This window comes from Chelonia mydas, chromosome 4, assembly GCF_015237465.2.
Source record: "Chelonia mydas isolate rCheMyd1 chromosome 4, rCheMyd1.pri.v2, whole genome shotgun sequence".
NCBI lineage: Eukaryota > Metazoa > Chordata > Testudines > Cheloniidae > Chelonia > Chelonia mydas.
The window spans coordinates 103,523,422-103,595,510 of NC_057852.1; the positions used below are offsets into that span (position 1 = coordinate 103,523,422).

Consider the following 72,089-nt stretch of genomic DNA (forward strand, 5'->3'; position numbering starts at 1 on the left):
GTAAATATTATGCAATGACAGGGTAATTACATACTAGTTTTCTGCCTTGTAAATGACTGTGATATCATTACAGCTAAAGACCTGTAAGTTACAAGGAAATTTCTGAGTGTTATTTAATGACTACAAAAGAAACATTTGTGGCATATGTAATTTGTGTCATTGCCTGGCATGAACCATGTAACCCTATAACCATGTAACCCTATAACTACTTGCATCCGATGAAGTGAGCTGTGGCTCATGAAAGCTTATGCTCAAATAAATGTGTTAGTCTCTAAGGTGCCACAAGTCCTCCTTTTCTTATAACTACTGAGTAGTTGTTATTTGATGTGAGCAAACAATAGGCCCTTTAAACTGATCTGCTGTTCAGGTGCATAGCAAAGAAAGTACTACCATTGCATGCTGCAACTACAGCCACATATAACGCAAAATGAATCCCCTCCCCGCATCTTTCCCCTTCACAGAAGTGGTGCTTCTGAATAGTCACATCTGCTGTTATGCCTAAATGAAATCAGTTAACTGATGTGGGTCAGTTGAGCAGCAGCCAGGGTAAGGAAAATCTAATTGTGCAATAACTTGCCTCTACTATGTGATCTTACTGTTATTACTCTTCTCCTCCTTCCCACACACCTTGCCTTCCAATTTTTCTTACACCCATTTATGCCTTGTTTCAAATTACACTGTACATCTTTCAGGACAAGGATAGGATACAGCATGTAATACAGTGGGACACTGATCCTTTTTGGGTCTTTGGGTGCTATTGGAATACAAATAATAAGGCATAGTAAGAATAATAATGATGCTTCCAAACTATTGGATAATCATCCACTATACTCCATAGCCAACCCATACAGAGAGACAAATTCTGCAGTGCATGACACTGAGGCAGTTCCACTTATTTCACTGGAGCAGCACAAGAGTAACAGAGCAGAACTTGACCCCAGTACAGAGTAACTATGAGGGAATACTGCCAGGAACAATATTTTGATCATGTGACAAATTTCATCTTTCATCAAAACAAAAGCTCTAAACCTAAATTGAAAGAAAAACACATGTAACTGCAGGCCTGTTAATAAAGCACAACGGGAACAGCAGTCATGAAAATACATGTATTCTCACGCAGTGTATTGATAAGTATAATGATGTACATAAAGAAAAAATACCAAGGTGAAATAATTATGTTTTGTTTATGTTTTAAACAAGTTTTCATCACTATAAAATGTTGTCACTTGATTTCAGTGTCAGGTCACTGACCATAACTTCAGGCAGTGGCTGATGTTAATCCAGTATTTATACTTTATAGGAAAGAGAAAATAAATGGGTTTTGTGCTTCTTTTAAAGTAATATGGTATAGCTCCATTATGTCTGGTTTCAGAGTAACAGCCATGTTAATCTGTATTCGCAAAAAGAAAAGGAGTCCTTGTGGCACCTTAGAGACTAACCAATTTATTTGAGCATAAGCTTTTGTGAGCTACAGCTCACTTCATCGGATGCATTATGTCTATTATTCATTTAGATTGTGGTTGTGCCTCGCAGTTCCAGTCAGAGATTGAGGCTCCATTGTGATAGCTGCTGTAGAAATGAACAACAGACACTGCCCCTGAAAGTAAGAATCTAGGATCATGGCCACATGCAAGAGGCAGTGGATAAATAGACAAACTGGGGCAGAGTGGAGGACAAAGGATAAAAATTGGTGTATTTGCATAAGTTTCATGTCTCTGTGGTCATGATAGTGATGGGTGGCCACTAGCTTAGATTCTTCTATTGGATAGAAAATGAAAGACCCTATTTACTTGTTATTATTAATGCTGCTTTCAGGAAGGACTATGCCACATTATGAGAATGTCCCCTGACTCCTCCCGTTTTCCTCTGGCGATGTTGAGCTTCCAAGTGATGCCTGTGGAGAAGCTGACAGAGGCTATGCCTAAGGGTGAAGCCTCTGCATACCTGCATTTTCCTTCCACCCAGCCCTGTGCTTCTGCTTCCTGAGTTTCTTGCACACTGCCTGGTAGAGAGGACTATATGCACTACAAATTCTTCAGATAGTATATACTGTGATGGATCCAGGTCAGCTGGGTACAGCAGAGTAATCGAAGGCAGATATACTGGCCATGGGATAAGCAGTTTTCTGTTCCCCGACTGACCAGAGCAGGGGCTGTTCCAGGCTAGGGTGGATACATGACTCCAATTAGCCTGCAAAGAGTCAGTTGAAGCCATTAGGCTAATGAGAACACCTGGCTCTAATTAAGCCCCCTCTGATACTATAAAAGGGCTCACTCCAATCAGGCCAAAGAGAGCCAGAGGAGAGGAAGTGTGGCTGAAGGGCTGCATAATGAAGACACCCTCAAGCCACTGGAAAGGGAGCCCTAAGGTAAGGGTGAAGAAGGTGTTAAGAGAGAGAAGTGGGGGAGCTGTGGGGAAGTGGCCCAGGGAAATGTAGCAACTCTGGCAGTGAAAGGTCGGCTGCCAACAGCTGCTGCCATTAGGGTCCCTGGGCCGGAACCCACAGTAGAGGGCGGGCTCGGGTTCCCCCAACCCGTCACTACAGAAACACCTCCTGGGAGCAGAAGACAGGCCCCTGTCAGGACAGGAGGCTAAACTGCTCTGGAATAAGCCCATAGGAACAACAGAGACTGTGGGAGTTCTCTCATCAACCTCCTTGCTGGCTTATGCTGAACAGGGCTCAGTAAACTGTACCCTGACCCTAGAGAGAGAAGGACTATGTGGAGGGTCACAGTGAGCCTCTGAAGCTAGCATAAACCGCCTGGAAGTGCGGGACCCATGGGGACAAGGTCAGAGCTCTGCCACAATACATACCAACATTTTCAAATGTTGGCCACGCACTATCTAAAATAATTATTAGGAAATAGATGTGTTTTGCTTTATTAACTAAATCTTAAGCAATAAGATTTCATAGATTTAGTGACTCCAGGTTTTTGTATAGTTATTAGAATGTTACCACAGCATGAACCAAGACGAAGTAGTCATCTGCTAAATATCATTTGACTTCACCACAGTATACCATCAAGTATCTCAAAGCTGAGTGATTCATCTTGTTTCTTATGCAACAAAAAATGGTGGAAAGATGTAGAATTAGGGCTTGTCTTTACTACCAGGGTAAGACGACCTAAGTTATGATACTACAGCTACGTGAATAACTTAGGTCAACTTTCCCCAGTGTCTTCACTGCACTGCGTCAATGGGAAATGCTCTCCGATCGACTTACTTTACTCTTCTCAGAGAAGTGGACTACCGGAGTTGACCAGAGAGCATTCTTCCATCGATTTAAAAGGTACTTACTACATCCACTAGATCGAAACCCCTGCATCAATTGCAGCAGTGTCCGTCTCCTGGTAGTGAAGACAAGCACTTAGTCTGACAAAAAGCAAATAGGACTAAACATTGAGATCCTCTTTCAGGGCCAAATCAAAAATTAATGTAAGTTGAATAGCTCCATTGACTTGACTGATTTACACCAGCTGGGAATCTAGACCCTAGAGTTTATTCAGTCTTTACTCTCATTGAAGCTAATATGTGTTTGACTGAGGATCTAAGGATTTGTCTATGGATTAAATAAGAATTTAGGAAGAACTGAGTATTTAGGGCTTGTTCCAAAGCCCATTTAATTCACTGGGTTCTGGATCAAACACTTAGCTAATAAAGAAGAAAATATATTTGGGTGCAAATAAATGTGAATGCAACATGTTTACAAAGCAAATAATTCAGGGAATAATCCTGTTCCCATTGATGTCAATGACAAAACTCCCATTGAATTCAATGATAGAGGATCCAGGCTTTATCCAGCTACTAATGTAGCTACTAATTTTCTGTCTTGCGAAAACATCAGCGATTTTGCATATGACACTGCTGACAGTGCACTTTTAAAAATATGAGCCAAATATTTAAATCACTTACTCATGTCCTTCAATTTATATTAAACAGCAACAAAAAAGTATTTTGGTTTGCTGAAAAGGTGAATATTAAAAAGGAGTTTAGGCCTAAAACATTAGACCTTCTAGCATTTTTGTAATATGGTGGGGAATATCCTTTTGATTCTAAATATTTTTAAGTCTACCACTTTGTTGCCAAGAAGTCAGAAAATAATCCACAAAAAATAGTGTTTGTAAAGTACTTATTGTGGATAGTGAAGTGGAGAGCCAGCAAAGGGTTTATAAATACTGTTTCTGGAGATCTTCTGACATCATTAATGGACATAAATAGGGAAACAAATGAAATATGCTTATGTTAGTTTGTGCTAGTTTATATATATTGTGACAAAGCTCTGTCCTTGCCTCCGTGGGTCCCGCGTTTCCTGGAGGATTTCGTTAGCCTCAAAGGCTCACTGTGACCCTGCACATAACCCATCTCTCTCTAGAGACAAGGGTCACAGTCTAGTGAGCCATTTTCATCATAAGCCAGCGAGGGAGGTGAGGAGAAGTTATCCTTCCTTGCACAGTCTCTGTTATCTCCCAGTCTCAGTGATTAATCAGGGGGCAAAGGTGGGGGGGGGGGAGCCCAGGCCCACCCTCTACTCTGGGCTCCAGCCCAGGGACCCTAATAGTATCAGCTATGGTAGCTGACCTTTTAGAAACATGACATGTACAATTCCCTGGGCTACTTCCCCCACAGCAGCCCTCACTTCCTCAAGTTCCACTTCACCCTTACCTCAGAGCCTCCTTCCTTGTGCCCGATATGGTGTATGCCACTCAGCCTCTCCAACAGCGCAACTTCCTCCCACAGCTCCTGATACGCACACCTACCTGACTAACTGGGAGGCTTTTAACTAGTTTCAGCCAGCCCCCGATTGGCTTCAGGTGTCCCAATCAACATAGCGTTCTCCCTGCCTTCTGGAAAGTTCTTAATTGGCCCCAGGTGTCTTAATTGACCTGGAGCAGCTGCCATTTCACTTATCCTGGTACCAGGGATTTGTTTAGCCTGGAGCTAATATATCTATCTCCCACTACTTTTCTATAGCCATATGGCCTTGCACCATCACTATATATATATATATATATATGATAGGGTGGTTATTCATTATTTGTCAAATGGAACAGAACAAAATTGGTAGAAAGGGAGTTTTATTTTCTAGAGTCTAGGAGGGTATTGCTAACAATAAAACAAATGCTATGCAGAAATTACAGTATCTTTAAAAGTACATGACAGACCTCTTAAGATATTAGAAGGTAATGGATATAGTCTGCCCTTGAGGATTGATGAGAAAAGACATTGTTACTGTAGTTGTGAACAGGCATCCAAATCAAAAAGTGATAGCCAGAAGGTCATTCCTTCGACTCATTGCTCCATTCCATGGAGAGTACGGATTCCGGTAGACAATTATTTCATGCTTAAGCACTGATCTGATACATGAAATGATGCATGATGGTAAGCAAGTTATATGTACCACAGTCATCCATTTTTCCTAAAGGGAGCCTCAATTTGTCCTTTCATCATAGGCCTTTTTCAGTCAAAGGATCATTTTAAAATAAGGATGAGGGGGGAGTAGGGCAACAACTAGTAATAAAAATGACTCTTTGAAAGTATGTTTAGAGAGGGTATCATGGAATGGAGTGAATACTACCTTGTTCTTTGGCTTCTTGTAGACTTATCATCGCATGACATAAATTCCCCTTAATTTTTTCCCTTGTTGCCTACCATATTTTCTCCTATTTTTAAAAACTTAATAGGAGATTTCTTCAGACCATGATTAGGAAAGATTTGTATAGCAAAATCCAAATTCCAGCAAAACTCAGCGGGTGCTGTTACAAATTGAATGACATTTGCCAAACTGTAGATGAAATTGAGTGAGTTTCCAGTTGTCCTGGGTTGAATTATAGTTTTTGTCTGAAATCACAATAAATTTGGTTATTTGACCTGGTTTCAAACCAGATCAAATCCCAAACCAGGAAAAATATGCAGATTCTGAATTTAGGCTCATTTAAATCCAACAACTGAAGAAAAACACAGGAACTGAAACATTTCCTATAAATAAAAGGCATCAGGTTTCACACAGCTCTAGTACAGTTACATTCAGTAACCCAGTTGAATATTTGTTAGTTATTTTAGCCCACCTCTCCTCTGAGGGAGGAAGTTTGCAATAGTATGATTAACTCCCTCATTTCATTCCATTTTTGCATTGTTTTTCATTTACAAGTTTCAGCTGGGATCAGAAGCAGAATTACTAGTATTGCCAACCCCAAACATTCACAAATCATGAATTAAATCCCCACCCCCCCCCCACTCCCCCAAAAAGATATTTTTTAACAATGATATATATCAGGTTCTTTTTATTTGTCTTCTTGTTTGTGAGTTTTTAGCATTTAAGTTTCCAAGATTTTATCCTCAACCATGAGGGCTAGAAACTCACACAAAAGAATGAAAGCTGAGATTCTCATATTTAACATGACCTCAGAAGCTGGAACTTTAATAAAAAGGACAAATATTATGACACTCATGATAAAATTGCAAGAGTTTGAAACAACGAATGATCTGAGAGCCCACTATTCTCTAGAGCAAATGAATAAATCATGTACAGAAAGATATAATCTGCAAAAGCTGAATTTCTCTTTACTACCCGACTCACTTGGTGCCCTTCAGGAGGTAAGCCAGCACTCAGAAAGAGGTCTCTCCTGCCATCCGTTGATAAACTGGATTAAAAGACCTCATGAACAGGCTTTATTTCCATAGACACACCTACTTTGCCACAGTGATCGGTTTTTACTGTATTGGTTTAAAATTCACTTAAGTCTGGGATACCGGAATAATGAAATTTTCTTATCCTTTCTGTAAGAATAAAGACTAGCAGAACTGTACTTAATAGGCCCTAATTTATGGGTCACCTTAGCTGAACCTTACTCACTAATTGTATGGTAGTGAACCAAATCCTTGCAGGTCAGCCTCCCACTGCAGAATAGATTAGTGACATGGAGACTAGGTATAATCTAAATGTTTTATTTACACATATTACATGGAAGAAAAAATAAATCTGTACTAAAAGGACATTGTCAAGGTTGTAAAGTCAAGCACTCAAAAGTTAAGAAATGACAAAATTAAGGTTGACTGTGCAACCTTAATTCAGCCCATTCCTGCATATGCATTATGATGCAGACTTTAAACATGTACAGATTTTTCCACAGGACTCCAGCCTCATTCAGTGCTCACTAAACAATCAGCAATTCAATGTTTTGTTTTCTCTTCATTGTTCAATATGTGGTCTCAGGCCTTATTTACTGCACACTACTCAAATCCTGCTCTGAACACAGAATTATTAATTTCCTCAAAGGCTTTTCTATATCCCACATCATTAGAGCATCAAATATTAATTAATTTACTTTCAGAACACCCTGTGAAGTGAGGTGGTGGTTTTATCCCTATTTTACAGATGGGGAGCTGAGGCACAGAGAGATTAAGGAAAAATGTTTCTCTTAATTTTGGGTGTTGAGATGAGTAGGACCTGATATTAGTCAGAGTACTTAGCACTGTATATCAACTTCTGTGTTCAAAGCACAACTTTCATTAAGTTCAGTTGCAGCTGTGTGTGCTCAGCACTTCTGGAAAGCAGATTCCAGAGTAGGGGACCCAGAAAATGAAGAACACCCAATTAGTTTCCACCAGTGAAATGTGTAAGTGGCTTGACTAGCATCACAAGTGGCAGACACAGGGATAGAATCTAATTTTTCATCATGAGATCTTCCTTCCTTTTCCTCCAGTCCCCTGCCTCATTTACTACCGACCTTCCAATTTCTGCAGCAAATAAGGCAAGGATCCCACAGACAACAGTCTCTTTTACTACTAGCTATAGATTTCTGTAAAGGTGAGATGGAGCAATTTAAAATAACTTTTTTAAATTAAAATTTGTGGACATGTTACATTTCAAACACCATGTGAGACATAGATTTTCAGTCAACTCACAAATAATAGTCAAAAGTTGCCAATTTCCCCTTTTGAGTGCTGATAGAATATTTTAAATTCTATGAGCACTGGCAACACAAAGTTTCATATAAAGACTGTGGTAATTTAAAGTCAAAATCACATTTAAAGCTTAGTTTATTTCCTAATTCCTATCAACTGTGTGTGCTGTAGTAGTATGTCAAACGGAAGTGGGACTGGTATATTCAAAATTATCTAAAATATGAAAAGTATTTTTATTGATGTAAAGTTATTATTTTGGGCAAGTGAGTGAATGTCAGCTTCATTATGTCACAGATAGGCAGGGCAGTTCATGGTGTCTGAAATCTAGCAGTTGAAGAAAAGAATATTAATGCAGTTGGCATGATGAAATATTCACTTTTTTTGTATTAGCCACTACCTAGACTTAAACCATAATGATAAGTGTCACTATAGTCATAAAAATTACTATAAAATTAGCACTTTCTTACTCAAAGAATCTACTCTGAGTGCATTCTGAATTACAGTTGCTTATGAGAGGTGGTCAAATACAGTTGATCAACCTACTGCTTGGGAAAATACCTGATTCTCTATATTCACATGTATAATGAAATAATATACATTAAAGATTCAAACTGCTTAAGGTATTTTAATATAATTTGTGTAAATGTAATTTCTTTTTTACATTACTTTAGGGATCTCCTCAGTGGTCACCTTACACAGAGCCCTAGACAACGGGCAGACAGAGGGGGAGGCTAATTTGTACTCAAGTCATTTAAATCATCATCATTCTACCATATTATCTTAGCACTGGAGGTGATTGAGATGTGAATCCACCTCTTATGATTACCTATGGTGCTATTGTTCTAGCAACCTGCTCTTGTATTTTCATTTCAAGTACTCTTTAAATGCATTGCATCGTCAATCAGTTATGATAGGAGTTGGAGCTTAATTTGGAAAATAATAGGAGAGTGGACCCAGTTAGATGAAAATGAAGTTAAACGACCTGTGCGGTTGACATATATGATGAACTTTCATGTTGTTATCATTTCAGTGAGACATTTTTGTCCCTCAGAAATGGCTGAAGGTGGTAGAAGCAACTCTGCATTTAAGTGGCACTGGGTAATATTAATATTTGTTATTTGTATTGTTATAGCACCCAATCAAGGACCAGGATCTCATTTTGCTTGGTGATGTACAAATACAGAACAAGAAGACAATCCCTGCCCCAAAGAGCTTACAATGTAAGTCACCTTGAAGAAAGCTGTGCAATCTTTTCTTTTGTTTACAAGGAGTTGTAGCTGCTAGCTGATTGGTTGATAAGACCTGGGAAAGATAAGTTATTTTGCCCCCAAACATTGCCAAATCTTTTTGTAATGCTGAAGAGTACTCAGTGTTTTCTTTTCTAATTATCCCATATTGCAAAAATCTGGCATCCTCTCCATTTCCAATATTAGCTAAAAAGAATACACAAAGGCCAGACTTTTCAGAAGGGCTCAGACTCCGCACCTCATGCCAGATTTTCAGAATTGCTCAGCTCCCATTTAGACACCAAAATAAATGGGCTGTTTTTGAGAAGAGCTGAGCACACTGGATACAGACCTCTTCTGAGTATTCATCGCTGGTGTTGCAAGGGCAAGGGCAGTGTGCTGAGCAGTTTTGAAAATGTGGCCCTTATTAAAGTGTTGAAATGGAACTGAGCTGGTTGTAAAATCTGGCCCCCCTTGTAAAATCTGACTATTCTGTGGAAGTTTTCCCTCCGAAGATGTAGGCAGTGAGTTATTACAGTGAGCACTTGCTGAGTGGCAGATTATAATACTTCTGCTCACATTGAATAGTATCTTACACCACGAGTAGTCTTGGTGAGCATCACTTGTGGAATAAGGTACTAGTCATTTTGAATAAGAGCTTACAGTACTTTGAAGATATAAAACACAGTTCAAACTTTAATGTTCAGATTGTCTTTGTGAGAAGTACATTTTCACCCAATTTTTTTAAATGGGGCACCTTCAATCTACATAATGTAAAGGGAAAAATACAATATGGGAATCTTTCAAGAAATGTGCCTAACAGCACTGCATGGAAAACATATGACTCGAAATCATAGAAATGTAGTGCTAGAAGGGACCTTGAGCGATCATCAAGCCCAGTCCACAGCACTGAGACAGGACCAAGTAAACCTATTCCATCCCCTACAGCTGTTTGTCTAACTTATTCTTAAAAATTTTCAATTATGGGGATTGCACATCCTCCCCTGGAAGCCTATACCAGTGCTTAACTCTCCTTATACAGTAGTTAGAAAGGTTTTCTAATATGTAACCTAAATCTCCTTTGTTGAAGATTAAGCTGATTACTTCTTGTCTTACCTTCCGTGGACATGGAGAAAAATAAATCACCATCCTTTTTGTAACAGCCCTTAACATATTTGAAGATTGTTATCAGAAAATGATTATAATCCAAATATACCAAGAGCCTGATCCAAATCTCATTTATATCTATTGGAGTCTCCTCATTTATTTCAATGAACATTAAACCAGATCTCTAAATTTTTATAGACTGTCACTAATTCAGTGTTTCAAAGTCCTAATCAGGAGCATGAAGAAGTTCTTTCCAGGGTAATGTAATGACACTGTCCATCTCTTTTGCATTCTGCCTTCTCAAGAGAATTATGTAGTCTCTTCTTTCATAAAGGACTCTGGTGTAGATTCAAATTGTAGCCGACTACCACCACCTGGTTTTTGTAATGTTTATCATATTTTTGAGACTGATATATTTGTGAGAATGTAAATAATTCATAAGGATTCCAAAAAGTGGAAATGCTGCAGGCTATTGTGTTTCATTGTGCAGATTCTGTTGGTGGATGTGTTGGTAACCTAGGAAACCACTGAAGATGGAATTTGTAAGCTGAAAGTTCATAACTATATCAAACACTAAGATGATTTCACTTTTGAAAACTTTGTTAGAAAATTGTATGTTTGTTTTATTGATGTAGGAAAAATGATTCTACTTGCTGTGCATAGGATTATTTAAGTGATAGAAAGTGTTGGGGATGTATGCTGTATTTATACGTATACTGACAACTTTGGGGGGAGGGGGAAAGCTATTCTGGAAAACGTTTTGTTCAAGAAAATTCTACATAAAGTCTAGGGCCTGATAGTCTCTTTAATTACACCAACTTTATATTGGTGAAACTCAACGGAATCTAATGGACCTGAAATCATGTATTTGCTAATAGAGTATCTATGTGATGCCACTATTCTCCAAACTGTAGCACAGAAAGCAAATAAGTTACTGAGGAGATGAGGTAAGCCGAATGTAGATAGACTCTACTTAGTCCTAGATTTTATACACGGAAAAGGAGGAGATGAAATTGTATGTTGTGAATGCTAAGACTATAACAGGGTTAAAAAAAACTAGATAAATTCATGGAGGATAGGTACATCGATGGCTATTAGCCAGGATTGGCAGGGTTGTTGTCCCCAGTCTCTGTTTGCCAGAAACTGGGAATGGGCAACAGGGGATGGATCACTTGATGATTACCTGTTCTGTTCATTCCCTCTGAAGCACCTGGTGTTGGCACTGTCAGAAGACAGGATACTGGGCTAGATGGACCTTTGGTCTGACCCAGTATGGCCGTTCTTATGTATGATGAAAAAGCAGGTCACCAGAATTCAAACAAAGTAAAAAAGGCAAGTATCATATATCTGGAGTGGCTTATGACCATGAGTGCCTACCTCAGAGCAGACTGTCAAAAACAGGGCAGAACCAAGCTGGTGGTGTGTTATATAATTAGATTTTACCAACCTAGTAACAAATATGAACTCCTGGATCACTATAGTAGTCTTACAATGGAGTCACCCAGGCACGCTGGACTTAATAATAAATGGTCTCTTACATCAAAAATCACAAAATATTCAGGATGCTTCCAGTCCCAAGAGACCAGTCACTTACCCCAGATTAATTTGTACCCTAGATCTTAGACACCAAAGACAATGCCTGTAGCCAAGCCAGTAATAAACTATCAAAAGGTTTATTAACAAGAAAAAAAAAATAAGGGAGTTATTTACGGGTTACAGCAAGCAAGCATATACACACAACCTAAGGACAGGTCTGCATTATAAAGTTACATTAGTATAACTACATCACTCAGGTGTGTGAAAAATCCACACCTCTGAGCGACACAGTTATACCAAATTAACCCCTGGTGTAGATAGTGGTATATCGACGGGAGGGCTTCTCCAGTCGGCATAGTTATTGCCTCTTGCAGATGTGGATTAACTATGCCGATGAGAAAAGCTTGTCCATTGGCATAGTAGCATCTTCACTGAAGCACTACAGAGGTGCATCTGCGCCGCTGCACCATTTTAAGTGTAGACCTGCCCTTAGTTACTGTCCAAAGATAGCAGAGATGTAATAATCTGTCAATTCAAAATGTCTTTCAGGGCAGACTAGAGGTTATACCTGGGGGTAACTGCTAGGGAACTCTACCTTAGTTTAGTATCTCTGGCCCAGTGAGTCCAAACAGCAGAGAGATGAAAAATTTTCTTGAGACCCTATTTTATCTTTTACATTTGGCCTTCCTGCCCATGATAGGAGCTCCTTTCGCTCTGTCACACCTTGGATATGCTATGTGCAATCACCAGTCCTTTGTATTGTGATGTTCCTTAATGGAACATTTAATCTTGATAGGCCTCCTGACTGGGTGGGTGGGGGCAAATGAATCTCTTGCCTGGGTTCACAAATTCAGAGCAAACATTTTCAAAGTTATAAAGCAAAGCTTACATATTTCCTTATAGGATGGAATACAGACATTGCAAGTGAGATTAGTGCATCCGCCACTTTCAAGCATTTCATAGAGTCTAAACACTAAATACATTCTTATAAAATTAACAGTAATTTTGAAGAAAACTAACATACAGGTCTGCAGGTTTGGTTTCCAGGTATGAGTTTGTCAGAAATTTGGTAACACCTATGGCCTTGGCCAGAGCGGGAACTTGGTTTCCCAGCACCACAGCAAGCAGGTTTTAAAATTCCTTGAATACTTATGGCTGACATTGCATGTACTGAAGGCATAAAATAAAAGCAAAAAGCCCAGGTCCTATGTGCAGTCACTGCTGCACTTCATATGGGTGTGTAGCTGGTATCCTGAAGTACTCGAGTGAACTGCCATCTATTACTGTTTAAGGTGGTGTACACTATGGCCAAAGGAGGTTTACTGGGGAGTTGTGTGGCTAGCCCCACCGACAGTAAATGCTTATTCTGCTAATGCTGGAAAGCCTGAGTTTCAACATGTGTTTGAAGAGGAGAAGAAACAAATCCTTCATAACACACTGTGGAAGCCCACATCCAGACCTCCAAAGGTAAAATGTTTTCTACACCAGTCTCTCTTATAGCAAATGGTTGCATATATATTTGCCTGTAATGAAGTAAAATGTGGAAATCTGGAGATATGGCAGAAACACCTACCTTTCTATTTGGAGAAGGTAACCAAAAATTACTTATTGTATGTGGCTACTCTCCAAAGAATAGAAGATATACAGTAACTGGCATTGAACTTCTATATGAACTAGTAGTTTCTTCGCTGGGTCAAGGGCAAGTACAAGTGGATAAATACCTACCCATACTGACTGCAAGTCATTGTGAATTAGTAGCTTGGAAATAGAAGGAAGCTCCAAGCATAGATAACTGGTCTGAGAGAGTCTGGAAATTATTATTATTCAGAGACAAGGTGGGTGAGGTAATATCTTTAATTGAACCGACTTCTGCTGGTGAAAGAGACACATTTCAGAGTTCCACAGACCTGAAGAAGAGCTCTGTGGAGATCAAAAGCTTGTGTATATCACCAAAAGAAGTTGGTTCAATAGAAGATATTACCTCACTGATCTTGTGTCTGATATCCTTGGACCAACACAGCTACAACAAAACTGCAAATAATTATTACTCAGTCAGGCAAAAAAAGATAATCCTGTGGATAGAGAGTGATAAGATGGTAGCTGGTAAATAAAACTTAACTATGAAAAGAAAAACCTCAGAATCTGTGAATTATTGGTCACATTTACTATTTATTCTCAAATATTTTCCTCTGCTGTTTGATCCAGTGTCTTTTAGATTATGCTTATAAGGTTTGCGCTATAACCCATCCATACTTACTGTATTTCTAACCTTATAAAAACTTTTGGTTTGTTTAATTGTCGGCTGTCATATGATTAATTCTGTGAAGTTATACAGTAAAAGTCACTTGATCTCCCAGGCTGTGTCTACACAGCAATGTAAGCATAGGGTTAGTGAGACTTGAATCAGCCGACCCGTGTCAGGGAACCCTGAGCTTGAGCATCTACATTGCATTTTAACCCTAGGTTAAGAATTTTCTAACCCATGCTTGCACCTAGGGCTCTCGCATCCAGAATGCAGTGCACTGACCTGAGTCAAAGTAACCATATCCCGGAGTGCCAGAAGGCCCCCACAATGTTGACAGTCTAGCCTAAGGAACATGATGCACAGTGGGAAAATTCTATTGTCTACCTTCATGGTCAGGCTGGTACACTATTCTCCCCAAATGGCATGGACATAAATGGTATTATGTACTTGCTCCCACTTTACTAACAAGTCTCGAAGCAGCCAAAGTGGTGACCCACTGGTCTAGCTAATAATCAAGATCTTCAATTCTTGGCAATCCCCCCAGGGACCCCAGAAGTAGCTGCTCCATTCCTCCCAGGGTGTGTGGCCCCTGCCCGCATGACCCACCTGGGGGATCACTGCTGTCCTCCCAAACATCCCGTCCTTTAAATCATACATACACCCTAGCCTGGCTGCTGCCAGCTACAGAGCAGTGAAATGCATCCTCAGGGCTTGGAGTCCAGTGTGTTCCAGCACATCCTAGGAATCCCTTATCTCTGCCCCTGCCGCACACCGGGAGGCTGACGGGAAGTTTTGGTGCTGGCTCCCATTCACTGCCCTGACAGTGCATGCAGCCTGCGCACCCCTGCACATGCAGCCCCAGGGAGGGCAGGGGAAGTCCAGGAGCAAATGCCAGAGAGCCGAGAGGAACCAAGAGCTGCCTTGCAGAGAGGTGGAGCAGGAGAACCCCCAGCCCAGCCCAGCCTTGGGAGGGATGACGCCCAACCCAGCCCAGCCTAAGGAGAGATGACACCATTGGCTGGGAGCTAAGCCCTGCCTGGCAACTTTGCTCCCTGCTCTGGGCAAGCTCCATGCAGCAGCAAGGGGGAGCTAGAATCCCCACAGAGGGAGCAGGAAGGGGGAGTGCACTTGGTCAGTCAGCAATGGTGCTTATGCCAGATGTGCTGGCTGCCTGCAACACTGCTTTTCTGCCACCAGGATCTGTAGGATACATCCAGAGGACTCCCAAGACCCAAGTCAAGCTGGGGCCACATGTACACAGGAAAGCAATAGGGCTCAGACCCTAGGTCCCAGCTTAACTCAGGCTCAGACTCCCTCAGCTCTGCAGGGTCCTGGAACCCTGTGTCTGAGTCCTAGGTTAGTACAGTCGCAGTGTGGATGCAAGAAGGGTTTTCCTTGAGCCCAGGGTCATACCTGGGTTTACATTGCTGAGGCCCAGATCCTCAGAATTATTTAGGCACCTGACTTCCATGAGAGTTAGACACAAACACCTTTGAAGATCTGGTCCTCAGTACTTCAATTCCTCATTTGTAACAAGGGGAAAATATTTTTTTTCCTCCTACCCTTTGTGTGTTTGGTTTACTTAAGCCCCAATCCTGCAAACACTTCTGCATTTGTTTCGCTTTAAACGAGTGAGTAATTTCACTGTAGACACCTCACCTTAAGTAAATAATAAATGTAGGGCTGGAAGATACCTTGAGAGGTCAACGCGTGCAGCCCACCACGACTGAGGCAGGACCAAGTATACCTAGACTATCCCCCACAGCTGTTTGTCTATCTTGTTCTTAAAAACCCCCAATGATGAGGATTCCACAACCTCCCTTGGAAGCCTATTCCAGAGTTTAATTATTGTTATAGTTAGAAAGGTTTTCTAATATCTAACCTAAATCTCCCTTGCTGCAGATCAAGCTGATTACTTCTTGTCCTACCTTCAGTGGACATGGAGAACAATTGATCACCTGCCTCTTTATAACATATCTGAAGACTTATCAGGTCACCGCTCCATCTTCTTTTCTCAAGACTAAACAGGTCCAGTTTTTTTAACTTTTCCTCAGAGGTCAGGTTTTCTAAACCTTTAATCATTTTTGTTGATCTCCTCTGGACTTTCTCCAATTTGTCCACATCTTTCTTAAAGTGGGGCCCTCAAAATTGGAAAAAATACTCCTTGTGGCGCCTCATCAGTGCTCAGCAAAGTGAAACAGTCACCTCCTATGTCTCACATACCACACTCCAGAAATATATTAGTCTTTTTTTCAACTGCATCACATTGCTGGCTTATTGTCAATATGTGATATTATCCCCTATATCCCACAGATCCTGTTCTGTACAACAATTGCCTAATCAGTTAGTCCCCATTTTGTATTTCTAGATTTGCTTTTCCCTTCCTTAATGTAAAGCTTTGCATTTGTCTTCGTTGAATTTCATCCTGTTGATTTCACATCAATTCTCCAATTTATGAAGACCATTTGGAATTCGAATCTTGTCCTTCAAAATGCTTGCAACCCCTCCCAGCTAGGTGTCAGCCACAGACTTTATAAACATACTCTCTGTTCCATTATCCAAGTCATTAATAAAAATATTGACTAATACAAGACCCAAGGCATACCCCACAGGACTGCACTAGATATGACCTCCTGGCTGGACAGGGAACCATTGATAACTACTCTTTGAAAATATTCTTTCAATCAGTTGTGTGCTCGCCTTACAGTTATTTCATCTGGACTATGTCAAAAGCCTGACTAAAATCAAGATATAGCACATCTGCTGATTCCCCCACCGGTTAGGCTAGTAACAAAGAAGAAAATTATTTTGGCATGATATATTCTAAACAAATCTATGTTGGCAATTATTTATAACCCTGTTATCCTCTACATGCTTACAAATTCCTTGTTTAATAATTTGTTTGAGTATCTTTCCAGGTATCAAAGTTCGGCTGACTGGTCTCTAATTCCACACTTCCTCTTTGTTCCCTTTCTAAAGATAGGTACTGTGTTTGCCCTTCTCCAGTTCTCAGGCACCTTACCCATCCTCCTTGACTTCTCAAAAATAATTGCTAATGGTTCCAAGACTGCCTTAGCAACTTCTTTAAGTAGTCTAGGGTGAATTTCATCAGGCCTTGCTGATTTGTATTACTGTAGCACCCATATACCTCAGTGAAGGATCAGGGCCCCATTGTGACAGGCACTGTACCCATGCAAGTGAAATATTAAGACAGACTCCTAATATACTTTCCTGTCTACTAGCATAGTCTTCCTCACTGCCTGCATCATACATTCACTCATCTCCATTCACTTCCTTCCACGCCATACACAATGGAAGAGCCTGGGGACCATGGCATCTCCTGAAGGCTGCTAGATCTGGGCAACTGAGATAAGCACGTTCCAGAGCTTGAGACTCCTTGTGTAGAATATTTTGCAGCCTGCATCCTCCTGTCTCAACCACGAGCCTTGGTGCATGCAACTTTCCTCAAAGCACAAGGAGAGAGAGAGAGAGATAGAAGTGGTCACTCCAGTAGAAGGATGCAATCTGTTTATGACTAGTGTTACTATCGACTAGATTGTTACTCATAAATGTAATTACTGCTGATGGTTATTTATTATGTCTCATCTTTTAAAAAGCTGAAGGGTTTTCCTGAGGAAAGAAACATACATCAACATCATCTCTTCCTGTGTCTTGGGTCCATGTTTATATCAACAGTATTTTGACTTCTAAAGACCCTCTGGCAAAGTTAATGTTGTAAGACAAAACATTTCATTTTGCAAGGAAACATTTAACTAACCAAGAAAATGCATTTGTTTGTAATAATTTATAGTAACAGTGGAGAATCAGGACAAAGTCAGTTGTTAGAAATAAGATGCATTAGCTAAGTGGATTTGTTTCCCATAGGTACAAAAGATAAATAAGGCTTGTTTAGTTGGGTTTTCTTACTAGTTACAGCTGTAGGGTATCTTTGTAAAAGCATTGGTCATAAAATATAAAGTAAAACAGAAACAAATAGAAAACATTTTCCTAGTGGAAGAAGGTGGGGCTGAGTATATAGGTGATATACAAACTTATAATAAATGGCAGTTCCTGACCCATACATTGTGCAGTCTCTTGTTCATTGTGTTGCTAGATGTTCACACACTGTCATCATGCAACTTGAAGTACTGTGCCTGTTTTTAACATGAGAGGTGTCAGAAATGTGATAAATTCAAAATCAGCTTTCTTAGGTAGAGTATCTGTCTAACAATACACAAATAAGGATATGGGCTCTTGTACACACATACACACATAGAAACAAGGAACTGGCAGACAGGATTCCTAGGGAACAAAGAATATTCTCCATGCTCACCTATGTATCCAGCTGACATAACCCTTGCCATTCAGGGGCTATACTGATTGTCAATTCTCTGTCTTCCTGTGTAGTGGCCTTCACAGTAGTAGCATTCTTTAGTCAGAAGGGCCACCATTACTGCTTGGGCTTTAGAAGTGAGATAACTTAGATCCTTAGCCCTGCTCATGGAACCCAAATATGTTCCTTCCATAATGTAGTTGCCTTCAGTCAACCAAAGTTAAAATCATATGCTAATAACATGTACATTTAAAATAGATACTCTTATATTAAACACCATTTTAAAAATTGGCTATACCTGAAAGAGAAAGGGAGAACTGGAAGCAGGAGGCAGTGGCTGGTCTGGTGGAAGAATGGCCTTCTGGTTGAGGCACTGGATGGAGACTCAGGAGATCTATATTATACTCCCCACTATGCCACAGCTTTCCTATATGACTTTGAGTATTTATATCTGTGTCATCTGTACAATGCGTATAATGCTTCCATACCTGGCTCTGTAGTAGTGCACATCTTTCATGGTCCATCCCTCTGACAAGGTCACCTTTCAAGTTCAGTTCCCTTTCAGGGTAACAAAAAGTCCAACTAAATGATGAAACAAAACATCCAAACAAACAGTTCTACTCCCTGCCTTCAGGGCTAGTTCTTAGTCACTTCCGGTCTACTTTTAAGGCCTTCCCAGCTCCTTTATAAGGAAAAGAAAAGGAGTACTTGTGGTACCTTAGACTAACAAATTTATTTGAGCATAATGGATTTTTTACCTTCAGTCCTTTTGGTATGATGTCCATCTGTTTGCATTTGGAAAGGAAGATGATGTCTGTCTGTATCTGTACTAGTTTTTTTCATGAAGTTGATAGATTTCCACTCCATACGGCTAAATTCAGTGCCTTGCATAATGACAGGTTTCAGAGTAGCAGCCGTGTTAGTCTGTATTCGCAAAAAGAAAAGGAGTACTTGTGGCACCTTAGAGACTAACACATTTATTTGAGCATCATTATTTGGGTACATACTTGGGGAGCTAGCTCAAGCTACCTGTGCTGCTATAACCCATGCCTGGTTGGTGTAGTGCTCTGTCCCCCTCTAGTGGCACATAAACCATCTAGAGACTGATGAGTCTGCTACAGCCTTGACTAAGGGTATGTCTACACTATGAAATTAGGTTGATCTTATAGAAGTCAATTTTTAGAAATCGATTTTATACAGTCGATTGCGTATGTCCACAATAAGCACATTAAGTTGGCAGAGTGCGTCCACAGTACCATGGCTAGCACTGACTTTCGGAGCATTGCACTGTGGGTAGCTATCCCACAGTTCCTGCAGTCATTGCTGCCCATTGGAATTCTGGGTTAAGCTCTCAATGGCTGATGGGGCAAAAACATTCTCGCGAGTGGTTTTGGGTACATGTCGTCAGTTGCCCCTCCCTCCATGAAAGCAATGGCAGACAATCATTTTTTTCCGTGCAGACGCCATACTGCTGTCAGCAGACGGTGCAGTAGGACTGCTAACTGTCATTGTCATCCACCGCTTGCGCTGCAACTCTGCTCTGCTGCTCTTGTCTCAATAGCAAATTTCTCTATGTTGTCTGTCATGTGCTCCCTGGTACTTATGTTCTTCCTCGGGAAATATGTGCGGTGCTAACTGTCATCCTCAACCACTTCCACTGCAACTCTGCTCTTCTGGTGTCATGAATCCACCACGCAGGTCCTCTCGTCGTTCTGTATAAATATCTATTCTTGTGGCATCTGTCATCATCCACCGCTTCCGCTGCAACTCTGCTCTCTGCAGACACCATACCACGGCAAGCATGGAGCCCATTCAGCTCACCGCTGCTGTTGTGAGCATTGCAAACACATCACACATTATCCTGCAGTATGTGCAAAACCTGCAAAAGCAGGCGAGGAGGCGACGACAGCGCGATCATGATAGTGATGAGGACATGGACACAGACTTCTCTCAAAGCACAGGCCCTGGCAATTTGGACATCATGCTGGTAATAGGGCAGGTTCACGCCGTGGAACACTGATTCTGGGCCCAGGAAACAAGCACAGACTGGTGGGACCGCATAGTGTTGCAGGTCTGGGATGATTCCCAGTGGCTGTGAAACTTTCACATGCATAAGGGCACCCTCATGGAACTTTGTGACTTGCTTTCCCCTGCCCTGAAGTGCAAGAATACCAAGATGAGAGCAGCCCTCACCGTTGAGAAGCGAGTGGCAATAGCCCTTTGGAAGCTTGCTACGCCAGATAGCTACCGGTCAGTTGAGAATCAATTTGGAGTGGGTAAATCTACTGTGGGGGCTGCTATGATCCAAGTAGCCAACACAATCACTGAGCTGCTGCTAGCAAGGGTAGTGACTCTGGGAAATGTGCAGGTCATAGTGAATGGCTTTGCTGCAATGGGGTTTCCTAACTGTGGTGGGGCGACAGACGGAACACATATCCCTATCTCGGGACCGGACCACCTTGGCAGCCAGGACGTAAACCGCAAGGGGTACTTTTCAATGGTGTTGCAGGCACTGGTGGATCACAAGAGACGTTTCACCGACATCAACGTGGGATGGCCGGAAAAGGTGCATGATGCTCGCATCTTCAGAAACTCTGGTCTGTTTGAACAGCTGCAGGAAACAACTTACTTCCCAGATCAGAAAACTACCTTTGGGGATGTTGAAATGCCTATAGTTATCTTTGGGGACCCAGCCTGCCCTTAATGCCATGGCTCATGAAGCCATACAGAGGCATGCTGGATAGTAGTAAGGAGCAGTTCAGCTATAGGCTGAGCAAGTGCAGAATGGTGGTAGAATGTGCATTTGGACATTTAGAAACTCACTGGCACAGTTTACTGATTAGGTTAGACCTCAGTGAAACCAATATTCCCATTGTTATTGCTGCTTGCTGTGTGCTCCACAATAGCTGTGAGAGTAAGGGGGAGATGCTTATGGTGGGGTGGGAGGTTGAGGCAAATCGCCTCGTGGCCAATTACGCACAGCCAGACACCAGGGCGATTAGAAGAGCACAGCTGGGCGCCCTGCGCATCAGAGAAGCTTTGAAAACCAGTTTCATGACTGGCCAGGCTACGGAATGACAGTTCTGTTTGTTTGTCCTTGATGAAACCCCGTCCCCTTGGTTGACTCTACTTCCCTGTAAGCCAATCGACCTCCCACCTTTGATTATGGCTTTCAGAGGCAATAAAGTCATTATTGTTTCAAAATCATGCATTCTTTGTTAATTCATCACACAGGGGGAATAGCGGAAAACTCGCAAGGTAGCCCAGGAGGGGTGGGTGAGGAGGGAAGCACCGGGTGGGGTGGTGGATGAGTGGAAGAGGGAAAGACAAGGCTTCTACAGTTGAATGACAGCCTTCTGTTGGTTGGGCAATCCTCTGGGGTGGAGTGGCTGGGTGCCCATAGCCTCCCCCCCGAGTTCTTGGGCGTCTGGGTGAGGAGGGTATGGAACTTGGGGAGGAGGGCAGCTCCACCAGACGCCTGAGCATGTCAGTTTGCTCCCCCATTAGACTCAGCATTGCATCCTCCCTCCTCTCATCGCGTTCCTCCCTCCTCTCATGGCATTCATTTGATGCTTTCCTGGTCATTGTTTGCCTCCACGCATTCTGCTGAGCCCTTTCAGTGCGGGAGGACTGCATGAGCTCTGAGAACATTTCATCGTGAGTGCTTTTTTTTTACCTTCTAATCTGCGCTAGCCTCTGGGATGGAGATAATAGGGGGGGCAAAGAAACATTTGCAACTGCGGGAGAAAAAAAAGGGAGAGTAGTATTTATAAAGATACATTTAATGATGCAGCAGAGAACTATAATTACAGTGCACAGCTTCATGGGAGGGAAAAGGGGAGAAAATGTGAATAGTGAGAAAGAATGTATGTATGCATTAGTGGCCAATATTGTATTTCCATTAGATCAAATGGGACAATGATCATCATTCACAAACAATGAAAATGCCACAATGAAAACACTGAAACATAAGAAGCAGGATAAAAATATATAATATAAATTATAAACTAAATATTAGTAATAGCAAGTAACCTTGCCTCCAAGCATTTCCCGGATCTCCTCACCATTCTTTTTATTAGAAAGTTAATGAAATCATATTAACGTGAGAATAAACTGAGATAGTGTTCAGTCATTAGTTGTGTCACTATATATTTAATATTGAGTTGCAAACCAAAATGAAATTCAGTGTAGCTCAGATTGTGTCCTGAATATCCCTCAGCCCATCAATCTAGAAATAATTTTAATTAACTACTTTAAAATTCCTTTTGTCCCATCTAATCTTTTTGTATGATACTCCTGGTTTCCTCTTAGTATCTTCAACATCTCATATACCAAGGTTTCCATGGATTTCAATGGGACATCTGGTATTTGTGATGGGAGGCAATAGGGTCCAGTAGTTAGGGCAGCTCCTTTGGGTCCAGAGACCTGAGATCTATTTCAAACTCTTCCATTGGCTAACTGCAGGCAAAATTCACCTCTGCACAGAGTGATAGGGCAATGTCTACGCACCACTTAAATCTCAGCAAAGCCCTATTTTAAGGACTTAAGTGATGCCTAAGTCATGTGCTAGCATTCTGCTTAGGGGTGAACTTTATCATATGTGAATTTGGGGAAGTCACTTAGCCCTTGTGACTCACCCATCTTAAAACTGAGAAGATAATGTTTACATCTGTGAAGTGTTTCAGATCCTTGGATTAAGTGAAAATTATTTTTTATTACTTATTTTATTATATCTTGGTTATCTTTAGTGACATAGGAAGCATTGAAAGGATTTAAGAGGTCACATGAGAAAAGGCTCTTTAAAACTTTCCTCTGTGTTGCATTCAATGCCCACTCCTGTCCTTTGGAGGCAACTGGTGCTTATGGGAGTGCTCTGAGCTCCTTAGGCTGCAGGGATGGCAATTATTCTTCATCTGTCCAGCTGGGGCAAAAGGAGGATTGGTCTTTGCATCGTCCCTTCACCCCAACTCAAGGGCAGCAGATGATTGGCCTCACACATGTCCCTTGGGCCTAATCCAGAGACAACTGAAGTCAGTGGAAAGGCTCCGATTGTCCTGACGCCTTTTGTGGGGACGCTTCTTTTAAAGAGAGCACTGACCACTGTGTCAGATATATTAACTTTTTTACCATGCAGTAGTAAAAGCTTAATCACCTCTGTACAAGTTCTCTTAAAATTAATAGTCTTGAATGTAAACATGTTTTTTTAATTTCTTCCATGTGCAAAAAAAAATAGTGACTGCAGAGGAAGAGATATTGCGTGATGTTCATTTGGGTCTAGCTTTGTGAATATTATTTATTATATCTTGTATTAGGGTAGCATCTAGTGATGTGCTATGAGTGGCCAATGCCCTACAAGTGTTCCCTGAGTGGAATGTTAGTTAACACCTGCTGTTAGCGTTATATGGACGTATGCCACAGTTATCACAGTTCAAATTCATATATAGATGATTTTTTAACCTTTTCAGAAATTTCAGATGTTCAGAGTCTTGAAAAAAATGCTAATTTCCAGCACTCATGCATATGGAAAGAGCTTAGTTGGAAAGCTTTTCTGTTCTCAGCCATCTCTAATAGCTAATATTAATATTAATATTAAATTCTGATTGAAATAATCAGTGCCGTTTGGTGCTTGGGGACAGAATGGATATTAGGAACAAATGTAGTATTGGCAAAAGATTGAGTGGATGACAAAATCCTTGAATGGGTCTCTCAAGGTTCCTCCCCCACTCTGAACTCTAGGGTACAGATGTGGGGACCTGCATGAAAACCTCCTAAGCTTACTTTTACCAGCTTAGGTTAAACTTCCCCAAGGTACAAATTAATTTTATCCTTTGTCCTTGGAATATCCACTGCCACCACCAAACTCTAACTGGGTTTACTGGGAAACATAGTTTGGACACGTCTTTCCCCCCAAAATCCTCCCAACCCTTGCACCCCACTTCCTGGGAAAGGTTTGGTAAAAATCCTCACCAATTTGCATAGGTGACCACAGACCCAAACCCTTGGATCTGAGAACAATGAAAAAGCATTCAGTTTTCTTACAAGAAGACTTTTAATAGAAATAGATGTAAGTAGAAGTAAAGGAATCACCCCTGTAAAATCAGGATGATAGATACCTTACAGGGGTAATTAGATTCAAAACATAGAGAATCCCTCTAGGCAAAACCTTAAGTTACAAAAAAGACACACACACAGAAATAGTCATTCTATTCAGCACAATTCTTTTCTCAGCCATTTAAAGAAATCATAATCTAACACATACCTAGCTAGATTACTTACTAAAAGTTCTAAGACTCCACTCCTGGTCTATCCCCAGCAAAAGCAGCATATAGACAGACACAGACCCTTTGTTTCTCTCCCTCCTCCCAGCTTTTGAAAGTATCTTGTCTCCTCATTGGTCATTTTGGTCAGGTGCCAGCGAGATTACCTTTACCTTCTTAACACTTTACAGGTGAGAGGATTTTTCTTCTGGCCAGGAGGGATTTTAAAGGGGTTTACCCTTCCCTTTATATTTATGACACGGTCAAAGATTGTTTAGTTGAAAAGCACGATTACCATGGCAAAAGAATTATAATGAGCAATATGATTATTTCATTTGCAAAAAGTAAAGCTGAATGCAAGTTAAGTCGAAAAAGTGGAACTTTATTAAATCCAGTGCACTACTCCATCCTTATGGCTACTTTGCTTCCAGCCCAACTCTCCATGTTTCCTGTTTTTCTGGTGTCTCATCAATAACAGCCCCTCCAGAGAACATGGGCCTTCTGAATCCAGTTTCACTGATCCTGGTACAATGGTAGATTTTTAAAACATGTGTAAGTTGTGTTTATATTCAACATGTGGGATAAAACATGCTGCACCTTAAAACCTATGACAAGTACAGTGTAATCTGAGTAGTCTGACCTTGTGACATGAAATCTACCCAATATTCAGCAAATGTTCGGTATACAATTATTCAGCCTGCTAGACATTTATTTTTATGTAGGCTCAGAATAGTATACACCAGAACACCTAGCTTTTTCCTAAGGCATAAAGGTGTAATGTTTACCATTTAGTATGTTTTTGTCATGGCTAGAAATTTAAGGATGGAGTTCATAAGGTACTGAGGACCTCCTGGAAGGTGGTGAGTACCCTGAACTGCTAGGCCAAGATTCTTAAAACAACAGATGCCTAAAGTTAGCTACATAAATAAGTGACCTGATTTTCAAAGGTGTTAAACACCCATCAGCATCCACTGACTTCTGTGGCAACTGCTGGTTACTGAGCACCTGTGTCAGGGCACCTTCTCCTCCCATCTTCCTAGCTCTCACACAGACCACTTTGCTTGTGTGGATACCACTATGTAGTTTATTTACAGTGCTTCACCTCGCCATCTTTTACATACTTATGCAATCATACTATTCATACTAACTGCCTGTTCTCCCAAGGAATGGGATTGTCGGGGTGGGAAAAAGTCTCTCCACACAGAGAGCTCCCTTTATCAGGTCCAACTTGCTCACCCACATGCACATGCTCCCCCTCCCTTCTTCCATCACTTGCACATACTTCCTGTTCTCTTTTCTCCAATCTCCTTGTTTATGGGCTAATTAGTTTATGAGCTCCCATACCCTATTCCCATCTGGTAATCAGGAATTCCTCTCCTTAATCAGGTTCTCCTCAGGGGCCTAACTTGTTAAACAGTGATCTGAGTGCTGGTTCAGCTGCTGATTCCCAACACTCTGTCATATACCTCCTCCCATGCCTGATGGAAAGATGTTTCTTTCTCCACACTCCCTGCCTCTTTTACTGGAGGTGCTACTCAACTTCAGCCTTTGTTTGCCCACAGAATGTTCATCTAGGATCTCTTTGTAGGTTCCATCCATTCTCCATCCACAAAAATCACATTTGGTGAGTGGAAGTCTCCCCTATTATTCCAATTTGGCCCACAAGTCCTCACACCCAGGGCAATCGGTGGTGGGGGAGCATTCCCCTCATTCTGACCCTATTTGTTTTGTTGAGGGGACTGCTTGTATCTCTCCTTCTCCTGGTTACCCATAGCCACTTATTCTCCTAATCCTCCAAACTGTTCTGGGGATCCCTCCCTTTGGCATTCTGGAGATGGGAGTTCTGATAACTGTTCAACCCCTATTAACAAGCGTGGGTTATCTTTATCTGCTGAGACTATTTCCTTGTCTTTTTTCTCTTCCCCTTTCATCTCTTGGGTATTCCCCTTTCTGTATTTTCTTTTTTGGCTTGTGTTCTCCTGTCTCATATTTTCCAAACTTTCTATGTTTACTAGCTCTTTTCTCTTCCCCATGGGTTTCATTCCTTCCCTCCAGGGTTTCTGGATGTCCCTTTGCTTCCTAAATGGGAAGGGGCTCCAGTCTGTGCCTAACATAAGGGGTTGAGGGATCCCCTCCACTACGCCAACCGACTCCCTTTTAAACTTCCCCCAAACTTCTAGGGCAGAATTTCTTATCCCCATGTTTATATATATATATTACAGCCTCATTCTTGCTCAATGAAGTATCCAGTGGGGTTTTATCAGTTCTTACCTTAGTAACGAATAGGCTGAGGCAGTGTCCACTAGACTTCTTTAATTCCTCCCTATGTTACAGAAATAGTTGATAACTTCTTCATTTCTTCCTACCCAGGAGTCCTGGCCCAACCACAGAATTCTGTAAACCCACATTCCACATATGGACAATCTCTTTTTATGAATCCCTGCCACCACCACATAAACATCCAAGTGTTTATGTCAGTGTTCCACTGGGCTCCTCCTTCTTCTTCTCAGTTCCCTGTCTGAATTTAGTTTTCTGGTCTTCCTACCCAGATCCAAACCCTTCAAATAACGACCTCCTCTAGAATGTCAGCTTCTACAAATTCCTCTATTAGTTTAATTGCCACATCTAGGGTGTTGGGTTGACACTGCCTGACCCATATTCGGGTATGGTCCACAAGATTCTGAAGGAACTATTCAAGAATGACAGTGTGTATAATGTCAGCCATGCTTTGGGTGTGCAATTGCTGCGACAAGTGGCCCAGTCTGTCTGTTTTGGGGCAAATGTCTGGGACTGTAATCTCCCAGTGCATCTTGCGGCTCAAAACGTTTTTGCTGGTACATTTTTATCAAAAGCTCCACACAGTTGAGGTTGGCTGCCTTAACCATTTTGTAGTTCTTTGCTTGCTTGAGAGCCATGTAGATCATCTGAGCTTCTCCTGTTAAATAGACTGCTACCTATAGGGCCCAGATTCCCTTATCCCGTCATGCCCTCATAGCATCTCTCTCAAATATGGCCAAAAATGCATCGGGGTCATCTAGAGGCCCCTTCTCATGGAGACCTACCCCCCATATCTGAATGCTGATCCCTGCCACAGGATTTACCACAATTTGTAGCAGTTGTTACTGTACCTAGACTTGCTCTCAAATAAAGTCCTGTAGGCTTTTCTGTTGCTCAGCCTGGTTAAACAAAGCGTTGCTTCGGTTGCTGATTCTCAGCACTCTGTCACAGCGCCTTTGAAAAGGAGTCCATTCATTTAGCTGCCTAAATCAGGATCTAGGAGGCTGATTGTGGGAGCCCATATTTTGGAATATTGATTCCCCATGGAATTCAGGATGCTGAGCACCTCATAATATCAGCCCTTATTCAAGGTAAGAGATCAGTAGCTAACACCATGAAGCCACCTATTTTCCACTTCTGTCTCTTTAATAATGAATCACATTTTAGGCTGATGGATAATTTGACATTGCTGGATTCTATTGTCTTGTTTGTTCATGGCAGTATAAAATTCAGAAATGCGCAACTCTTCCCCTCTCCTCCCTAAAAACACCCACAAAACTTTTCAGGAATTAACATTAATCACTGGTGGCCTAGAAGCTGCCTAGTCACTCTCCAAGATGGGAAACAAAATAAGCATTCAAAAATTATGTTTGTTACAAGCAATACAAATCACAGATTTAAGACCTTTATTGTTAGGACCAAGCATTACATTATAAGGATATGTGTTAAAATTCACTTTCAGTTAAAATATAACAGTGAACAGCACTCTGTTTGAAATGGGGAAATGTAAATAAGAAAATACACTGCTATGTGGCTTTCTGCTTGTTTAAGCATAATCATAAACTTGACATCCTCAGTAATTACCATAAATCATGAAGAAAGACGATAAACTGCTGCTTTACCTGTATGGAAAGAATTGTTGTAGTCATATCTGCCAGTCTGGGATATTAAAGAGACGAAGACAAGAAAATGCTCAGCCTACTGTAAAGGCAATCGTGGAAGACAGTCAACGGCAAATGTATGGAAAAGAAAGGGGCTGGAAGCTTGAAACAAAATAAAGGATGTCACCCATAATTATGTGAACATAATCCTTTCCTTCAAAGGCTCATGAAAAGAGACACATGATGAATTGCATCCTTTTGGAAATATGCTAATCATTTAGTTCAATAGTATTATACAACTCACCACATTTATGCAGCTTGACTTAGAATGAATACACATAGCTACTGTATATTTAAAATCTCTTTAATGCTGTGACAGTCCTGGTACTCCGTATCTAGGAAACACCATCCAAACTCACCTAATATTGTAGTTCCTAATGTGCCCTCCAAACAGATAAACAATATTGTAAACTGCTACAAAGACACACGCATGAACCACCAGCAATGAAAGAGTTAAATTAGCAGCACTCACAACCAAGCATAACTTTCAAGATTCTTCAAATATTTGCTCTCGTATTTCTCAAGGCACATTGTTTTCAATAAAACCATAAATTATGTTTTGAAGTATTATTACTTAATATGTATAGTATGTACAAATGGTTTATGGCAAAACTGGAAGTGGACATCACCAGACACATTTGAAAAGGGTCTCTAATTTGTGCACATTCAAAATATTTTCACACCCATTTACAAGAAAAATGTATGCACAAATTGGATAATTTGTGTCCAATCTGCATGTACAAATGTATGTCTGTACATGAAAATGCAGACTCTCAACAGAAAAAGGTCCTTTGAAATTTTTGTCCAGCATATTCAGCATCTCATAATTTTAAAACTTCCAACTTCCAAATAATAATAGCTTATTATTTTATGCTATTTAGCTTTGTAATACCTCTTTGAGTGTATCTCTGATTTGACTGAGACTAATAACTCATTTGTAAGATTGTAGCTCTGCTGTAAAAGCAGCATTTATTTCCCTGCCATCTTGATTATTTTCGTTGTGAATACATAAATGGAAAACATTTTGTAAGTTGTCTAAATGGATCAATTAACAGACTCTGCTTTTAAAGTTGAGGTGCGATGATCTTTCACCTGCAGAGATACAAAGAAATATACATGAGAAGGAAATGGAATTAGAAATGTGTTTCCAACTTACAGAAAAGTACAAGGTCATGGATGATTATTAAACCTTATCAGGGAAGCAATTGCTACTGTGCAGTTTTCTTCATAAAAGCAATTCCTGTCATCATTCAGAAACTGAATAACATATTGTCAAACTAAAAACATGCTTGTTGTGCTAGTTCTTCTGGATTTCTTTCACACTAATGAGTAACAATGAGTTGGTATCAGTCTCAGTTCACTGCCTAGTGAGTTTTGACTTCATTCAGCAAAGGTGGAGTGCCCTGAATGCTTCAGTACTAGACTTGATTATTGTATAGTGTCATCTAAGTTCTTTTTGAGGTAAATGCCATCAGTGTATTCATGACATCATTAACTTCCGTTTGCAGTGTTTTAGCTGTGTCAGTCCCAGGATATGAGAGAGACAAGGTAGGGGAAGTAATATCTTTTATTGTTAGTGAGAGAGACAAGCTTCTGAGATACATAGAGCTCTTCTTCAGGTCTGAGAAAGGTACTCAGAGCGTCACAGCTAAATATAAACCGAACAAGTAGTTTAACATAAGCAGTAAATACATATTCTAAGGGACTATTCAAGGCGAAGTGGCCCCCATAGTCATAGAACAGAAAAGGGGGGTTAGAGGGTTACAGATTGTTGTAATAAGCCATAAATGCAGTGTCCTTATTAAGACCACGATTTCTAGAGTCTAGCAAATTTAAGCTCCCAGGCTGGTCTTTCAAAAGTGTTGTGCAGGTTTTCTTTGAGGATGAGGACTGATAGGTCAGATAAAGACTGATTCCTTTGTGAGACGTGTTCAGCCACAGGTGCTATGATATTTTTGTCTTTTATCATTTTCCTATGTGAGTTCATTCAAGAGCCTAGTGAATACCTAGTTTCACCAATATAATTGTTATTGGGGCATTTCATGCACTGTCTGAGGTACATTACATGTTGTGGTAAGCATGTATAGGACTCATGGATCTTGAAAGGTGTGTTGTGGAGGACGTTGATCACTGTAGCAGTGGAAATATGTCTATAGGTTTTGCATCTGTTGTTTTGGCAGGGTCTGGTGCTGCTTTGAATTGGTGTGTCCTTGTCCCTGGGAATCTTGTTTCTGATGATGAGCCCGGGGAGCTGTTTGAAGGCTAGAAGAGGGGTGTCAGGAAAGATTTCTTTCAGGATGGGGTTCCCACTGAGTATGGGGTGTGGTTGTTTGATGATACCCCATATTGGTTCTCATGTGGAGTGATGAGTGACAACTAGGGGTGTGCAGTCAGAGGGGGTTTATTTCTGTATTGAAGCAGGTTCTCTTTGGGTATTTGGGTGGCCTGTTCCATGATGTGATCTACTTCTCTGGTGGAGTGTCCTTGTTTGATTAAAGCAGTTTTGAGTGTGGTAAGGTATATACCCTAGACTTTCTGCTCAGAGAATGTTCTGAGGTATCTGGGTGCTTGCCTGTAGATAACAGATTTATTGGTGTATTTGACATGGTTACTGGATCTATGAAGATAGGCCTGCTGATCTGTGGGTTTCTTGTATATAGTTGTCTGTAGGGTTCCATTGTTGAAGCTGATTGTAGTGTCCAGGAAGTTGGTGCTAGTTTAAGAGTGTTCCAGAGAGAGCATGATTGACTGGTGGCGGTTGTTGAAGTAGTGGTTGAAATGTATGGGGGGTCTTAAAGTCATCTGTCCAGAAGATGAAAATATCACAGATGGTTTTGTAGTGCATTTGTCCAGAAATCTTCCTCAAGGTGGCCCATGAAGAGTCCGGCATATTGTGGAGCCATCCTAGTACCCAGGGCTGTTCCCATGGTTTGCACAAAGTGTTGTTGAATGTAAAATTCTTATGGGCGAGGATGAAATGGATGTGTTTGGCAATGTGTTTAGGGTGGATCCATTGTCTTGTAAATATTTGAGGCAGGCAGATATGTCATCATTGTGAGGGATATTGGTGTATACGGAAGTGACATCCATGGTGCCCAGAATGGTGTTCTGAAGGATGTTGTTACTGTTGTGGAGTTTATGGAAGACATAGGTTGTGTCTTGGGGAAGCTGGTTCTTTGTGTGATAAGTGGTTTGAGGATGATTTCTGTGTGCCCCCATTTTCCTTCAGTAAGTGTGCTTTGGCCAGATTTCCTACACACCAAAAATCATGATCTTAATAAAAACACTGGATTTATGGCTTATACAAGGGATCCTAGAAATCCATTTGCTATGAGAAAATGCGGAATTTGCATTTTTACAGAGAATCTTTGTTACATTTTGTGAAAAAAATAAAAACATATATTAGCTATCACCTAAATTTTACTCAAAGTTCCAATCTCAAAGTATTCAAGGCACAGCGGGGCTGGGGTTTTAGCTGTGAACCTCACCTTCTGAGGCTCTCAGCCCGAGCCCCACCACTGCCAGTTCCGGGTGGCTAGTAGTTCAGTTAATATGAAGAGCTGGATAATGTAGGCTTGGATAAATAGGGATCTACTGTATATCAATAAAATATTGTATTCAACTAATACCTATATATATTGTGGCTAGGGAAACTAAAGTTCAGCATTTAATTTTAATGACAGAAAAATGTCGAATTTTGGTTTTTTTATCACAGAAAACTAGGATTCCTGCTTATTACAACAATCTGGAACCCATAGCCCTCCTTTTTTGTCCTATGACTACAGGGGTGTTAATGAGCCACTTCACCTTGAATGGTCACTTGGAATATGTCCTAACTCAGAGGTCCTCAAACTGTGGGTCACTCCCCCCAGGATAGTACGGAAGAACATTTTTTTGGGGGGGGGGGGGTCATAGCAGGAGCCTGGGACAGCCCCCACAGGAGGCAGGGAGAGTGCCACCCAGATCCACTCCTGGCCCCAGCCCTGGCTGCCGGCCCTCTGCCCAGGGATCCGGCTGCTGACCCCACTCCAGGGAGCTCAGCTGCCAGGCAAGGCCCTTGTCTGAGGCTCTGCTCCCACCCCCGCCCCCAGCTCTGTCACCAGCCTTGACCACCTTACCCCTGTCCATGTCATCCACTCCCAGAGCCATGGCCCCGCTCCCAGCCCTAGCTCCAGTGAGGTTGGGGGGGAACAGATGGGGTAAGGAAGAGTGTGAGGTAAAACGTTTGAGGGCCACCCTATGCTAACTATTTATGCTAAACTATCTATTCAATGCTGTATATAGCTGTCACACTCCGAGTACCTTTCCCAGACCTGAGGAAGAGCTCTGAGTAGCTTGAAAGCTTATCTCTCTCACGAGAGATATCAGAACAGAAGTTGGTCCAATATACAATATTACCTCATTAATGCCTTTCATCTTCAAGCGTACCTGCATGACCTGAGCATATTCCATCAATCTGAAAATATAGCATGAGACCGATTCAACAATATGGATTTAAAAGTGTGGCGTTTTGGTTTTTATCCCCTTCTGTTGTAGTATATGATAAAATATTCAGGTTTTCAAATTCTTAAAGCTTGAGCTTTTAGTGTTAAGGGCACGGAGAAACCCAAAGAAAAAGAAAAAATGTTTACTAAAGGAATATCAACAAAAGCAGAGACATATATATATGGATTTTCCAGCTATTCAGAGACATCATTCATCTTTTTTATTATATCAAGGTGTCCCGTGACTCAGAGCTCTGTAACTCAGGGCTTGATCCAATGCCCATTTTAGTCATAAGGAATACTCTAATTACATTCACAACCTTTGGATCAGGTCCTGTATGAGTAAACCTAGGGGATTCACTCAGTCTAACTGGTGAGCCTCCTTGCAGTGACATTAAGAAAACAGGAAGCATTCTTGAGCACCACAATAAGTGAGGGAAATACATTTGTTTAGATCCTTATTGTAGGTAATTTAGAAAAGCAAGACAAAACCTTTAATACACCTGCCAGTAGAGGAAGCCCCAGCTCTAGAATCCCAGAGAGGATTCTACCAGTGGAAGGCACATGGTACCATGCACTTGGGAGCTGATGCTACTTCCAGTAAGGTCAATAACAAAACCCCCATTGACTTCAAAGGGGTAAGCTTAGTCACTGGAGCCACCATTCAACAAGGTATTTAAGTATGTGCTTAACTTTAGGGATGGACTTATCAATCAGGGCCTTCAGGAAGAGCCTGATATGATGTGAGGAGTCTCATTGTTGACATCCCTCTGAATATTTTGCCCAAGTGTTGGGAGCCCTTGCTCTGGCTGCTTTTGTGTGGGGAGGCCCATTGAACATAGCCAAAAAGTTGAATATGGAAAAGATGGTTACTTGTCCTGTTATAGAAGTGACTGTCCTTTCTCCTCTTCCTTCAGCACTCGTTTTGATTTCTTATCTATTATTTTTTTTGTGTGTGGTGCAGATGTTTTACCTTACTTGCTTTTAGACTGAAATGTTACTTAATTGCTGATTTACTTAATACTCTGTAAATATATGATTGTCAAAGAAAAAACTTTCAAAATGCACCATACATATTAAATTTTCAAAGTGATTTGAGATATTTATTGGTTGGATTTACTAGAGAATGAGTGCCTGGAATGCAACAATTGAATCATGTGCGAAATACCAGGAGAAAGAATTACTGTCCTACCAATAATATTTAAGGAGTATAGTCTCAGCTTGGTGAACAGGGATTTAAAATATGTGTGTAAGTCTCATTAGTGTTAATGAGAGTTATGCACAAAAATCTCCATACATGAGAATCTTTTTCTCTATATATGGAGGCACCCTGGGGATTTCTATGAAGATAGCCCTTCTAAGAGGTTCTCATTGCTTTATTTCACATTTCGTATCCATGGATTAGGATGTTGAAAAGGAATTTGAAAGAAGGTTGGGGAAGAAGATTTATCAGCTTGTCATATATTGCTTATAATGTTAAAATTCTTCAAAGGCAGAATATGACTCAAGGCTGTCGGGGTGGGATTCCCATGGGGGACTTAGGCACCTAATTGCCACTTTGGATGCCTAAGTTCAACATTTAGGGACCACTAGCATTCACAAAACCCTTGCTCTGCTACCTCCTAATCCTAAAGTGTCTAGGTGCCTAAATTTTCATTGTTAAAGTTCCTGAGGCATCTAAATTTTGGCAGCTAGGCATGCACCCAGCCCCAACATGCACTTAACTTACTTATAAGCCCTAGCAGGATTCACACTAGGCATTCCTGTTGCCATCAGGGCCCTATCCAGTAGATGTGCTGTGAACATGTCTAAACTCTCACAAAAGATTCAGGAGGTGGATTGCAATGCCTAAATCCCCCTTGTGGTTTCTAAATAGACTATGTGTGCTAGTTTCATCAGGACAATCTAAGGTTTTTCATATGATGTCCTCGATTTTTTATAACTACAAAATGTACATTTGGGATGTATTGATATACTCATATAAAATGTTTCCATCCCCCTGTTTCACTCTCATCACACAGAAAATAGAGCTGCTCAGAGAACTGTATTCCATGGGAATATGGAGTTCATTCAAAATGGAAACACAAAATCAGGGTGATTTCAATGGAATTTCATTTTGGAAGTAAACCAGGAAAAAAGTTCCAGCAATGCTGAAATGTCCCATTTAAATGTTTTTCAGCTACACATTTTTGATTTCTTCATTAAGAAATGACTTGTTTGTTTCAATATATTATTTGAACCTATAAATTTCAAAGAGAAATGAAAACAATAACATTATTATACCACAAGACCCATCTAACAAGACCCACTTTTAATCTCTGAATCAATAGAATACAGTAATGAAACATTATAGACAATAACAGAACTTTAGCATCTACAGGCTTATTAGAACACATTGTTAAACTTCTAACAAGATAGAGGTAAACACAGACAAATGCAACTAGTATCTACTTTTGATCCTCTAACGATGCCAACATATCAAGTATTCTAGTCTATTTAACATGGCTTTGACAACTATCTACAAGGAATGGCCGTGTTTACCATTACGGTATTTTTCTACTATGACCTTAAGGATCACTTTTAGGTCATTCAGCAGGCTGGTTGCTTAACCCTCTTTGGCTCAGCGTCACACATGGACATTTGTATGAAACTAGGTGATTCCATGACTCCTTACACTGGAAGAGTTCACATAGTCATCTGGAAATCTCTAGTGAATTTACAAGCCATCCAATCAGGGAGCAGAAACAATTACATAGGACTTCTGTTATGTGAAAAATCATATAACATATACAGTTAACTACAAATAACAATTCTGAAAGGAAGCCATGGGCACAGTTTGTGAGCAGTGCATACGTTGAAGATTTTCCATAAATCATTCACCAACTAAATTCAAATAATGAACACATTTGTAAAAATCTAAGCCTATTTATGGATAATTTCAAGGCATATAAAGGAACTATATTTGTTGAATAAACTGTTTACTGTGACTAGGTCTTTGGGGGGAGGGATAGCTCAGTGGTTTGAGCATTGGCCTGTTAAACCCTGGGTTGTGAGTTCAATCCTTGAGGGGGGCCATTTAGGGGTCTGGGGCAAAAATTGGGGATTGGTCCTGCTTTGAGCAAGGAGTTGGACTAGATGACTTCCTGAGGCCCCTTCTAACCCTGATATTCTTTAAAAAAAGGTCTAGTTTTAAATATAACTCAAGATCTACTTTCAAGAATTTCAAAGTTCCTTGCAAAGCACTCTCTGCTGTAGTTAAGACCCCTGTTGGAGCCTTGAGAAACTTCGTCTCAGTGGTAAGGGTCTCATGGGTATTACTTACAGTTTGTACAATTCCTTGATGCCAGTTCCTTCAGTTTGATCCAGCTGTGACACAACACTCTTTAGTTTAAATGTTAATATGCATATATTTCTGTCTGGAAAAAGTGTTTGAGGGAGGAGAAAAAGAGATCTTGCAAAGTACCACCTTGAGTTACAGTGAATACCCTAGGTAAGCTTACTGCTTATGATGGAGTTCACCTGATCCAACAACCAGCTCCTCAAATACACTCATGCCAGAGCTCATGGAGTAATCCAGGCTGGTATTGTCAATGTGGCCTAAGAGAGTTAGGCACCCAGCTCACATTTATTTGCAATGGGAGTGAAGACCTTAACTCCTTTCAGCCCCTTTGAAAATTCCAACCCTATAAGACACTTTTGCTCTTTCTTTCCTGATGATTGTTTTCTTTTTTGGTGCCACTGCCACAAAGCAAGAGCTTCAATCAAGAAAAAAAGGGCAGGAAAAAAGACCATGGGTAAATAGGCTCCCTGCAATAGTCACAGAGAATACTAGACCAGCAGTGATCAAAGTTGCATTGTTCTTCTTAATATGTATCCAAAAAAGATCACTTGAGAGATGGAACATTCAGAAGCACAGTTCCCCATAGCTCCATGCTCTGGCATTTGTCACAAAAGAAAAAAAATGTTGTCTATAAGCAACTACCACCACTTCTTGCCGCACCTGAGTAAATCAGCTATGCAGCAATGATCTTGCTTATAGACTCGTAAAAAAAAAAACAGATGAACCATCACATTTGAGATATTATAGTGTATAGATGGAACAGAGATAAAATTCATTCAGTGTTGACAGAACTGTTGGAAACTGTTTCCTTGGATTTTTAAAGCCTATATTTTTTTCAGGCAAGTGCAAAACAGTCATTACGCACACACATTCTGCCCAGCAAAAAATAATCAGAGAAGACATCTCTGTTGGCTGATTTCAGTTTTAACAATTAAAGTGTGAGATATCTCAGGTTCTAAATAGCCAACAGCTCAGCACTGGAAGATGTAATGTAGTGCAAAGTTATTTACTGAACTTTGAAACAAATGTTACATACACATGTATCATTGCAAAAAATGACATTGTTCCTCTGTCAATTAGATTAAGTGCTTCTCAGCCAGCAAAGTGTGATACAAGTCATATCATATAGTATGATACTGCTGCTGCGGTGTGCAGTGAAGATTTTGAAGTTCTTGGCATGAAAAATAAGTGATCTATACCACTACAGTTAGTGAAACACATATTTCATCATATCTATTTGCTACAGCACCCGTGAATTAAAGTAGAACTACCATAAATTTAAGGGGAGACTGGAAAGGAAATCTATTTTGAAAGTAAAGGCTAACTTATGCCTAAGAGGCAGAATTGAACAGGGAGGTGCCCTTGCTAAGTAGTGGTGAGAACAGATCGTGTGCCTGTCTAGGTGCCCTTTCAAGATCAAAGTCATTCTTTCAATCAATTGCTGAAGTTCAATTTCTTCTTATAAAATGTTAATATGTTCAAATCATGGAATTCTAAATATTTGTCAATTATTTGTACAATTCCAAAGTTGTGCCTGGTGCTGTACAGACAAATAAAATGACAGCTCCCTGCCCCGAGAAATTTACAATCTACATTAGACAGAACCTAGTCATGGATGTGAAATTTCTGTGAAAATAAATTGAATGATTAAGGTTTGTGCATCTATCCATAGACATTAAGGCTAGACAAGAACACTAGATCATCTGCTTTGACTGTCTGTATAAGACAAGCCATAGAATTTCATAATTCCCTCATGTATTTAGCCCCAAAACTTTTGTTTGACTAATGCATATTTTCCAGAAAGGAATCCAGTCCTGTTTTGAAGACTTCAAGAGATGGAGAATCTACCACTTCCCTTGGTACTTTGTTTCACTGGTTAATCACCCTCACTGTTCAAAAATTATGCCTATTTCTCATTTGAATTTGTCTGGTTTTAACAGCCAGACATTGTTTCTTGTTATGCCTTTCTCCACAAGATTAAAGAGCCCTTTAGTAACCAATACTTTCTCCCCATCAGAAACTAGTACACTTTCATCAAATCATGTATGTAAATAATGGGAAAAATGTTTTACTATGTTCAATGAGCAACTAAGAGCACTGGCTAGAACCCAGCCTAGTGCAGGCAGTAGGGAATATACAAGCTTTTGCCACACATCTTTGGGGACACAGAAGATTCATTCCTGTAAACATGAAAAATGTTTTTGCCTGGTATCTTTAATAAGTCTATAGTGGCAATCATTACTGGCTTCAGATGTGGACAAATCATGAGTAAAGTATGATGGAAATCAGATTTTTTTTCATCAGGTCTCCAGATGAGAAATGCTAGTTCTTTAAGTCCGCATACTCTTGCCTTTTATGCTCTAGAGATTCTGAAAAATATTTTGTGGATAGAAATTTGACTTATGACTCAAGGTGAAAGTAATATGCTCAATACCCTCCATAGTTTTCACTTAATCTTTCTGTTATGGTTGACTTGTTTACACATTACTATCCAAAATGTACACTTGTAGGATTTCAGAGTAGCAGCCGTGTTAGTCTGTATCCGCAAAAAGAAAAGGAGTACTTGTGGCACCTTAGAGACTAACAAATTTATTTGAGCATAAGCTTTCGTGAGCTACAGCTCACTTCATTGGAGCTGTAGCTCATGAAAGTTTATGCTCAAATAAATTTATCAGTCTCTATGGTGCCACAAGTACTCCTTTTCTTTTTACTTGTAGGATTTATTCATAATAATAGCTTTTTGTATAGCTGGTACTTCTAGCATCCAAGTGAAGGACTGGCTTTTGTAAATAATTCTCCCATCATTGTTGAACATGTAGTAGAAACCTTATTTTGGGGAAGTTCTATGACCTGTGTGGCACAGGAGGTCAGACTAGATGATCACAATGGTCCCTTTTGGCCTTTGCATCTATAAACCTTTCAGAGTTTTGTGCATGGAGTGTGGGCAACAATGATGATAAAAACAAAGAAATGGAACCGGCAGGTGATGGGAGGAGACAAGATACCCTGTAGCTGAGTTTGCACTATATGTTTAATATAAAAATATCTCACTCTTGCAGGATTGCAGTCAGAAGTAGTGACTATAGAACAAAACCTTCCCAGAAGAGTACCCAGAAGTCATCTACTACAGGACAGGCCCAACAAAGAAAATAACAGAACGCCACTAGCCGTCACCTTCAGCCTCCAAATAAAACCTCTCCAAAGCATCATCAAGGATCTACAACCTATCCTGAAGGATGACCCATCACTCTCACAGATCTTGGGAGACAGGCCAGTCCTTGCTTATAGACAGCCCCCCAACCTGAAGCAAATACTAACCAGCAACCACACACCACACAACAGAACCACTAACCCAGGAACCTATCCTTGCAACAAAGCCCGTTGCCAACTGTGTCTACATATCTATTCAGGGGACACCATCATAGGGCCTAATCACATCAGCCACACTATCAGAGGCTCGTTCACCTGCACATCTACCAATGTGATATAAGCCATCATGTGCCAGCAATGGCCCTCTGCCATGTACATTGGTCAAACTGGACAGTCTCTACGTAAAAAAATAAATGGACACAAATCAGACGTCAAGAATTATAACATTCATAAACCAGTCGGAGAACACTTCAATCTCTTTGGTCACTTGATTACAGACCTAAAAGTTGCAATTCTTCAACAAAAAAGCTTCAAAAACAGACTCCAATGAGAGACTGCTGAATTGGAATTAATTTGCAAACTGGATACAATTAACTTAGGCTTGAATAGAGACTGGGAGTGGATGGGTCATTACACAAAGTAAAACTATTTCCCCATGTTTATTTCCCCCTCCCCCTGCCACTGTTCCTCAGATGTTCTTGTCAACTGCTGGAAATGGCCCACCTTGATTATCACTACAAAAGTTTTCCCTCCACCCCGGTTCTCCTGCTGGTAATAGCTCACCTTAAGTGATCACTCTTGTTACAGTATGTATGGTAACACACATTGTTTCATGTTCTCTATGTATATAAATCTCCCCACTGTATTTTCCACTGAATGTATCCGATGAAGTGAGCTGTAGCTCACGAAAGCTTATGCTCAAATAAATTTGTTAGTCTCTAAGGTGCCACAAGTACTCCTTTTCTTTCTAAGAAATTTGGTTTCCCTGTCACATCTACCGATACATAGCTGAGTATTTTCAAATTTGGATGTACATTGAACTAAGCCGGGGAGAACAGATGCTCTGATACTCTTCTGAAGAGAACTATAATAAAGTCTAATACTAATACTTCTTTCCATAGGGATTACTCTGAGGGAGGGAGGGAAGGAAGGGTAGTACATTGAAGAAATATTCAGAGAATATCAAGTGGGTTTGGCTATGTCTATAGAATATACACTTAGGTTAATAAGCAAGCCCTTCCAGATAGCATGATGTCTGAGCCCCAGAGAATGACTGCTCAAGATAGGGGCTGTATGGGGAAGAGAGACTGTAGCATGGAATGGTTGAAATTATGTTTTTGACTTTTCTTATGTTTGCTGACATCAATGGGACTTGAAGTCTCACAGGATTCTCCCCAGAGTCACTGATCTTGTGAACATGACAAATGGCTCTTTTTGTGGTGATGGGCTGTTTCTGTTTAAAGACATGCTACAGAATGGCCTCCTAGGAAACAGGAGGTATAATAGGAAGAAGGAATTTTTGACACTGCTGTTCTTTTCCTGTTCAAGTATTTTCCATTTAACCATCTAACATTTTTAAGAAACTTCACTGGCTTTCTCAGACAGTGTAATAAAAATACCATATAGAAGTCCATTTTTCAGAGCCAAATCATTGGAACTGGAATCACAAAGTCTAGGATTCCTGGATATATCCTTCCCCACTTGATTTAACTAGATATGACTGACATGTCTAACTCACAGATCACAGGTCGAGATTTCCCCCAGCACCTCAGTGAATGAAAGTAGCCCAAACTCAACCAAAGACAATTGTGTTTGTCCACTCCCGGCATGAGTCCCCCCAGTCCCTTAAAAAAAATAAAGCAGGCAACCGCTTATGAGACCAACTAATCTCTTTCTTGAGTAGAACATTCCTCACAGCATGAAAAACCTGACTCTGTTTCTGAGTAGAAGCAATCAGGGTTCATTAGACTGTCAACTGCCCAGAACGGTTCCACTGTGCGATATGAAAGACAATGGAGAAAAAGGTTTTCTGCAATAGCATTAGACTTTGAAAACCTCTATTGAAATCTATTAGACTCAGAGTATGATTTCTGCCATTAAAGCTTTAACCTCTGCCCATATTGTTAATCTCTCACAGAATATTTACAAAGGTGACCCGAGACAATGGTGTATACGGGAAATATGCTTAGTACTGTATCAGTAGTCAAGGACAAAAGAGTATCATAATATTCTATAATGCTACTGATGGAGTGACCCTCCAGTATCAGGTACTTTCTGACTGGGAGAGAATCTGAAACCCATTGGGGCCCATCACAGATCAATGTAGAAGGTCACCACTCTATATCAGAACCTCAGCAAGGAGACAATGACTGTCATATTCACTCATTCCCGCAGATCTGGACTCTGCAAGGAGCATACTATACATATGGAAGTGCATTAGTAATGGTCTTTCTAATGAGCTCCATGCATGAGCTGGACGTGCACAAGTCTATGGGTCCGGACGAGTTGCATCCGAGAGTGCTAAAGGAATTGGCGGCTGTGATTGCAGAGCCATTGACCATTATCTTTGAAAACTCGTGGCGAACGGGGGAACTCCCAGATGACTGGAAAAAGGCTAATGTAGTGCCAATCTTTAAAAAAGGGAAGAAGGAGGATCCTGGGAACTACAGGCCAGTCAGCCTCACCTCAGTCCCCGGAAAAATCATGGAGCAGGTCCTCAAGGAATCAATCCTGAAGCACTTACACGAGAGGAAAGTGATCAGGAACAGTCAGCATGGATTCACCAAGGGTAGGTCATGCCTGACTAATCTAATAGCCTTCTATGATGAGATTACTGATTCTGTGGATGAAGGGAAAGCAGTGGATGTATTGCTTCTTGACTTTAGCAAAGCTTTTGACACGGTCTCCCACAGTATTCTTGTCAGCAAGTTAAAGAAGTATCGGCTGGATGAATGCACTATAAGGTGGGTAGAAAGTTGGCTAGATTGTCGGGCTCAATGGGTAGTGATCAATGGCTCCATGTCTAGTTGGCAGCCGGTGTCAAGTGGAGTGCCCCAGGGGTCGGTCCTGGGGCCGGTTTTGTTCAATATCTTCATAAATGATCTGGAGGATGGTGTGGATTGCACTCTCAGCAAATTTGCAGATGATACTAAACTGGGAGGAGTGGTAGATACGCTGGAGGGCAGGGATAGGATACAGAGGGACCTAGACAAATTGGAGGATTGGGCCAAAAGAAACCTGATGCGGTTCAATAAGGATAAGTGCAGGGTCCTGCACTTAGGATGGAAGAACCCAATGCACAGCTACAGACTAGGGACCGAATGGCTAGGCAGCAGTTCTGCGGAAAAGGACCTAGGGGTTACAGTGGACGAGAAGCTGGATATGAGTCAGCAGTGTGTCCTTGTTGCCAAGAAGGCCAATGGCATTTTGGGATGTATAAGTAGGGGCATAGCGAGCAGATTGAGGGACGTGATCGTTCCCCTCTATTCGACATTGGTGAGGCCTCATCTGAAGTACTGTGTCCAGTTTTGTGCCCCACACTACAAGAAGGACGTGGATAAATTGGAGAGAGTCCAGCAGAGGGCAACAAAAATGATTAGGGGTCTGGAACACATGACTTATGAGGAGAGGCTGAGGGAACTGGGATTGTTTAGTCTGCGGAAGAGAAGAATGAGGGGGGATTTGATAGCTGCTTTCAACTACCTGAGAGGTGGTTCCAGAGAGGATGGTTCTAGACTATTCTCAGTGGTAGAAGAGGACAGGACAAGGAGTAATGGTCTCAAGTTGCAGTGGGGGAGGTTTAGGTTGGATATTAGGAAAAAACTTTTTCACTAAGAAGGTGGTGAAACACTGGAATGCGTTACCTAGGGAGGTGGTAGAATCTCCTTCCTTGGAAGTTTTTAAGGTCAGGCTTGACAAAGCCTTGACTGGGATGATTTGATTGGGGATTGGTCCTGCTTTGAGCAGGGGGTTGGACTAGATGACCTCCTGAGGTCCCTTCCAACCCTGATATTCTATGATTCTATGACTCATGAAGCTGGCTGTTGGATTCCTGATCACCTGAGCAGCAGCCCAGGCAGAGCTAGCAGCATAGTAATCCTGGTCCCACCAGTCCCTCCAAGGATGGACAAAAGAGGGATATGATGCTCCACGCAATGACCAAACAATGTCCCACCTTCAGCACAGTCACAGAGTCTTTCCTATGTGTTCTTTGCAAAAGCAAGCACCCATAAAAACACTTTAAATGTAATTTGTTGGTGTACTGTGCAGTGATCACAAGCTTGTACTCTAGTATAAAACTGAATGTCTTATGACGCTGTTTCTGTGGGTTTCTCATGCTTTTTTGTTTGTGGTGTTCATGATGTATTTTTTTCCCTAGACAAGTTTAAGCAGAAGATTATAGTACACTGAACATTTGCCAGTATTGGTAAACTTGTAAGAAAAACCATTCACCCTGTTTGGCAACATCAGCACTGAATGATGATTACCATAATAGAAAATATTCAGGATTTTGATGTTATATGTCATGTTCTAAATAGCACATTGCCTATTTTCTAATGCCAACTAAGTAAATCCTTTCAGTTTGAAATAACCTGACCCTTTTATTAAGATCCAGAGTTGTTTAGGTCTTTCGAATGCTAGAATGCCTAAAAAGTCCTTTTATTAAAGGTACTTTACTTAGGGTTTTTTAACATTGTTGTCTTCTAGTTACAAACACTGCTCTATAGGAGCTCAGTTTAAACAGGAAGTTCATTGCTGCTGTATTGAGTAAAGAATTTTCATAACTTTTGAGGACAACGCATTTATAAATCAATCAATACATAAACAAAATAATAAGAAAATACTCTCCTGTGTTGTAGTGTAGTCAATAGGAGCTGTATAAACAAAACATGCGACTTGAGTAAAAATAAATTAAGACACTTAAAGAAAGCAATTGAACTTGACCAAAATACATCTGTACCAAATGATTTAACTGTCCCAAAAGATACAACTCATAACTAAGGATACAATTTAATATAAATTATGCATGCCCAGAATGGTTTTCCCATATCTTACGTAGAAATGAGCAAAGCTCTATTTAGTTTTCCATTGTTTAATAAAAGAAAACAGTGGAGAACTTGTGTATGCAAGCCAGAACTCTTCAGGGCCAGATAGGCATCTAAGCAGAAGATATTTTGCACATTATCCAGCTCATAAAGAAAATTTCCTTTAAGTACATACACAATTTTCTTTAAAGCCAATTATGGGCTATAGACAGTTAAACAAAAATAACATAGCTGTGAATTTAGATGGCCGATATGTGCCAGCAAATTTTCAGTATTACTTTTTCTTTAGCTTTTTTACTTAATCTGTTTGACATGGTGTGTAAATATAGTCTAATGGATTGTTTGCCTACCATTATAATTGTTCTTGTTGTTATATTGCCTGGAGGCTGCAGTAAGGAATCAGGTTCAGAACAGTACACAAAACTGTAGAAGAGACTGCATAAGTGTACTTCCATAATTGTTCCCTCTCCCGCCTCTCCTGAGAATACTTACAAAAACTCCACAATGGTCAGGCCACTGGTGTGATCTGGCCAAAGCTTTTCATGCTGATCACTATTGTTTCCTTGAACTTCCCCTATCTGTTAATTGTATCTATATTGCAAACTGTGTGGAGCAAGGACTATCTCTTATGTGTTTGTACAGCTCCTACCACAATGGTGCCCTTGTAAAAGGCAAAATACCACATTTATTGTGAATACAGAAAGAATCATAGTAAGCAGTTAGTTATAGCTATAACATTCTATTCAATCTCATATTTATTCACACATTCATTCATACACACACACAGGTTCTGCAAGGTTGTTATCATAGTTACCAGCTTTAGAGTTGCTCATGCCAAGCCACTGGCCAGGTGGCCTGGACATGAGGAGGGAGCCGGGCCTCGTCAGATGCACATCTGGTGCTCCTGGAAGTTGGTTTGCAGAATCAGACCCCAAAGTTCTCACTTTCTAGAGTCCATTTTTATAGGAATTTCTTCCTATGCCAGTCTATGGGAATTGCTTCATCATGCTGTTGCTGAATCAATCAGCAGATGGTACATTCCTGACGGCTCCGTGCTGCCAGATGTTATCTTGTTCTTTGGTTCTCCCATTCTTGAGGCTTTTGGGTGGATTCCAGTCTGCCCTCCGGGGGTCCTCTGATTATTTCCACTTGACGCCTTCTTCAGCCGATGGACGCTGCATTCTTAGGCTGGCACCTCCCTGATCATTCAGTTATTATCCACACCAAGCATCCATCCACATACATCCTCTATCTCTATTTTAATCACAATTGTTAATAAAGCGAGATGAATACAACAAAAGGGCGGGGAGTCTCCGGGTGCTGTTTCTGTTGTTACAGAGTATTGCTTTGAGTCTCTCTCTGTGTGAGTAGTTGTTGTTTCAAAGAATTTCAAAGAGATCAGACTCTGTCTTAGAATGTACTAACACAATTAGCAGCTTGCAAGTTTCACACATAGAGGGAAAGAAACAGTATCAAAAACAAGAGACCTCTTAATTAGTAATACCCTGGAATTTAAACTATGGGGAATCAAACTCATTTGTGATTTTAATATAGAACTTCTTTAATATGATCCAACACCCTGGCCTGTGATTGTGTCCACTAAGTACCACCATAGTAATAAATTTCCTGAATGAAGTGATGCCAACCCTAAGCATTCAAAAATCATGACTTGGGGGAGAAGGAAAGGCTCAAATAATCATAAGATTAGCTTAAAAATTGAAGGAAATTGTGGCCATTTTTATTTACCTTCTGGCTTTGAGGCTTTAGGATTCATATTTTAAACTCTTATCTCATCCTCATCCATGAAGGATAGAAAATTACTTTTTTTTTTAAATGGAAGCCGAGATGCTTATATAACATGAGTTCCAAAGCTGGGAGTTTAAGTAAAATACCAAATATTAGACTAACTAATCAATCAAGAGTTAGCAACAATGTGGATGTCAACCTTCAAGGAACTGGTAGAAGGAGTGAAAAACTGCACATATGGTTTTGGCAGGTGCTTTTTTTGGTACCTTCTTTCTAAATTAGGGTCTAGTGCAACTGCCAAATCAGTGGAAAGACTTTAGTGGGATTTATGTAGGGTTCTCTAAGGATATAGGTAATGGAGAAGCACATGAGATACATTTCCTTGCACGTAGCTTTGGCTTTGGTCTGGTAATAAACAAACATACTATCCGAAAATCTCATTTATGCTGTAGATCAAAATATCATGGGCTAAATTTTCAAAACCAATCAGTGCTTTTGAGAATCTGGCTCCTTTTTAAAGTGTCTCAAACTGGATATTCAAAAAAGGAGGCAGCCATAGTCACAAGTCACTTTTTAAGCAATGTCTGCTGTCTTAGTCATAGTGTTTATCAGAAGATTGTAAATAAGTGGTACCCATTAAACTTTAAAATATCATCTGCCTTGTTATATAAATCTATAAATATTATAATCCAGCCAATAATATTTTATTAATGAACAGAAGACAAGATTACATCATTTTTGCAAACAATTACACTTTAATAAACATTTGTTGTAGCTGAATCCTAAAAATAAGGTTAATATATTGCTCTAAATATTTAATGTTCATTCAGTATTAAAATTATTGAATAGATTACAATCTATTTAATATTAACAGTATCATGAAAATAAAACATGATTTTATAAAATAATCAAATACCCTCTAGTGAGGAAATAGTGACAACTGTTTAAGTCAGTGATTTTTTTGGTGGGGGGGGGGTGTCTCCAACATGTGAGAGGTCATAATTAATTACCTTATTGCAGATCTTAAAAGTTGGCTGTTTGTTTAAAGTGTCATCATTGCTTGCTTGTGTGCTTGAAAGTGATGTTGCCTTACTCATGTATCTTATCTGGTTGATGGCTCTTGGAATTATATCTACCAAAGGGGTTTAAACTCAGTATTGCAATGTGTAATATTTAAGCACTCTGACAACTAGTGGAATCCCCAGCTATGAGATGGGAGCCTAGGGTCCCTATATAATGCATGGGGAGAATTAGGCACATAAGAATAGGGTCCCCAAAAGCCAGCAAATAGAATGAGGAAGACACCTAAGTGATCCAATAGGAAATGCCAATGAGGGGATGGAGGTGGCCTGAGGCCTACCCCTCAAAGGAATTAGGTAAATACCACCGACCAGATGGAGGCACCTCCCTCTGCTCAGGATTTACACCCATAAACCCTCTCCTGGAGTCAGGAGCATAAACACTTTCTTGCAAAAAACAAGGAGGAAGAAGTGGCAATCCTCTCATAAATTTTAGCCCAGTGGGTTAGGGCACTCTCCCTTCTCCATATTTAGGAAAGGGGGTAATTTGAACCTGAGACTCCCACCCCATGGGAGCATGCCTAACCACTGGGCTATGATGGGATATTCTAGAATGGGGAAGGGGAGCTCTCTCAGTTTCTTGTGTTGAAGCTGTTCTACTTCATATAAATGTTTAAATGTCATTGCACCAATGAGAAGAAGTAACTCTGTAGCCCACTGGGTTAGAGCACTCTGTTGGGATGTAGGCAATCTAAGCTCAAGTCTCTATTCCAGTGACAATTGAAGTTGGATTGCCTCAAAGGAGTGCTTTGGCCAGGGATCTTCCCCATAGAGCAGGACATAAGGCAATTGAACTATTTCTCCCACAAGGCACTGAAGCAGCATATCCAAATCAAAATGTTTGGTTTTATAATTTTTAAAAAAGTCAATTTCCTGTGGAAAAGAAACTTTTCACACAAACTTTCACTGAGTCTTTTACAGTTCAGGGTAATGATACCTGTATTCTCCCCCTCATGGTCTAGTACGGGCACCTACTTTTAGACTTCTTAGCCATCACTTCTCTTGGGAAGAGACCTGCATCTCTCTCCCTTCTGAATGTTTTTTTTTTTTTCTGGCTGCACAGTTCCCTGCCTACATTATGAATTCCCCAGAAAGTCAGACAATCTAAACAGTCCTGCTTTGTCTGCTGTCTTCAGAGGCTAGAAACAGCATAATTGCCTACAGTTATAAGGTATAAGGAAGCACATTAAATCTTAAGGTGAACACATTACAGAAAAAACCTACTCAAACAATAAAAGGACCTTACACACATGCTAATAAGCTTACCAGAAATCACTCCAAGAAGGGCTCTGGTAAGAGTCAGTCCTTCAAACCACACACAGGTTTTCCTATGGTTACAAGTTCAGAACACCTTTTACTTAGAACAAGAATCCCCATGAATCTGAGGGTCATTCCCTTATACAGTTTGGACCTTTGATCTTGGGACCCGGCGAACAGATGATGGGCTTCTCCTCAGGAGGTAGCTTCAAAGGGTTGGATCGGGAGGTGGGAATTTCTGTTAACCTCATCCCAAGTGTTTCCTAGGAAACCCACTCAGTTAAAAGTTCATTCTTTTCTGTATAAAAGAGTTCTTTGAAGCTCATAATACTTCCCAAGGTTTACATTAGTCATGTGCATACAATCCCACAATAATACATAAAACACCTGCATTTTAATATAATAAACTCCTAAAATACTTAAATTTAATTCAATAAGGCTTGTCTGGGGTAGTGCAGGAACTCACCATGTCTATCACAGAGTCAGAAACCTGATTTTTCCATCAAGACAGTGTCTGTTTTCTGTAGGAAATTTTGAACCAGCTCTAACTATAACCTTAAGGCAGAGGTGACTGCTTCTTGCTGACATTTCCTGAGTGTGGTGACAGGGCTTCTATCACTAAAAAGTAAAGAAGTCAGCCCCTAAAGATGCTAAATTATCATTACATGTTTTAAAAATTGACCAAGATTGGCCATTTAGTCACTATGACCTTTTTACTCATGAAAGGTGAGATTTGAAAGTTTACTGCCCTGCCATTTACACATTCCTTCCTATTACATCTAGAACAGACAAATGACAAATGGGTTCAAGTAAAAAGTCTATTTCTCCTGAAGGATGCATGGGGCTGGTGACAAATTTAATATAATAGATATTTTACCATTTAGTATAGTTAATAAGTGTGAATATAGTTCTAACACAACACTATATATGTTGATAAATTGGAGAGGGTTCAGTGAAGAGCCATGAGAACAATTAGATTAAAAAACATGTCTTATAGTGATAGACTCAAGGAGCTCAATCTATTCAGTGTAATACAGAGGAAGGTTAAGGTGTGAACCGACCTGGGAACAAATATTTAATAATGGGTTCTTCAGTCTAGCAAAGAAGGGTATAACACGATCCAATGGATGGAAGATAAAGCTAGACAAATTCAGACTAGATATCAGATATAAGTTTTCAGTGGGAAATTAGCCATTGGAACAATTTACCAAGGACTATGGTGGATTCTCCATTACTGGCCATTTTTAAATAGATTGGCTATTTTTCTAAAGGTTATGTTCTAGGAATTATTTTGGCAAAGTTCCATGGCCTGTGTTAGATAGGAAGTCAGACTAGATGAACACAATGTTTTTTTCTGGTCTTGGAATTAGGGGTGGCCACAATTACTGACTTCCGAGCCTCATACAACAATCTTCAGACATTTGAGAGCTAAGATGTGCCAGTGGGAGTGGGGCTTTTGCTTTCCAGTGGGGTATTGGGGCTAGTGGCTCCTGTCCTGAAGGGAACAGGGTCTCAGGGCTTCAGCCCCACAGGGCATACCTGCTGGGGATTCAGTCCCACTCCTGCTGAAGTCCTGATCACCGGCAGGCATGCCCCACAGGGCTGAAGCAATGCTGGGCAGAAGTCCCTAGCCCCACCACCCTACTGTAGGGCAGAAGCCCCAAGCCCTCCCCAGTCTGGTAGGTGGAGAATTGGGGAGGGTATGGGGAGCTCCATGAGCCATACTTTGATTATAAAAGAGCCACATGTGGCTCGCGAGCCGCAGTTTGACCATCCCTTCAGTGATGACCTTAAACCGTTAGTGTGTATATATATAATTATTTTCCCATTTTGATATTGAATAATAAAGAATGGAAAGAGCTTATTTTTGCAGAGTTTGATGTCTGGACTGAGTGCTCTTCTACAGAAGCTTAATGTACCCCTCTTACAAAATGTTTTGATGCATTACATGTTTGCTAGCACTTATAGTAATTTTGTGTTTTGATCAGTGGGTTAAAAGCTTCTATGATCCGTAAGAGGTTCATACATTTTTCTAACTTTCTTAAGGATAATATGCAAGGTCCTTTCAATAGTTCATGTTTGTAACTGGGCCATGATCCCTGAACTCCCCTTGGGATATCAATTAAAGTTACCTATATGAGCAGCTGTTAGAAAGTTACACTTTTGAAAATAACTGAGCTAACAGAGATACGTGAAGAGCGTCCTCCCATTTGGAACCCTCGCTGTTGTCCTCCATGAATGTTTTTGGAGCACATTGTCTTTTGGACTGTGTTTGTGTATAAAATATATAAATAAATTGGTATGGTGAGCCATTTATGTTGAATTTACTGTATCTAATCTGGTTTGCCAATTTTATTTACCTAACCCAGCAACCAAATCCCTCTAATATATCCATATAGTACTTCTGTCAAACAACACAATGTAATGCTTAGGTTTTTTCAAAAATTCATGTTTGCAGTTTTCAGATGGTATCCTTTACCTCTTAACTCAATGTTTATAGTTATGTATTTACTATATGCTTCCTTAGTTTGTTAAAGAGGTGATTGCAACTCATTTCTGAGAGCACTTTCGCTAAAACTGCTGAGATAACTTTGGTCATTTAAGACCTTATACAATTATAATACAGATACTTGGTCATTAGATAAGCTGATTGTTTAAGATTCCTCTTTGGCATTATATACATTAATAATGAAACCCTGATGGAGCATGTGGAGACAAATGTTGGCCTCTTGGCATATTGCTGTGGAATGTATATGTTTGATAACGGGTTAGTCATTGACCATTTGTCTTTGCTGTCTTCTGGGATGATTAGTAGTGCACTTTTGGTGAACATTCTCTTGCAAATGACATCCAATTAAATCTATCTATCTTTGTGGATGCTGCAGTGCAGCCTTGGTATAATAAAGGAACTGGCCAATGTGAAGTAATGGATAATGAGCAAGTGGCCAAATATGAGTTTATATAAACACAATCATTCTGGTTTCATCATAGCAAAGCATGTTCTTCTGCTCTTCTACTTTCTTTTTTAGGAGATTATAATCTTTTTTTCAACAGGGAAATATGATGGCAATCATAGATTCAGATATTTTCTTTTATCCCCATATTCATGATACTAGAGTGCTTTCATTAATTCATGAAATATTAACACTCTAAGTTTTGCAATAGGGGTTCATGACTGTCTTGTCTTGATAATTTTGATTCTTTGATGTCAGGTGTCTTAATGTTAATTAATAAATGTGCTTATTGAAAATACAGAAGTTAGGATCTTTTTTATATTCTCTCCTGTGCCTTTAGTGTGCCAGGGTCTGCATTTGTCTCCTATGGTTAAGAAATTTGATATAAAGGTCAATAGGTTTATTTATGATCTGTTTTAAAATCTACAAAAAGAGATGGGTTCTTGTTTTCAGAAGAGGATATATTCTCATCATGGTTTGTATTGTAAAACTATAGGCTGTTGAGTTGCAAAATGTATTTGATACAGAGGCTTACCATATGGTTCTTCAGAAAAACTCTACCACAGACTTCTAGAATACAGATCTACTAAAGGGAAAAAATCTATATTAGAGTAGCATGGTACATCTCTATTCTGATCTCCTTATTTATTCATTTTATAATACCCTTCATGATGAGAAAAGGTGAATTGGGCCTTAACAGGTTTGAATCACTTTGGACCAGTTTCTCTCTGGCCCTTATGCTGTTGTGCAGTACATAAGCTCCATGCATAGGGATCCTGGAGTCCCCAGACCCCACTGAAATCAATAGGAGTTAAGTGCCTAAATAACTTTGAGGATCTGGGCATTAGGCTCCTAAGTGACTCTATCCCTTTTTGAAAATGGGAGTTAGGGTCCTAAGTCACTGAGGTATTTTCAAAAAACTTACTCTAAACAAAGACTTATTTTGTGTATGTGTGTTTGTGTGCAAATTATTCTGTATTGCCTGAGAAATTAACTGGGTGGCTGTTTTTAACTTCTATGGCTCCAAATAGAACTGACCAAAAACTGGAAAACAAATTAATGAAAACATTCAAAATTTGATTTGTTTTTCATGTTCGAAACAAAGCAGTCTTACATAGGGAAGTACTAATGCTATTATACAAGGCTGTGGGAAGATCTCATTTGGAATACTGTGTACACATCTTGTTACCTATGTTCAAGTAAGATTAAATTAAACTGGAACAGGTGCAGAGGAGACCCACTAGGATGAATAGGAGAATATCCTGTTTTATGAAAGGAGACTGGAACAGCTTGGCTTGTTTAGTCTAGTAAAAAGAGAAGGCTGAGACGGGAATATTGCTTTTAATCATCAGAGGGGTGAAGTTCTTAAGCAACCTCCCACTAGGAGTTGTGGGGGTAAGCAACTTGATTTAAGACAGCTGGACAAATTTGTGAGTTCAGTTGTATAATGTGGTTGCTTGTGGTGATGGAGGCATGGCACAGCATCCCTGGCAGCCAGCCACCTGCAGGGTTCAGGAAGGGATTTTCTCCCCCCCCCCCGCCCCCATGTATTTTTTTCTTTATCTCCTTCCTATCTGAAGTATCAGGGATCGGCATGGCTAGAGATGAGACATTGGACAGGGAAGGCCAGGGCTCTCAGATGGCACTGAGTCTTCTCTCTCTCTCTCTCTCGGGTTTGGCTAGCTAGTTCTTGTTCACACAATCAGTTTCTAACTCATCGCCATACGTGGGGGTGGGAAGGAGTTTTCCCCTAAATCATATTGGCAGTGACTTTGTTTTTTTTCTCCTTCCTCTGTAGCATGTGGGCCACTTGCCAGGATTATTTTGTTATCTCTCACTTAATCCTTTCCCTGCCATTGCAGGGGCTTCAGGCACTGGTGCACCTCAGATCCTCCTGTTCTTTCTTTGCGGCATGTAATATTCTACTGTGCTGTGGTTTCTAATACTTTGGTCACAATTTGGTTATTGGCTTTAGCATCATAGTGCTGGGTGGTGTTGGAGGCCTGGGATATGCAAGTCAGATTAGATGATCTAGGGTCCCTTCTGGCTTTAAATTCTAACATTTTTCAAAATGTATTCTGAGAGATTTTTTTCAAAATTTTGAATTTTTACTATTTACTCCTTTTTCACCCTTTTTGCAGCTGACTGCAATAAAGTAAATGATGCTCAGTGGTTTTTATTTTTTTCTTAACTTTTCTTTTTACCATTCTGTAACTCTTCAAATGTGGAAGAAAATTTAAGAAGTTACAGAATGGCAAAAGGAGAGGAGGCAGTCCGTGGGCGGCCGGGGGTTGGAGGGAAGGGGAGAAGGGAAACACCGTCTTATATGAATATGTATTGTATTGTATTTATTGGCACAAAAAGGCGGGGGCATAAAAATGAAATTTTAAAAGTTCAAAAAATTGGCTTTGACAAATAGACAATTTTGAAAAAATAAGAGCTTTTATGGAATTTCTCATCTTATAAAAAGGGCCGTTTTTCATGAGGTGGAGAGAAGGGAAGATATCAAATGAAAATTTCAACAATCTCTAGCCCCAGTTCCGCAGACTGATCTGCATGGGCAAAGCCCCTGCATCTTCATGGAGCTACTCACGGATGTAGGGATCTTCTCATATGGATATGATCTTTGATTTTATTTTACGTTTGGGTATGATGATAAAATCTGAAGACAAAAGGAGCAATAATCACATGCTCATGACATATACATGTTGTCCTGAGACTGAAAAAACACTGACTTTTTCATAAATTCATTCATCCTATGATGACTTTCCAAGTTTTTTGGTTCCTATCTTGTTTATTGCTATTTGGCCCGCCCAACTTTTATGTGAGTTTGTGATGTGATCTGTGGTGTCCTTCAATTTTCAGTCTTATTGCCATATACTTCATTATAGTTCTAAACACTGCAAAATGCTTCTTAATGCCTCCAATTAACATTATTTAATAAATTCAATCTGCTACTAGATATAATCATTCCAGGCAGACCATAAGTTACAAGGACCATATAGTATATATAGTTAGTTCACTAAGAAGTTGAGGGCTTTCAAAAGGACAAGCTAAGATGAACCTTGGTTGGTACTAAGAGCTTGATATTCTAGTTCAGCTGAGTATTTTTCAGTGCAGGACCAGAGGTGGTGGCTCTTTGGATGGCAAAGGTAGCTTTGTTACCATTATAATTTTCTGACCTGGTGCCAACTGGGGGCCAGTTAAGTCAATGAGTCAACTTACAGTAACCTCAAGGCTGTTCTAAATTGAAACAAAATTCCTGTGATTTATGGGGCCTAGTCCAGCAAGTAGGGATCAATAGAGAACAATGGTGTTTTGGTCCTACCTCTTTTCCCTGGCCTTCTCCTTTGCATTAGAGCCTGGGAGGGTGACACAGACCTGCTACACAAGTTCTATGTCATCTCGCTATTTTCTTACAGAAGATGAATACCAGGTAACAAGTAGAGCCAGTCTTGCACCCATGGAACAAAGGGGCCCCTAGTAGGGCAAAGGATGTGACTCAAATAGTCCACCAAAGTGTCTGTAATTTCTCAGGTTTACACAGTTTGCTGGATCATAGTTTTTCTAGTTTGGACTGTAAGGGAAAGGGTTTGTAGTTGCAAGTTTTGACTTTTTTTTTTGAATGGCAGCATTTGTTTTACAAAAATGCCACGGAAGTCTCACTCTCAGGGTAGCCCAGTATTCAAAGGGCCAGATCAGACATCTCAGATATCTTTAGTTCAAAGAGAGACTGGTAATCTGTTAGCAAATGAGTCTCACTCTCAAAAGCTGGAAATCTGACTGAGTAACAACAAAATATCATCTGAAGCAAATGGTTTGAGGTCATTACAAATGTATTTATATATAACTTCCATAAAAGCAAAAAGCTATGCATGCCTGTTTACATTTACTTGTCTGCTGTTGTTAATTCATGCTGGGCACCTGTGGTATTAGCAGATGGTGTGTGTCTGTCTCCACGGGAGGAAAAAAATGGCTTAGAAATAAAGCCCAATTTTTAATCATTTTTTTCTTTTTCTTTTAAAGTGGGGAAAACAGAAACTTGTTGCCTATAAGGTTATCATAGAATCATAGAATCATAGAATATCAGGGTTGGAAGGGACCTCAGGAGGTCATCTAATCCAACCCCCTGCTCAAAGCAGGATCAATCCCCAACTAAATCATCCCAGCCAGGGCTTTGCCAAGCCTGACCTTAAAAACTTCTAAGGAAGGAGATTCCACCACCTCCCTAGGTAACGCATTCCAGTGTTTCACCACCCTCCTAATGAAAAGTTTTTCCTAATATCCAACCTAAACCTCCCCCACTGCAACTTGAGACCATTACTCCTTGTTCTGTCAACTGCTACCAATGAGAACAGTCTAGATCCATCCTCTTTGGAACCCCCTTTCAGGTAGTTGAAAGCAGCTATCAAATCCCCCCTCATTCTTCTCTTCTGCAGACTAAACAATCCCAGTTCCCTCAGCCTCTCCTCATAAGTCATGTGTTCCAGTCCCCTAATCATTTTTGTTGCCCTCCGCTGGATGTTTTCCAATTTTTCCACATCCTTCTTGTAGTGTGGGGCCCAAAACTGGACACAGTACTTCAGATGAGGCCTCACCAATGTCGAATAGAGGGGAATGATCACGTTCCTCGATCCGCTGGCAATGCCCCTACTTACACATCCCAAAATGCCATTGGCCTTCTTGGCAACAAGGGCACACTGCTGACTCATATCCAGCTTCTCGTCCAATGTAACCCCTAGGTCCTTTTCTGCAGAACTGGTGCCTAGCCATTTGATCCCTAGTCTGTAGCGGTGCATGGGATTCTTCCGTCCTAAGTGCACTTATCCTTGTTGAACCTCATCAGATTTCTTTTGGCCCAATCCTTTAATTTGTCTAGGGCCCTCTGTATCCTATCCCTACCCTCCAACGTATCTACCTCTCCTCCCAGTTTAGTGTCATCTGCAAACTTGCTGAGGGTGCAATCCACACCATCCTCCAGATCATTTATGAAGATATTGAATAAAACTGGCCCCAGGACCGACCCCTGGGGCACTCCATTTGATACTGGCTGCCAACTAGACATGGAGCCATCGATCACTACCTGTTGAGTCCAACAATCTAGCCAACTTTCTATCCACCTTATAGTCCATTCATCCAGCCCATATTTTAACTTACTGGCAAGAATACTGTGGGAGACCGTGTCAAAAGCTTTGCTAAAGTCAAGGAACAACACGTCCACTGCTTTCCCCTCATCCACAGAGCCAGTTATCTCATCATAGAAGGCAGTTAGATTAGTCAGGCATGACTTGCCCTTGGTGGATCCATGCTGACTCTTCCTGATCACTTTCCTCTCCTCTAAGTGCTTCAGAATTGATTCCTTGAGGACATGCTCCATGATTTTTCCAGGGACTGAGGTGAGGCTGACTGGCCTGTAGTTCCCAGGATCCTCCTTCTTCCCTTTTTTAAAGATGGGCACCACATTAGCCTTTTTCCAGTCATCCGGGACTTCCCCCGATCGCCATGAGTTTCAAAGATAATGGCCAATGGCTCTGCAATCACATCCGCCAACTCCTTTAGCACTCTCGGATGCAGCGCATCCGGCCCCATGGACTTGTGCTAGTCCAGCTTTTCTAAATGGTCCCGAACCACTTCTTTTTCCACAGAGGGTTGGTCACCTCCTCCCCATGCTGTGCTGCCCAGTGCAGCAGTCTGGGCGCTGACCTTGTTTGTGAAGACAGAGGCAAAAAAGCATTGAGTACATTAGCTTTTTTCACATCCTCTGTCACTAGGTTGCCTCCCTCATTAAGTAAGCGGCCCACACTTTCCTTGACTTTCTTCTTGTTGGTAACATACCTGAAGAAACCCTTCTTGTTACTCTTAACATATCTTGCTAGCTGCAACTCCAGGTGTGATTTGGCCTTCCTGATTTCACTTCTGCATGCCAGAGCAATATTTTTATACTCTTCCCTGGTCATTTGTCCAATCTTCCACTTCTTGTAAGCTTCTTTTTTGTGTTTAAGATCAGCAAGGATTTCACTGTTAAACCAAGCTGGTCGCCTGCCATATTTACTATTCTTTCTACACATCGGGATGCATTGTCCCTGTGACCTCAATAAGGATTCTTTAAAATACAGCCAGCTCTCCTGGACTTCTTTCCCCCTCATATTATTCTCCCAGGGGATCCTGCCCATCAGTTCCCTGAGGGAGTCAAAGTCTGCTTTTCTGAAGTCCAGGGTCCGTATTCTACTGCTCTCCTTTCTTCCTTGTGTCAGGATCCTGAACTCGACCATCTCATGGTCACTGCTTCCCAGGTTCCCATCCACTTTTGCTTCCCCTACTAATTCTTTCCGGTTTGTGAGCAGCCGGTCAAGAAGAGCTCTCCCCCTAGTTGGTTCCTCCAGCACTTGCACCAGGAAGTCCCCCACGCTTTCCAAAAACGTCCTGAATTGTCTGTGCACCACTGTATTGCTCTCCCAGCAGATATCCGGGTGATTGAAGTCTCCCATGAGAACCAGGGCCTGCGATCTAGTAACTTCCATGAGTTGCTGGAAGAAAGCGTCGTCCACCTCATCCCCCTGATCCAGTGGTCTATAGCAGACTCCCACCACGACATCACCCTTGGTGCTCAAACTTCTAAACTTAATCCAGAGACTCTCAGGTTTTTCTGCGGTTTCATACTTGAGCTCTGAGCAGTCATACTGCTCCCTTATATACAGTGCAACTCCCCCACCTTTTCTGCCCTGCTTGTCCTTCCTGAACAGTTTATAGCCATCCATGACAGTACTCCAGTCATGTGAGTTATCCCACCAAGTCTCTGTTATTCCAGTCACATCATAATTCCTTGACTGTGCCAGGACTTCCAGTTCTCCCTGCTTGTTTCCCAGGCTTCTTGTATTTGTGTATAGGCACTTGAGATAACTCACTGATCATCCCTCTTTCTCAGTATGAGGCAGGAGCCCTCCCCTCTCGCGTGCTCCTGCTCGTGCTTCCTCCCGGTATCCCACTTCCCCACTTACCTCAGGGCTTTGGTCTCCTTCCCCCGGTGAACCTAGTTTAAAGCCTTCCTCACTAGGTTAGCCAGCCTGCTTGCGAAGATGGTCTTCCCTCTCTTCGTTAGGTGGAGCCCGTCTCTGCCTAGTACTCCTCCTTCTTGGAACACCATCTCATGGTCAAAGAATCCAAAGGTTAGGTTATTGGGGTTCCTCCCTAAAAATGGGGAGATGTGGAGACACTTTCAAACTCACCTGAGTGCTGTTTTTTATATTATACACAGGTGAGTTTTATACTGTAGAGCACTATCTTAATCAGGGAAACTACCCTGTCTCTGTTCAGCTGAGATGGAAGTGGAGGGAACCATAGAACTGGCAGAAAGCCAAACAGATGCAGCACAATTCTGTGATAAACAACTAGTGATAAAAGCATGCACAGTAAGATCTGATATCTAACAGTACAGTATAAAAGGTAGACAGTCCAGTTAGAAAGGAGGAGGAGAAGAGAGAGAGAGAGAGCGAGAGCGAGCTGAACAGATAGCTGATGGTGGCAGCCGCAATAAGACAGCACATTGAAACTAACAGGATAGAGTAAGCCTGACAGTTTTTAATTATAGTATAAGTATAGCATACTATAATGCAGGATTAGTGTTAGTATATATATGCCTTGGTTAATAAAGATGCACAAGATTTTGTTGTTAATTGTAATTTACCTATGTAAAATGTAAAGTACAATTTAAGAATTGCTGCAAGTGATCTGTAACAGACGGGCCATCTGTTACGGAGTGCACCCACTTAGAATAATTTGAACTATATATTATTGTAGTTTAAAATGCTCTTTAACTTTCAAAAAGGGATTTGTGTCTGATTCATGTTTCTAGATTACATTGTATTAGGGATTATTAGTTACATTAATAAAAAGATACCTTGTTTTGGAAAGAATACTGCCAGTGTCAATCTCTTATCAGAAAGTTTTATCCATGTCCATTAAGGGTTTCTTTAACTACCCTGGAGACCCATACCTTGCGATGGACAGATTAAGGGGGCAATAGGCAGGCTATTCTAGGGGTGCCCTAAATGTATTTTGGGGTAACAGTGGCTGAAGCTGAGCAGAGGGCAAGAAAGCTAGCACCCTGAGTGGTGTGGCACAGCCCCATGATCATGCCAGTGTGTATGGGGGTAAGGAATATGTACCAGGTCTCATGTTGAATACCTAGTCCAACAATGCACTGAATTCTATAGATTTGGCAAGGGACAGGAAGAAAAAAGTTCATCAACCTCCCTGTTTTCACTGGTAGTAGTGAGCTGCACTGACCACATCAGAACAGCTTTCTGCTGGACTCTTAACAGATCAATACAGGTGAACATGGATCCTTCTCCAAGAATAGCCGCCTAGCCTACTGACCACATCTGGGTGCTGATCAATGTGTAGTCCTGGAGCAGCAGGAACATACACTTGTGCAGGGAAATTTCACAGAGGTGGAGAGGGCGGACATTGAGCAGACTCTAGCCCAGTCCTGGGAATGCATCAAGCACTTGGACTCCTGTATAGGAGGGCAGGAGACTCCAACAGTTACTCTCATCATACATGCCCCTTCTATGACAGGTGCTGTCAAGGGCTCCAAGTACTGAGCCTGATGTGCCTCAAGACCTCCTCCTCAACCCTGTTGACATCACTGTCTGAAGGGATGCTGCTGAACCCCAGGGCAAGTAGGCCAAAGGGACTGTAGAAGATACCCTAGAAGACCTGGAAAATGAGGGGCATGTGATTCTTCACCTTTACCTACAGGAGCTCATTCAGGAAACCCCTCAGCCCCGAACAAACCTGACTCTTAAATGGTCCTCAAGCAACCCATGGCTATAAATCAATGTTTATACTGATTTCTGATTAACCACTATTGTGCATGTGGCAGAAACTATAAAGCAGATTATTAACAACAATAATTGTGCCCTGTGTCTGTGGATTTATTGGCCAGCATGCAGGCAGTGATGGTCCCAGGGCCACACGGTTGGGAATGGGGCAGTTGTAGAAAATATACACTTGGTTGCCTAAACTTTTGTCCCTTGGAAGTTTACACAGTTTTAGGGCTTCTTCTTCCCTGTCCTCTTACAAACAGCAGCTACACAGAATGGGGAGGGGAAGGTTTAGGTGTAGTGGGGGTTAGGTCCAGGAAATGGAAGACTTTAGTTGTCTCAGGAAAAGTTAAACACAGCAGTCCTTTTACCTCCTTAGAAGATGACAAAATTCTTACTGTCGCTGTCCCTGTCATCTGGCCTCTCCCCACTTGCTGCATAAGCCAGAAGAAATGGAGGTGAGAGGATGATATGGTCTGTCAATTGGATAAACAGTATCCCTTTTGTATCGGAGAGCTTGTGGTGGTGATCTGAAACTTCAGGGAACAAAATAAAGATGTAGTGTCTTTTTCTTTCCCTGTCCATTTCACCATTGTTAGTCAGGCACAAGGGCAGGATTTTTCTGGTGATGGTGAGAGGTGGAGGGGAGGGCATGGTTCACATCCTCCTTTATATGGAAATTCCATATGACAGCTGAAAACAGTCAATTACTGGTCAAAATGCCTCTCTGGCCCATAAGCACATGTCATCAAATTTCTGGTGTAGCAGAAAATCCAGCTGGGTTTTAAGTTGAATGGCAGTGCAAATGTGCTTGGTCCTCCTTCATAGATGATCAGCCCTTCCATTCAGCAATATGCAAATGGGTGACCATTAGCAGAAACATTTCTCTGGTAGAGATGTCCATATCTCCTCCACTGAACTGGAAAGCCAACTCTCTTTTCCATTCTGGTACCTTGAAAACCACAGTGTTTTCCAAATGTTGTTCAGCCTTTTAAAGGAGAAATTGCAAAATCATAAGATAGCCTCTGTAAGAAACTGCCATCCTTTTCCTTCCCACTGTGATACAGCTAGGCCAGAGGACACCAGGAGAGTGATAGATGGGAGATACATATGCCCAAGGATTATCAGAGCTTTATTCCCTGAGGACTGAACAGAAGTTACTACAGGTTAATTAGAGCACCTGGAGCCAATTAAGTCCCTGCCAGAGATTTAATAAAAACCCCTGCTTCAGTCAGACAAGGAGAGCTGACTGTAGTTTGTAGGAGTACTGTTGTTGACCAGAGGACCAGGGGAAGGGAAACCCTGCTCAAGCAGAGAAGAGGGACTCTCCAGGCACAGAGGACTGAGAGAAACCCTGCCCAAAGTGGGAGAGGTCATAAAGCCTGTGGAGCTGAAGGGGCTGGCACCCAGAGTAGAGGACGAGCCTGGGTGCCTTCCTTGCTCCCCCTCTCTCTCCCACCATGACACTAGCAGAGCCCTTGATGCCCAAGAATATGGGCAAGATGCGGCTCCCTGACCCATCACATGAAGGGAAAGGGCGGGACCCAACATAATAGTGCTGGCCATCTGCCACATCACCTTAAGCCATTATGAACCCTTTCATTTTGTTTAAAACATGCATCTTCCACTTGAACTGGAAAGCCATCTTAGAATCAAGGACATTTGAGTAGCTACATTCCTGGAATGCTGAAAAGTATCAAAATGGTAAACCGAAATTTTCTACAGCATAATTTTGTTACATAGGGATATTCTTCCAAAGGAAAAAAAAATAATGCTACATTCTGTCTCTAAACTGGGATGATCTTCAGATCCCGAGAGGAAAACAATTCCACAAGAAGAGCAGGAACAGAACCTCAGAGACAGCAGAGGCAGAGTGAGAAGGAGGAGTAGCTGCTTAGTGACATAGACAGGAAGAACCAAGTGCAGCTTGAATTCTTCAGGGCACAGAAGGATCAAGCTGTTCAGTAGACAGAGACACTGATGAACTTTTCATGGAGCAGGGGGAACACCATAGAGAACAGAGTCTTTCCCTAATGGAGAGGCTGATAGAACTAGGGGCTGAATGAGCTCAGGATCTGCATTATGCTGGGGCACTGCACCTCTCCATGAACCACTGATGCCTTTGGTGCTGCTGAGGTGGAGGACCCAACCCACCTGAGCAACCAGCAGGAGTCCCAATATCACACCTTCCACTGTCACCTGAAATCCTCATAAGGACCCCCTGAGCATCCAGAAGGGGAATGATAATCCCGTGGGAGTTTCTGAATCCCACCAAGTGCTTGCCCCCAAATTCCATGCAGGAGACATCCTGTTTTGTCCCCTAGAAAAGTTTCCTTCATGTTTTCCCCTCTCTCCCTTGCTCAGGAGATGGCAAGGAGATGGGTGCAGAGACATTTGGCCATTCACCAATACAATCCCATTATGTTTTGTTGTACATTTCTTTTAAAAATATTTTTACTTACATGTTTTATATAATACTTCCAATAGTTATAGTTTCCTTGATTTGTGTGTGGACCCTCCTTCCTTAGTATGATGAAACGAAGAAGTTTTCAGGTTTGTGATTGGGGGCCCCCACAACTCAGCATATGAACTGGAATGTTGTAACAGTCATTGTCATATTGCAAACACCTTTCTGCCTGTCCCACACCCAGATTTAGAGATATCTGAACGGATAGATGGTGAAAGTACAGTTGGTGTTATGGGCTTACAGAAAGCACCGCTAGTTCTAAAAGTTGCAGAAATCTCACTACACAGAAAATGGGTAGATAACAAGCTACACATACAGTCCTGCAGCAGCACAGATGCACGGATGCAGCTGTGCCACTGTAGCACTTAATAAAGGCACTACCTACACTGACAGGAGAGCTTCTCCCATTGGTGTAGGTTCTCCTCCTCCTGGAGAGGTGGTGCGCTGATGTTAGAAACCCTCCTGTCAACATGGATTACAGCTCCATGACAGCAGTTAAGTGCTGTTAAGCATTGCTAACAAATGAATGTTTTTTTAAAGTATGCATCACCCTTCCCCACCCCCTTCCCCCCAGCAAATGTGAATGATTTGAAAGAATGAGGGCTCACAATAACAGGCTTGTAAAGAGGTGTCACTAGTGAAGACAAAAGCATAGCACAATGACCTGCATTACAACTTTGCCACCACAGCACAAACCCTATCCAAAGGTGATAACCCCGTGGAGCTGTTTTGTTCTAATTGTCTTTATGAGTGAATTGTCACAGGAACAACCTTTGATTACAGGAGAACAGAATCCCCACAAAGCTATGCAGCTCCACAAGGATGTGTCAATATTCCCTCCTGCTTTTCAAACAGCTGTACAGGGTCTGAAATATCAGAGGGGTAGCCGTGTTAGTCTGTATCCACAAAAACAACGAGGAGTCCGGTGGCACCTTAAAGACTAAATCTGTTAGGGTATGTCTACACTGGAAACATCAAAGCGCTGCTGCTCTCCCAGCGCTCCTGGTAATCCACCTCCACAAGGGGATTAGCTCCGAGCACTGGGAGTGTGGCTCCCAGTGCTCAGAGCCTGTCCACCCTAGCACTTTAAAGTGCTCAGACTTGCTGCGCTCAGGGGGTGATTTTTCACACCCCTAAGCCAGCAAGTTAGAGTGCTATAAAATGTAAGTGTAGACAAGCCCTTAGTCTTTAGGGTATGAAAGTGTCCCTTAGCACAGGTAGATGTCATCCTCTGCCTCCCTGTTGTGCCAGGATATGTCACAGATATTGCAAGTTCCTGCAATATCCTGGATAAACCTTACTGAATTAATTTAAAGTATCTTAGCCCTGGTCTACACTATAGCGTTAGGTTGAATTTAGCCATGTTAGGTCGATTTTATAATGAATCCATCAACAAATGCAACCCCGTTCCGTTGACCTAAAGGGCTCTTAAAATCGACTTCTGTACTCCTCCCCAGCGAGGGGAGTAGCACTAAAATCAACCTTGCTGGGTCAAATTTGGGGTAGTGCGGATGAAAATAGACGTTATTGGCCTCTGGGAGCTACCCCAGAGTGCTCCAATGTGACTGCTCTGGACAATTCTTTCAACTCCAATACACTAACCAGGTACACAGGAAAAACCCCAGGAACTTTTGAATTTCATTTCCTGTTTGGTCAGTGTGGCGAGCTCAGCAGCACAGGTGACCATGCAGTCCCCCCAGAATCTCAAACGAGCTCTAGCATGGAGCAAACGGGAGAAACTGGATCTGATTGCTGTATGGGGAGAAGAATCTGTGCAGGCCAAACTCTGATCAAAAAGAAGAAATGCTAATATATATGCCAAAATCACACAGGGCATGATGGACAGAGGCTACAACAGGGACACACAGCAGTGCCGTGTGAAAGTCAAGGAGCTGAGGCAAGCCTACCAAAAGACAAAGGAGGCAAACGGTCACTCTGGGTCAGAGCCCCATACATGCCGCTTCTATGATCAGCTGCATGGTATTCTAGGGGGGGACCCTATCACTACCCCACCACTGTCCGTGGACAACTGCAAGGGGGGAGTCTCACACAACATGGAGGAGGATTTTGTGGATGAGGAAATGGAGGAGGAGGAGGAGGAGAATGTGCAGCAGGCAAGCAGTGAATCCGTCCTCCCAGGCAGCCAGGACCTTTTCATCACCCTGGAGCCAATACCCTCCCAAGGCAGAATCCCCGACCCTGAAGGCGGAGAAGGCACCTCTGGTGAGTGCACATTTGTAACTATACTACAGGGTTTAAAAGCAATAGTGTTTAATGTTTGATTTGCCTTGAAGACTTGGGATGCATTCGCGGCCAGTACAGCTCCTGGAAAAGTCTGTTAATGGGTCTGGGGATGGAGTGGGAATCCTCCAGGGACATCTCCATGAAGCTCTCCTGGAGGTACACTGAAAGCCTTTGCAGAAGGTTTCTGGGGAGGGCTGCCTTATTTTGTCCTCCACGGTAGGACAATTTACCATGCCAAGCCAGTAGCAAGTAGTCTGGAATCATTGCAGCACAAAGCATGGCAGAGAATGGTCCTGGGGGGTGGTCGCATTCAAGCAACATTCGGTCTTTATCTTTCTGTGTTAGCCTCAGGAGAGTGATATCATTCATGGTCACCTGGTTGAAATAGGAGAATTTTTGTAAGGGAACAGAAAAAGGACCTCGTTCATGCTGGGCTCTTTGCACTTGGCTGAAAGGGATCATCCCTGAGAATAGCCACGTGGTGGGGGGAGGAGTGAAGGGATCATCCCAGAGAATAGCATGGAGGCATTCAGTAGCAGAGTCCAGGAAAGCATTAAGTGAGCGCAATGAGAAGAGGCAGGATGCAATGCTGAGGCTAATGGAGGAACAAACTGACATGCTCAGGCATCTGGTGGAGCTGCAGGAAAGCCAACAAGAGCACAGACCGCTGCTGCATCCACTGTACAACCGCCTGCCCTCCTCCCCAAGTTCCATATCCTCCTCACTCAGATGCCCAAGAACACGGGGATTGGGGGGAAGGCTCCAGGCACCCAGCCACTCCACTCCAGAGGATGGCCCAAGCAACAGAAGGCTGTCATTCAAACTGTTTTGATTCTGATGAAGTGGGCTTTAGCCCACAAAATCTTATGCTCAGATTAATTTGCTAGTCTCTAAGGTGCCACAAGTACTCGTCATTCTTTCTGTTGATTTGTAGTGCGGCTACAATAAGCAATGTGCCCTTGTCCTTCCCTCCTCCAATCCTCCTCCACCCCACCCTACCCCAGCCAGGCTATCTTATCAGTTATCTCTCTTTTTTTTAATTAATAAAGAAAGAATGCATGGTTTCAAAACAATAGTGACTTTATTTCCTTTGCCAGCTGTGATCGAAGCGGGTAGGGTGGTTGGCTTACAGGGAATTAAAATCAACAAAGGGGGCGGGGTTTCATCAAGGAGAAACAAACACAACTGTCATGCTGTAGCCTGGCCAGTCATGAAACTGGTTTTCAAAGCCTCTCTGATGTGCAGCGCACCTACCTGTGCTTTTCTAATCACCCTGGTGTCTGGCTGTTCAAAATTGGCAGCCAGGATATTTGCCTCAATGTCCCACCCCACCATAAATGTCTCCCCCTTACTCTCATGGATATTATGGAGCACATAGCAAGCAGTAATAACAATGGGAATATTGGTTGCGCTGAGGTCTAACCTAGTCAGCAAACTGCGCCAGCGAGCTTTTAAACATCCAAAGGCACATTCTACCACCATTCTGCACTTGCTCAGCCTGTAGTTGAACAGCTCCTTACTACTGTCCAGGCTTCATGAGCCATTGGAGCAAGGGGTAGGCTGGGTCTCCAAGGATAACTATTGGCATTTCAACATCCCCAACTAACTATTGGCATTTCAACATCCCCAACAGTAATTTTCTGGTCTGGGAAGTCAGTCCCTTCTTGCAGCTGCTCAAACAGCCCGGAGTTCCTAAAGATGTGAGCATCATGCACCTTTCCCGGCCATCCCACGCTGATGTTGGTGATATGTCCCTTGTGATCCACCAGTGCTTGCAGCACCATTGAGAAGTACCCCTTGCGGTTTATGTACTGGTTGGCAAGGTGGTCTGGTGCCAAGATAGGGATATGTGTTCCGTCTATCGCCTCACCACAGTTAGGGAAACCAATTGCAGCAAAACCATCCACCATGACCTGCACATTTCCCAGTGTCACTACCCTTGCTAGCAGAACATCAGTGATTGCACTGGCTACTTGAATTGCAGCAGTCCCCACAATAGATTTGCCCACTCCAAATTGATTCCCAAATGACCAGTAGCACTCAGGCATTGCAAGCTTCCACAGGACTATCACCACTCGATTCTCAACTGTCAGGGCAGCTCTCATCTTGGTATTCCTGTGCTTCAGGATGGGGGAAAGCAACTCACAGAGTTCCAGGAAAGTGGCCTTACGCATGCGAAAGTTTTGCAGCCACTGGGAATCATCCCATACCTGCAAGACTATGCAGTCCCACCAGTCTATGCTTGTTTTCCGGGACCAGAATCAGCATTCCACTGTATCAACCAGCCCCACTGCCACCATGATGTCCCAGTTGCCACATCCCGTGCTTTCAGGAACGTCTGTGTCCATGTCCTCCTCACAATCGTCCTCGTACTGCCGTCTCTTAGCCAGGTTCTGGACATACTGCGGTATAATGTGTGAGGTGTTTACAATGCTCGCAACAGCAGCGGTGAGCTGAGCGGGTTCCATGCTTGCCGTGCTATGACATCTGCACAGGTAACCCAAGAAAAAAGGTGTGAAATGATTGTCTGCAGTTGCTTTCATGGAGGGAGAGAGGGAGGGAGGGAGGGGAGACTGACGACATGTACCCAAAATCACCCACGACAATGTTTTAGCCCCATCAGGCATTGGGAGCTTAACCCAGAATTCCAATGGGCAGTGGAGACTGTGGGAACTGTGGGATAGGTTCCCACAGTGCACCACTCCATGAGTCGATGCTAGCCACGGTAGTGAGGACGCACTCCACCGACTTAATGCGCTTAGGGGTAACATGCCCAATCAACTGTATAAAATCAATTTCTAAAAATCGACTTCTATAAAATCGACCTAATTTCATGGTGTAGACATACCCTTAGTAGTTCATTGTATTAAACATGCAAATGTTTATGTATTGTGGGACTGTATGTAACTTCTTTAAGGGGAAGCAGGACTAATGTAGATGCTATGAAGTGCTATGAGCTTCAAAGGACTTTTTAAAAACAACGGGCCAAATAAGACTGAACTGTTAATTGAGTGGGCTTGCTAGGAAATATTTGCACCTTTGGAACCATCATTTTGACACTGTACTCTTTGAGGAGAAACCCATTGTTTGCTGATCACCTGTTACATGAGGACAAGATCAGAAGCCAAAACTGGCCAAGGAAGTGACTGATTCATGAGAATGCTTGTTCTGAGTTAACAGGAGGGCTTTTCACATCAATGTACCACCTCTCGGGGAGGAGGAGAACCTACACCAATGGGAGAAGATCTCCTGTCAGTGTAAGTGGTGCCTTTACTAAGTTCTACAGTGGCACAGCTGCATCCGTGCATCTGTCCTGCTGCAGGACTGTATGTGTAGCTTGTTATCTATCCATTTTCTGTGTAGTGAGATTTCTGCTGTTATGAACTTGTGACGACGGAACATCCTATTGGTAGGGTTTAAATGACTGTTCACTGGCCAAAGCCCTTGTTTGAATTAGGGCGATGTCTGATAAACTTATTAGCATGTGTAGATTCTATTATTGTTTTTAATGTTTGCTTTGTAATGCTTTAACCTTAAGAATAAATGTATTTGGTTAGAAAAAGAAGCTGTGTGGTACCTTATAACTGTGGGCATTTTATGCATTTATAGCCTCTGAGGAAGGAAGGTAAAGCAGACCTATTTAGGCAGTTTGACTTTCTGGGGAATTCAAAGTATAAGTAGGGAACAGAGCAGCCTGGAAAAAAAAATCTACTCAGGAGACAGAGAGATGCAGGTCTCCACCCAAGAGACATGATGGCTGAGGAGCCTGATACTGTGCAAAGCCCAAACCTTTTGACGTCTGCTGTTTGCCAGAGGATGACACTGGTAGTAGCAGCCAGACATTAGTATCAGAAAGAGGGGAAAAACTCCTTTATTTATTGGAGGGAATAAGAATATAGTCTGACAAACTTTATATATCATTTAACAATTAAATGAGCCACCTTTCTTCCCAAACAACATTTTTATAGCAGCCTGCTGACAGAATATTTGTCTTTGAACTTATAAAAATTGAAACAATAATTAGAAATTCTGAGAGAGGTAGCAGTTAAGAAATTAGTTAAATAGGGCATATTTTTACATGCTGACAATAGTTATAATGAAAGCATTTCCTCCTCCTCCTCTAAGAAATGGGCTGTCAGCAGAAAAATAATCAATATCACTTCCATTCAATAAATAAACCCTGCTTAACTCTCTTACTGCATGTGGTCTCCGATGTAATGGCCTTAACAACATATGTGTTTCAAAGAAAATTGCTATTATTTTTCTTGAAGCTCTAGAAGCAGACCATTTTCAGATCACAGGAGTGGTAGATATGATATGGAATAACCATGAGATTCTGGGCAGCCTTGCAGTCCTGGGGAATGCTTCAAATATTATCCTGTTTTGTCTCCTTACAAAGCTTTTTAATCCTGTTGCTGGCACCACAGTACAAGCAAGCCAAATGACTGTAACTTGTTCAAATGAAGTAGGTCAGCTTCTTAGTGCAAAAGGAGTGAAGAATGAAACTCTTCTTTCTTTTCAATAGGACAGCTAGGAAAAAAGTCACTCAAATATAATTACTTTGCAAAATGCTTTATCATATTATTTCAGAGTGGCATTCCTGTATGGATTGCGAGTTTAATTAGTTGTCAAGGTGCCTAGAGCGTGTGTACAGGCATCTTTGTATATTTAAATAATGTCATACAGAAGCGTGGTCAAGTCAAGCATGTAATTTAAAAGTGATATAGCCCATTAGCAAAAGGCTAAATGACTATTGAAAGAGAATTCCTTGACATTCAGTATTATGAGCCAGACGGGTTTGTGTGTAGTTATCTGGCATATAGCTGTACGACGATTTTCAAAGTAATCACCAGCAAATAGCAGCAACCTCACTTTCTTTTGGTTATTTATGATTTTCTACAATCAATCAGTTCTTTTATGTATGGAATTGTTTTGGTGGTACTGGTGGTGTTCCCCCCCCATTTGATTCATGCAGCACATGAATGCATAATTACAAAAGGGAATAAAGTTGGGGGTTAGAAGTGAACAAATATTAACTGGCTACAAATGTTCATGCATTAGTAAGAGAGTGCATCTGTTACTACTACTCTATTTATCAGCACTATATAAGAGTTGTGCATGCTTATTTACTCAGTCATGAAGTAAGATTCAGATATACATCTAAATGTAATATCCTCAGTTTAAAAAACAACAACAGAAATTTGCTATCATATTGACACCTTGAGCCACTTTTAGATTCACAGAACAGACATCTGGCACTTGAACTAATAAAGTAATTGGCAGTAGCAGGAAGTTGTCATTCTCTGTGGACTAGTACTAGATGACACATATGCTTTGCCAGTTGGTATCATAGATATTTACTGACAGAAGAGGAATGCTGAGACTTAGGGACCTTGTGTTCTGTTCCAAGGTTTGGAGGGAAGTATGTTCTAGTATTAGCAACAGACCCTTGTGCTTCTATCACCTCCCACAATCCTCATCTCTTCTGCATCTGTCCCTTCCTGCCTGTTCTTATCCCAGTCTTGCCTCTTCTCCATCCATTAGCTTCTTGCCTTGCTATCCCCAGTTTCTTCCTCCAGGTTCCCTAACAGAGTCCCAGTCAACCTTCCACCCTGGGTCTTAGAGACTCCCTTCCTGGGCTCCTTGCCAGAGTCTCTACTAGGCACCATGGCCCAGTCTCCTTGCCCAGCCAGTCTTGTTTGCTACTGATCCAAATTTTTGGTGGGATCAACCAAAAAAAAAAAAAAAAAAAAGTCTTACACAAAGGTGACCTGCCTGCTGAATTCTGAGTCCCTGCTATGAATCGTAAGGGTGTTAGAGCTTCTCAACACAACAATTGCAAGATTTTTTTTTAGCATGGGGGCTATGTATTTTTCCCTTAAGCTCATTCTGAGAAACTGATGAACCATTTTAGCTGAAAATTTCTTAAAAAAAAAACAACAACAACAAAAACAACAAAAAAACCCAGCCTTGGTGCAAATGTTCCTGCATGGATGAACTTCAGCCCAAACAGTTAAAGTTTGGCAATGTTATCAGCAACTGAAATCAGGGTCTTATAATGGGAAGTGTCCGGTAGCCTTCACTCTAGGCTCCATAACAAAGCTCCATGTGCTTTTATGCTCAAGAAAGAGATCTTTGAGTCATCCTGGATAGTTCTCTGACAACATGTGCTCAATGTGCAGTGACAGTCAAAAAAGCTAACAATGTTACGAAACATTAGAAAAGGGATAGATAATAAAACAGAAAATATCATAATGCCATTGTTTAAATCCATGATAGTCCCACACCTGGAATACTGCTTGTAGATCTGGTTGCCCCGTCTCAAAAATATATATATTTGATTTGGAAAAAAGTACAGAGAAGGGCAACAAAAATGATTAGGGGTCGGGAACAGCTTCAATATGAGGAGAGATTTTTAAAAAGGGACTGTTCATCATAGAAAAAATATATCTAAGGGAGGATATGAGGTATATAAAATCAGGAATGCTGTGGAGAAAGTGAATAAGGAAATGTTATTTACCCCGTCACATAAAACAAGAACCTGAGGTCACCTGACTAAATTAATAGGGAGCAAGTTTAAAAATAATAAAAGGAAATACTTCACACAGTGCACAGTCAACCTATGGAACTCATTGGCAGGGGATGCTGTGAAGGCCAAAACTACAACTGGGTTCAAAAAAGAATTAGATAAGTTTATGGAGGATAGGTCCATCAATGTCTATTAGCTAAGATAGTCAGAAGTGCAACACCATGCTATAAGGGTCCCTAAAACTCCAACTGCCAGAAGCTGGGACTGGAAGATAGGGGATGGATCACTCAATAATTGCTCTGCTCTGTTTATTCCCTCTTAAAGATCTGGCACTGGCTGCAGTTGGAAGACAGGGTACCGGGCTAGATGGACCATTGGTCTGAGCCAGTACAAATAAAAATTAACCAGCCTTAACAATATTA

The 72,089-nt window shown here is 41.4% G+C and overlaps 1 long non-coding RNA gene across 1 annotated transcript; it reads right to left on the bottom strand.

The window, feature by feature from the left end:
• Positions 1–29,607: 29,607 nt before the first annotated feature.
• Positions 29,608–58,661, bottom strand: LOC122465559. Its single transcript, XR_006290489.1, has 3 exons — positions 58,601–58,661; positions 32,946–33,003; positions 29,608–29,639 (listed from the first exon to the last, which is right to left on the bottom strand). It is a non-coding gene; the product is annotated as an uncharacterized LOC122465559 (long non-coding RNA).
• Positions 58,662–72,089: the final 13,428 nt, after the last annotated feature.